At 38.3% G+C, this 53,570-nt stretch overlaps 3 protein-coding genes across 5 annotated transcripts; 1 reads left to right on the top strand and 2 right to left on the bottom strand.

Moving 5' to 3' along the window:
* Nucleotides 1–9,712: 9,712 nt before the first annotated feature.
* Nucleotides 9,713–35,084, bottom strand: LOC140238132 (ribosome production factor 1-like). 3 transcript variants are annotated; one of them, XM_072318067.1, is made up of 9 exons: nt 35,016–35,084; nt 18,952–19,008; nt 18,372–18,452; nt 16,151–16,246; nt 15,227–15,380; nt 14,287–14,369; nt 13,618–13,796; nt 12,575–12,701; nt 9,713–11,430 (listed from the first exon to the last, which is right to left on the bottom strand). In XM_072318067.1, exons 1-9 carry the CDS (start codon nt 35,052–35,054, stop codon nt 11,389–11,391), a joined length of 858 nt encoding a protein of 285 aa, XP_072174168.1. In that variant the 5' UTR covers nt 35,055–35,084; the 3' UTR covers nt 9,713–11,388. The 3 variants fall into 3 exon arrangements, with proteins under 3 accessions (XP_072174168.1, XP_072174169.1, XP_072174167.1); XM_072318068.1 differs by having other exon boundaries at nt 34,935–35,041; XM_072318066.1 differs by lacking the exon at nt 35,016–35,084 and adding an exon at nt 22,260–22,527.
* On the bottom strand, nt 27,167–32,503 carry LOC140237802 (uncharacterized). The gene is made up of 3 exons (XM_072317731.1): nt 32,279–32,503; nt 29,985–30,186; nt 27,167–27,972 (listed from the first exon to the last, which is right to left on the bottom strand). The coding sequence occupies exons 2-3, from the start codon at nt 30,082–30,084 to the stop codon at nt 27,167–27,169; spliced, it is 906 nt and encodes a 301-aa protein (XP_072173832.1). The 5' UTR covers nt 30,085–30,186; nt 32,279–32,503.
* Nucleotides 35,085–38,038: 2,954 nt separating the features above from the next.
* LOC140237874 (zinc phosphodiesterase ELAC protein 1-like) lies at nt 38,039–52,470 on the top strand. Its single transcript, XM_072317805.1, has 9 exons — nt 38,039–38,168; nt 39,195–39,406; nt 41,012–41,125; nt 44,784–44,881; nt 46,825–46,920; nt 47,421–47,569; nt 48,414–48,545; nt 50,673–50,767; nt 51,993–52,470. The coding sequence occupies exons 1-9, from the start codon at nt 38,090–38,092 to the stop codon at nt 52,104–52,106; spliced, it is 1,089 nt and encodes a 362-aa protein (XP_072173906.1). The 5' UTR covers nt 38,039–38,089; the 3' UTR covers nt 52,107–52,470.
* The last annotated feature ends 1,100 nt before the right edge of the window (nt 52,471–53,570 follow it).

The raw sequence follows: 53,570 nt of genomic DNA, 5'->3' as shown, positions 1-53,570 counted from the left end.
TCTTCAAAAATGTTGCACCAATCTAAATACAAATTCAGGGTATGAGACTATAACTCATTGCCCACATCTTACAGAAAACCCCATTCGATTTGCTTCAGTGGTCAAAGAGAAATGAGGAATTTTGTAGAGGACGTCGAGAATCTCTTTTGTCCAAGTTCTGTCTATTGTTCACACTCAAAATCATCGAAGTGCTAAACTTGGAAGAATCAGACTCATGACATGCTTTACTACAATCCCCATTTCTCTGTGACCGCTTAACCAAATCGAATGGGGATTTCTGCAAAATAGAGCTAAGATGTTATATTGATTTTAAGACCCTGAAGTAGCACTGAAAAAAAAATAATCATATTGGATGTTATCAATGCGAAAATCTGATTGTAATTTTTGTGGGACATACTGCAGTATGTCCCTCAAAAATTACAATCAAATTTTCAAATTGATAACATCCAAAATGATCGACCTGTCTAAGTGCTACTTCGGGGCCTTAAAATATAACATCTTAGCTTTATTTTGCAGAAAGCCTCATTCAATTTGGTTAAGCGGTCACAGAGAAATGTAGATTGTTGTAAAGTACGTCATGAGTCTAATTTTTCCAATTTTAGCAATTCAATGCTCTAGTGCGTGAATAATAGACAGAACTTGGACAAAAGAGATTCCTGACATCCTCTACAAAATTCCTCATTTCTCTTTGACCACTGAAGCAAATCGAATGGGGTTTTCTGTAAGATGTGGGCAATGAGTTATAGTTTCATACCCTGAATTTGTATTTAGATTGATTCACTATTCTTAAAGATATCATTGCGGGGGGTCCCGTTGTAATTTTTTGGGGGACATACTGTATAATGCACAGTCAGCAAACCATTCTTGGTTATCATTCTCTAATTACAGTGTATACCATTTGGCAGACTTTTTGTCTGTAATATCAATCTTTGTCAAAGCACTGTTATTAGTGTGCAATACGTGCATAAATATGAAACGGGATATGGTTTAGATGAATGCAATAATGACCTCAGTGGCTACTTTGGTGCAAAGAGACCATTTGTGTATTGTTTCCTTTCAATGATATTGTATTTCAACTTATGAGTTCACTTAGGGGTATATGTCAGGGTTTGCTGCTGGTGTTCATCTGTGTTGTTTTCCATTTTAGCTCTTTGTGACATGCCTTTTACAGATTTCATCATTACAGTCAGATTGAATAATTGAATGGCTTTCAAAGTTACAAAATGTTATTGAACCGTCCAATCTTTAATACAGTAGTATGCTTAAAAAAAACAAACATTTTGGTTGATTACATGTAAGCGTGATAAAGTTATGGCATGACACTAACTTGACAATATTCATAATTCCATCTCTTGGGTTCACAATGAGTTCTGACCAAGTTTGCTCTCTCACAAAAATCTTAGCACAGTGAATTAAAACTTTTCCATTATTCTATTGCATATGTAATCGTACATTGTGAGATAATAGAAAAATAAGACAAGAATTTACTGTTCATTAGATCACACACACACATACATACAAATGCTGGTAGAAATATAGTTGGTGTTGCATCCTGCCCACCTTGCCAATCTGTGCAGTCCTCCAATTAAAGATGCATTTTTTAAAAATTGTAAATAAAAAACAAACTATTTTACCTTTCAGGAGATAATAATTTGCATTAACTTGATGTTTCATATTGCCAGACTATTATCCATTTTTTTTTTTTCTGATACTGAATGATGAACTTAATTTATCCATTATTCAAAGTCCTGCACTGATAATTCAGCTAATTTGCTGGACAATATCTTAATAAATGATTTTAAAAATACATTCCCAGGTGTCATTTTAGCAGACACTAGTGATCATTCTCAAATGTTGTCAATATGAAATGTATGATTAAGCCATGATAATCTGAAATATTACTGAAAGTGACAAATACCCCAATCTAACATGGTGTACTTTCAGTGTCTCTTGCAAAATATGCACTACTCAACTTTACATCACAATCGTCACATCATGCGTGCCAAATTTCTTCTTACACACTGGAGAATTTCTGTGTGCAAGGCTTTTTTCCTCATTTGGACGCCATAATGCACTGTTTACATGGTACTCAATGCACTTTTGTTACTCTGGCTAATTTGTCTTGCATATCTATGCATCATAGTCATGAGTGCCAAATTTCTTTAGAATCACTTACAAACTGGAGAATTTCAATCTGTAAGGTTTTATGCTAATTTTGGGGGCATAATGCACAATTACCATGTCAATGCAATTTTTGTTAACATACCCTTATTAATTTGTCCTGCATATCTTTGCATCAAGTACAAGTGTGCAAAATTTAATTTTATCACTGAAATAGTGAAGAAGTTCCATCTCCAAGGCTTTTTTGTCTGATTTTGGGGCCATAATGCAGTGTTTCCATGGCAATGCATTTTCCAGTTGCTCTTTAGAAATGTGTCTTTTATAACTTTTACATCAGCTTTTTCATGTGTGCCAAGTTTCTGTTGAATTACTGAAAAACTGGAGAAGCAGTTTGATTCACAACCCAGGTCTGCCAACATTCCCACATCCAAATCAGGGAGATTCCACACAGCAATCAGGGAAATATCTGTGTGTTACATGCATTTCAGTGGGTGAAAATAATTCCCAAATCAGGGAGATTTTAATAGTTTGTATTCTCCTATTCAGACATGAACAGATTTTGACATTTCCAGGGAGACTCCTGCAGAATCAGGGAGACTTGGCAGCTCTGCCAACTATGTCTTACCTGATATTGAGGACCATAATGTGCTGTTACCATGGCAGTGGACTATCTGCTGTTTAAAGAAAAAAAAAAATGTGTTTTGCAAATTTTGTTCGAATCGCTTAAAAACGGGAGAAGTGGTTTGAGACTTGTTCCACCCACAAATTTTGTACATGATTGTGTAAAAAAAATGCTGTTGTAGTGACAACTCATTTCTTTACACTGACAAAGGCTGACTTTGGTGCAAATTACTTCTTTCATAAAGAAAGAAAACTGCCAGTCTTAAGACTTTGTTATAATGGTAGTTGCTTGTGCCGATTTATCGCTTACATCACTTATTCCCAATCAGATGAATATTGCTCAGGTTATTCCAATTCAATGAGGCGGGTCAAAGGGAGAAATCGGCAATTACTGTACAAGTAACGCCTATTATCTATTATTCTTTTTCCCAAAAAAAAAATTCAGAGAAGTGTGTGTTTAACTTGCTGTATTTTTGGAAAAGTGCATTACAATGTACTGTACTTATAAACGGTTCAGGTTACCAATGGGACATTCCAAGTTTTCTGCTGTTGCTGAATTTATACATACATGTACACGATGTACATTTCACTGTCGTCATTGTAGTGACATTAAGTCACTGTAGTTGTAGTGGAGTATTGGATGGGTGGAATGTAGTGACCCAAGTAAAAGAAGATAGCCACTCTTTACTTTCAATTTTACACAAAGAGATAATTGACCTTTTTTCTTGACCTTTTTCTTAGATCTCAGTAAACCATTTGACTCTAAAATTATATTACAAAGACATATGGTCAAAGTGGACCATTACAATGGTCAAATAGCTTATTAAGTCGGTGGAAAAAACATGTTCATAATAGTATTATTAAATCTGATAGGACAGTGAAATGTGGAGTTCCCCAAGGATTTACACATGGTCCTATACAGTGCGCTCTCATTACAACGAACACGGTTATAACGAAATTTCGTTATAACGAAGTAAAACTTCTGGTACCAAAATTAACACCATTACAGTCTACGGTACAAAATTCGCTTATAACGAACATAGTTATAGCGAAATTTTCGTTATAATGAAGTCTTTTCTGAGCGCCACTGACAAAGAAAAACTAAAGAAATGTGCTCCGTTATAACAAATGAGAATTGCTTTCGAAAATACGTAGTGGAACAAGCATTTATAGCGTCTCTGCATGGGCGAACGCTCCACATCACTTTGTGCTCGCTCCTTGTGTCACACACAGTTTCTGAGGGGAACTTGCGTTTAATATTGTAATACAATAATCCAATCCCATTTCACATAGCTTTCCAGTGTATGATGAGTATTCAGCAAACAGAATATGATATATGCGTGGTTTTCTTGTTTTCGTTATACATTGTATTTGTTCGATTATAACGAAATTTCGTTATAACGAAAGAAAACTGCCGGTCCCGAGCATTTCGTTATAACGGGAGTGCACTGAATTTTGTCATTTTTGGTAAACATTAACCTTTACAATGTTTCGGATTCTTTGCAATTGATGTCTGCAGGTGACATCAGTGTGTCTATAAAAGGAAAAAAAAAAACAAAAAAACACAAAACAAAACAAAAACTTAATAATAAATTCACTAAACTTGACTGGTTAGATTTTACTGACCTTGTTCTTGATGCAAATAAAACAATTTATATGTTTTTTTACAAAAAAGAAGCATACATGTTAATGAAATCAAGATAAAAAAATAAAGATAAACATGTTTATAATTACAAGGTTCGTGCAAATAAGTTGCTGGATTTAACAAACTTTATTGATATGAACATATTGGTGTTGTATGCAACCAAGGGGGGTAAATGATCGGAATATTCAATGTGCTATACCTATTCAAGAAAAAACAAAACAAATCTACCTCATTTGAATTATGCAACAGCTTGGGCAAACTCGGGTATGACTAATGTCAGGTTATGTTTACCTCAATAGAAAATATGGTCTGTATTATTTATCACAGTGATTTAATTGCACACACAATGCTTTTTTTCAAACTGTCATTTTGAAATTTTGTAATTGACTGATATTTATGAATCTATGTTTTTAGAAATGCTGCCACAACTTTTGATCGACTGTTATCATTGAATGATAACAGGAGGTATGATATAACAAAGGATAATTTTTTACTTCTGAATGCCAGAACCTTATCATCATATACAATGTAAAATCCTGTATTTTGCTATGGGCCCAAAATTTGAAATAGTATTCTGACTGAAATAGGACAGAGTTCATTGTTAAATGAACATGTATTTTAATAAAAAGAAAGCAAAGTTTTATTTCATAAATCAAACTGAAATTGCATGTTATATCATATTTTCCTAATCACTTGTCAATGTGTGCATGTGCAAAGTTATATCTTAATTGTGATAAAATCAATTAAAATTTTATATGGGGACAAGCATCTATATAAGGCATAGCCTTATAGCCCATCTGTCTCCGAAAATTTAAAATGTAATTGTTAATTTGAAATGTTATATTTTTAGTGTTATTCTCTTGTAATCACTCCTTGGTCATGCTTAAAGATATCTTTTATGCTTTGTATTTTATTTTGTTTTGTACTGAAAGCATTGAATAAACTGAACTAGTGGCTACATATTGTGGTGTAAATACCAGAGTTTTTCATAACAATTATAATTTACCGCAGTATTGCTGGTGCACAAGCCCTCCTATGAGGCTTCTTGTACGTGATGAATGAGTGTCTCCCTGTAACTCGAATTGAAATGTCAGTAATATACATGTAGGCCTACTGTCTGAGGTAGTGAACAACACAGGTGCTTGTATCCTCAATTCTACAACAGTTCCAGATTTCCTGGTCTTCTTTGTTTGAGTTGATTATCCCCATAAAACTTGACTGCATTATCCATCAAACACTCACTGTGTCAAGATGAAAATAGAGAGTGTGGTAAGGCTTGTTTGTGCACTACAGACCTTCTTTTTTTTTTTTTTTTTTGCTTGTTAGCTCATGAAACCTGGAAGTGCCCCCTCCCCACTTTCAGATTGAGACATGTAACAAGGTTTATCTTGGCCAAAAGTAAACGAAAAGTGAAATATTTTCCCCAAGAGATATGTGGTACTTAGGCCTACAATCAAACTTTATACATTTCTATTTACTATTCTATTTACTAGCCCGACCAGACACTGTTACGCTATGCGAAAATGGTACCATGTACAGCGACTGGGCTGTGTATAGTTACTTATTTACAACTCAAGAGCCCCCTCCAAGTTTACACAGAATTAGACAATGTACTCCTCATCACTTCTAGAATTCACTTGGCAGCCACAGAATTTATGACTATCACACTGCTGTCTCTCCACCATTTTGAGATACAATGTAACAATTACAAAGTAAATTACATGCAATTTTAAATACGATTTTTACACAGTAACTAACTAGTACACAGTAAAGGGACCGTACAGTTTTGGTTGAGACCTAATTTCAGGTTTCTAACATTTTCTGGCGAGATAATGAGAAACCTCTTATTAAATATGAAAGAGCATGTAATTCTATGAGGAATTCAATGTTTATTTGATGAAAATTGGTTTTGAAATGGCTGAGATATCCAGAACAGAGCGATTCTAATAAGTGTGGGACCCACACTTTATTACGATCGCTTTGTTTTACTTTGTTTTTGGATGTTTCAGTCATTCCAAACCCGATTTTCATCAAATAAACTTTAAATTCCTCTTCAAATGGTATGCTCTATACTATTTCATAAGTGTTTTCTTGGTATCTTGCAAAAAGTTAAAAGCCCAATTCTCATCTCCACCAAAACTGTACCATCCCTTTAATCCTAATAACATTCATGCTGTCCGATTCCCTTCCCCTCTCCCTCTCCCTGTCCTTCACCCCATTTCTCTCCATCCCCCTCTCCTTTCTTTTTCTCTTTCTGCATTGGACTACAAGTTTCTCTTCACCCATTCCCCACAAATACTGCATGCATATCCATCATCTGTTGTATACTGTATAAACGGTTATTGATAATAACTAGAATTATCACTGAAGGTGATTAATACCCCCGCCCCTAGTGTTGCTTTATAGTATGTGATGTCATGAGGGCAATGACGTTAATACCAAGTTTGTGCATTTGTCGAATTGGAAACAGAATAATTTTAGTTTACTGTACAATTACAGAGTTGACTCTGAGTATAAAACTTACAACAAATGGAAACATGCTTTCCCTCAGCATCACTACACTTAAAGACAATCATACACACCAAATTTGACCTTCATAGCTTGAATGGTTTATTTTGATACAAAAATGAGTGGTTACCATGGCAACACATTTTCCTTAAACTAACACAGTGGTGTCTTCCAAAACTACACTTCTAGATCATGATACATACTAAATTTGACTTTAATTGCTTGAATGATGGTAAAGTTATTCGATTTGCAAGGTTTTGGTAAAATTGTAGTTACCATGGCAACGGTTTGTGTGACAAACACAAAATTATGTGTTCCACATCTATACCTCAGGGCCATAATGCCTACCAAATTTGGTTTCAATTGCTTGAAAACTGTGGGAGAAGTTCACTCCAAAGGATTAAAAAAAAACAACAACAACATGCAGTTACCATGGCAACGCATTGTCCGATACAAATACAAAGGACATTTTGCAAAACTAGACTTAGAGAGCATCATACACACCAAATTTCACCTTCATAGATTAAATAGTTCAATTTGATACAAAAATGAGTGGTTACCATGGCAACACATTTTTCTTATATTAACACATTGGTGTCTTGCATAACTACACCTCCCGATCATCGTCTTAATTGCTTGAATGATGTGGAAGTTATTCAATCCACAAAGTTTTGGTAAAATTATGGTTACCATGGCAACGCTTTGTCCAATAAACACAAAAATTATGTGTTCCATATCTATGCCTTAAGGCCATAATGCCTACCAAATTTGATTTCAATTGCTTTAAAACTGTGGAAGTTGTTCACTCCAAAAGATTTCGAAGAAAACATGCGGTTACCATGGCAATGCTTTGTCAAGTACAAACAAAGAGTGTCTTGCATAACTACACCTATAGATCATCATAGATACCAATTTTGAAATTGATTGCTTAAATACTATGGAAGTTATTCAATCCACAAGGTTTTGGTAAAATTATGGTTACCATGGCAACGCATTGTCCGACAAACACAAAAAACATGTCTTGCACATCTATACCTCAATATCATCATTTACCCTAAGTTTCATTTAAATTGCTTCAAAACTGTAGGAGTTCGCGACGCAAGATTTTGCAACAGACAGACCGACCGACCGCCCGCCCGCACGACCAACATCGTGGTGATTCCTACATACCCCCTTCACACTATGTGTGGCGGGGGTAGAAAGTGAGGAATACCCTCTCCCTCTCCCCCTCCCCCTCCCCCCCCCCCCAAAAAAAAAAAAAAAAAAAAAAAAAAAAAAAAACCGAATACTTAGTACTGGGTGGCACATCAACTCAATTGCATTGTATTGATGTCAAGTAGAGGTGCACTAAGAGCTAATTTACACTAGAGCAGAAGCACTCAAAAAAAAAAAAAAAAAAAAAAAAAAATATATATATATATATATATATATATATATATATGTATACCAGCAATTATGTGTTTCTATGCACCACATTGCCGGCACAAAATCTCTTGCTGCACTTGAGAATGTAGCAAACCGTTGAAGTAGGAGTATGATGAGGCCTTGAGATATAATGTATAAGTTAACAGTTTTCCATGTCGATTACAGAAAACACAACACACATCTCAGTAAAATTGAAAATGCATAATGGCTATATGTTAACCCATCGAGGACGGGATGATTTTGCGGGTTAAGAGCAAAATGTTATATGGTTTTTGGTAATTGTAAGACTACAGTATCAAGGTATCAAATCTTCATCACCAACTCTTTCACTGCCTGACTAGGCCATCTTGCTCTGGCTTTAAACTTGCGCAAATAATGACTCTACTTTACACAAGAAGAGCGTTCCACATGTCTGGGTATACAGTATCTTGATAGATTTCGGTTCAACTTGGGGGAAAGGAAGCAAGTGACATATGACTTGGTTCTTTATGATAGCATGCTCAACCTGACCGCTAGGTTGTGAGTGGAATCACTCATCCTGCTAAAAGATATTCAGATCAAGATATCAATACACTTCACTGATTCTGACGTAAATGACGAATACATTTTGGTCCTTTACATACACATGAAACAACACCTGTCACTTACTTCCTTTTGCTAGAGTTGGGCAAGTTTATGCCAAACACCACTTCAGTGATTATCAACCAGATGAATGTCCAGCAAAGCTCAGATTAGATTAAATATTTTCTGTTGCATGTTCTCTGTTCTGTGCACATCCATTCCACATCACATACACATACTGTACACCATTCCAACCCTAGTGATTTATTGATGTATGTGATGATGCATGTTCTTTGCACATCTATTCAAACATCCCATTGGAAAGATGAATTACAAGGACCAAGACTTTTGACTTTTCATTGCAATCATTTCAAGCTAATAATTTCCTTACTTCTATCATCCTACAAAGCTAGATGACATTGGATATTATCCCCTGAAATTACCTCTCAAAACTTACACTGTTAGTCAAAATTCAGGGACATTGTGACCTTTATGGGAGATTTCTTAAAATCATATCAGGGCATCTACACCTCATGTAGCATATAATACCTAGGGCAGAGCATCAAGTAAATCCACCAAATACCCCCACCCATTCCCCCCCCCCCCCCCAACACACAAACACATACACACACTGACATGAAACAAACACACACAGAAACTAAAAGAGATTACAAAATAACTGAGGGAGGCATACAAATGTATGAGCACACAAATGGGCAACCCAAAAGCATGATGCCTCTGTCACCCTTCCCTGGATGGCAGCATCACAATACCATGTGCACTCCCGCTATAACAAAATACTTGTAACAACAAAGAAAAAATTCAGGTTCCAAAATCATCGTCAATATATCTTGATAAACTTTAATTGGTTAAAACAAAATCTTAATATGAAAGAAAACTGCCAGTCCTGAGGACTTCGGTATAACTGGAGTTGCATGTACTGTTAAAGCGGAAATTTTTGCGCATTTCGCGCAACCAGAAACTAGCGTGGAAATAAAAGCACGCAAATATTTTTGCTTGCCGAATGTTCCAGTAGTTGATGTCTTGATTCCAAAGAGCGCAAAAAATTAGTTGTGCGAAAATATTCACTTTTACAGTATTATGTGCACTGAGTGTTCACAACTGGATCCCATGGAGATCAGCTAGTGCACCTGAATATCGGTTATCCAGCCATCTTGTCAAATAGGGAATGAAAACAAACACAGGCAAACATTTTTTTCTTTTCTTTTGTTCACATAATAAACATCCTACATGCTCAGAAAATGAGAAGGGAAACATGTTATTTTGACATTCTTTGAATTCAAAGGTAGGCCTATATCTTTTTTTTTTAAAGTAATGCTCAGCATATGTTCAAATCTTAAACATATCTGTTGCCTTGCTTTTTAGGCTAATGTGAACTGAATGACATCATTTGACAAGGATGTGCATGGGCAATAAACTTTAACTCAGATGAAGGTCTTCCTGATAAATGATATTTTCTGTCAATATTCTCAAAATGCCAAACCTGTTTCTCTGTTTCTTAATTCAACTTTAAACTCTTCTTACATGTTATACATATCTTTTTCACAGTATGTTCCTTCATCTCGTGTGGTACACTGTGCCTTGTTGATACCATTATTTTGCTGACAACGGCTAGTCACCTTGGACGAACCACAAAGCATCATCATCATCATTCACCCATTTTTCTTGTGTGGGTTGGCAGGTGGACCACTCGTGTGGGTTAGCACCCTGCTCTTTGTGAAGAATGAATGGAGTGACATCTTTTACTGTATATGCGAGTCATGACAAACACATGCAGTACTACCTCAATTTTATGTTCGATCCGATGACAAAGGCCCGAGTTCACGAGGGTGGTACAATCTTTGTCCATGGCTTAAACCATTTAAATCAGTCATTTCGTCATTTCGTTGACGAAATGACAACATTTTGTAACAAAATGACTGATTTTGTAACGAAATAAGTCATGCGACACTTGATGTCCCATAAAAAACTATGGTCTTTGTCCATGGTTTAAACAATGGACAAAGATTGTACCATCTTCGTGAATTCGGGCCAAAGTGTTTTGCCTCTTACTAGAGAAGAAGGTATGACTAAACACAACATTGCTCAACCAGACTCAGGTTGGAACCTGGCCATTTGGATAGGGAGTTAGATGCACTATCAACTAAGCCAAATCAACACCCTTACAGTACACTGAAATTCAGTGTTCTTTAGGTTGTCATGATATGTTATTGTTGGGTAGGTATGAATGGCATCACTACCCCAGTCTGCAAACATATCTGGGAATGTAAGGAAAAGCCCAGAATTTAGCATGACTTTTTCTCATCCTGCAGCTTACAAATTTCTTGTTAACTAGCTCCACTGAGATCCAGTCTCTGGGAGTTTCCTGTCAATTTCCACGGCCCCGACTTTCTGGCAATGCATGTACAGTTCAAGTAGGATGTTGACACTTAGGCATATCAACACCTACAGCACAAAATGATGATGGAGATGGGAAGATATCATCTCTACAAGAAGAACTTTCTCCTGCTGGTGTCCATTTCATGTCTCTGTAAGATACAAGAGAGAAATGGATAGCTTAAAGGGATTGTATAGTTTTGGTTAAGACCTAACTTCACATTTCTAACATTTTTGGGTGAGATGAGGAGAAACCTCTTATGAAATATGAAAGAGTGTAATTCCTAGAGGAATTCACTAATTATTTGATAAAAATTGGTTTTGAAATGACTCAGAAATCCAAAACAGAGCGATCCTAATAAAAGGGGGAAGGCACCTTTTATTATGATCACTTTATTTAACTTTGTTTTTTAGATGTCTTAAGACATTCCAAAACAGATTTTCATCAAATAAACTTATGATTTCCTCTTAAAATGGTAAGCTCTGCCTATTTTATTTAGTGGTTTCTTGGTATCTCGCAAAAAAAAAAAAAAACAACCAAAATTAAAAGCCCAATCCTCATATCCACCAATACTACACCATCCCTTTCAACATAGTTGGGGTCAATAAAATGGCGATTAGTACTTGCGTTGTCATGATTGAAACAAGTGCACTTTAACAAAGTGTGATGAATAACATATTGTTGCACATAGAGAGAAAATATGAAATATAAGAGAAAGGCAGATATTGAGTAAGTCATAGTAATTCAAAGCAAAGACGGAAAACACAAAAAAGGTGACAGAGGAATAAAAACAGGAACGAATCTAGTGTAAATGAAGGATTGAACAAAAGGTGGAAGAGATGTGTAAAACATGAAGATTTACTTGCCTTTACCACTGAAGATGGTATGATGGAGTACAAGATATTTCTAGTAAACATTTTTTCATCTAGTAAAATCACATAATGATACAATTTCAGGGATACTTCTGAGTAAACCAAACCCAGGCAAAAGAGCTTTTTTTTAGTAGCAAGAGTGAGTCATATATTATGTACTATAAGCATTTTCATACACATTTCCACATTCATGAAATTATGAGCAGATCATATTTATTTCCAAGTAAAGACTACACTAAATACTCATTTTATGTGATGTCTTTTATCAACCCACTCTCCAAACATGAGGATCTAGTATTCAAACGATCTGAAAGCAGAAAACCCTGCAGTTTAAAATCTGAAGTGGCATCCAACACATCAAAAGGGACAATATCTAAAGCAAATGCCAGTGATGCAAATGGAGATACACCGTGACCTACTCACCTTGTGTACCCACTCATATTCTCCAAACTTTGAGTCGAAAGTTCCCTTCTGGACAGACCTCGGCTTGAGTGTGAACCTTGGACCCAACTCCTGCAACCCTGCCTTCTTGTTGTTCTTGAAAACATACCTGTTATTACAGAAGTGAAATTCACCAGGTCTCTTGTTCACATGACCTTTCAGTATTCTACCAAAGCCTCAATATACAATGCTATATGCTAAACAGACTCTTTCTTCATAGCATGAATAATCGTCTCAACAGTACAAGCACGTAAGGGGTCATTCACAATTATCAACATTTTCACAAGTGTACACACCATGTGTACGAAAAAAAATGTTGATTTTTTATTTCCCCGTATTATTTTCACTGTGTTCAGTTCTTGCTTGGTCTGCCTTTTCTCAGTTTGTGTCCCTCCTCATCCTGGTGCTTCAGCAGTTGATACCGAGTAGGATATTTCTGGGCACACACTGGGCACCTATTTGTGAACGGGATTTTTGTGCACAATGCACCCTCGCTTAAGGAGGAATTTCGTGAGATTTTCCAGGTCACTAGTTCTATTGTACGCCATCTTTGACATTGTTTCCACACGCATATTTGTGTTCCACTTCTTGCATTGTGGGCGCGTGGGCATACTAGCGCGTGAGCGAGACGAGAGGCCGTGATCAGACGGGATGGGCACGAGAATATGGATCAACATTTTTCGAAATTGGAAAGCATACGCCGGGTGTTGACCCCCTCCCCCCCCCCCCCCCCCCCCCCAGCGTACGGTTTGTACGCTTGTGAAAATGTTGGTAATTGTGAACGGCCCCTAAGCAATCTATACTTAACCACAAAATAATTACATACTGCAAAATAATGAATTGCCCAATGTCTGCATTCAAGGAGTCTCACTGTGTATTTTCAACCTACTTTGAATAATTTATAATTATTTCACTACCTGTACTCACAATAACTTCGTAAAAGCCAAAGAATTGGCAATACACTGCATGAACAAACAAATACCCAGCAGTCAAGAACACACTATACAAGAAGGAACTTTACAAACCTGTGATGCCTGAAGAATATATAGTCTCTCTGGTTGTGGAAAGTCACAACCCGTCGCCCCACAAAGTTTGGATCGTGTGGAAAGAGAGAAGCTATCTGACGGCCGATGGTGTGGCCAAGGCGAGTGTTGAAATTATTGAGGATCAGCTCCGGTTTGTGATCACTGGTCTTTCCACATCTCTGTATGAGAAAAAGCGTAGAGTTCAATGAAGCAGAATTAATGATATGACTTCGGTCACAGGAACACTGACCGACCCATGCATCTTGAAAATGCAATACATTACTAGTTTATGCAAATATTAGAACCCTAATCCTTCAATTTTCAAAGCAACTGGAACACTGTATGCATCATATATTTTGAGAATTGAGACATGTAAGACAGTTTTGTAAGTGGTAGAGTTGGGATTAAGAACTTTGATAGTATTACCTACAGAGGTTTTCACCAACAAAGCCAGTGTCAGATTTGTCGTAATAACCTTAACAACCTTGAAGAGTCTGGTGCAACAGAAAACATTTTGCTTCAAATACTACACTGGCATAACAAACAAGAACAACAAAAAGGTATGTGCACGCGCGCGCACACACACACACACACATTAAAGAAAACCAACATCATACAAAATGGCACAACTAACACCAAATTAGTGCAATTTTTTTGTCCATCTCATACCTTGATATCTTGTCTGAGTTTTACACTTGACATCTTGAAGTGTGTAGTTGGACCTTCTGGTAAATGGCTAATGACCAGTCCATCTGAACACATATGTATTAAGGAAAAACCATGCCTTTGAATCTACTTATCTTTATAATCAAACATGTTTTTCACTGGCTACAAAACAATGCAAGACTAGTAACATAGAGAAATTTTCTAGCTAATCATGAATTGCAATTCAAGTTTTCACAATTTGAACATTCACTTGAATATTGCTTGATGTCAGTATGAGCCACCAATACATATGCAATTTATGCTACCAAGAACTCTAATGTATCGATATTGTAAGGTTAGAACCTTTTGTCAAGCAGCAAGTTAAGTACAGTATAAATGGTGACTTATCACTTGTGCAAAAAGGGTTGCTGCTGTCAAGTATATGTCAGAAAAAGACATATCCATTAGTGTCAAATTGCAGTAACCTAATAAAGATGACTTTCGGGGGAAAGAATATTGCAGCTGAATAGATGCCAACCCAAAATGCCCTTTACATATTTTTCACATACAAACTAATGATACTCATGAGATGATGAAATATTACTCCCCCCTAAACCCCCCCCCCCCCCCCCCCCAGTTTGGGCTCTCTTTCTTTTTCTCTCTCATGTATGTTGTGCACGATTAAAACCTAAGACAACAAAAGCGTGCTTGAGGTTATTACAATGTACTCCCATTATAACAAAAGTCTCGTTACGGCAAAATAAAAATTTATGTCTCAGAATTATTGTCTATGTATACTTTACAGTTCGGCTGTAACAAAATTTTGATATAACGAAAGAAAACTGCCGGCCCCTTGGACTTCAATATAACAGGAGCCGCCTGTAATTGCATATTGGGACACACTGCCAAGAAAGCAGGCCCAACGTAGCCTTTGGTTATGTATGCGGCCATGTGGCAAGGATACTGGGCTTTCCCCTGTCATCATTGATGACCAAGAGGTCTGTGAAGTCATTCTCCTGGGCCTTCTTGATGATCCTCTTTAGAGGCAGGTGTCTCCGATGGTGCACCTGTGAGTCTGGTATACAGCTACTCAGCTCTTTGCACAGCCTCCTTGTTCTCTAATATTTGGGAAAATGAAAAACAACATTGAACTTTCCAAAGTATGCTTAGATGAACTTGAAAGATGTATCAAAATTCTTTGATTAGCAGACATTTTGAAGCAGCATGACTCATTTCTGAAATTTCTATTTGTGATTGCCTCCCGGTCCTTCTTCAGGCACGCACCTTGATATTTGCAATAATAATGATAATGATGGTAATGACAATGACGATTATAACAATAATGATTTCAATAACAGTAATAGTAGTTGCAATAATAAGAGCATCAGATAAAATAATTAAATAATAGCACAAAAAGTATAATGGAATGATAATCATCATAATAATAATCCTAAAGATAATACAATATACATATTGATAATAATTTCAGCTATTTTGACTGATAATGCTAATCATACATCATCTTCATCATCCTCATTTGTAAAGCACTAATATCTACCTGTAATACCCAGGCACTCAACATGCAGTGCCATTTTCAGTTAAACCTGCCTCAGTGGCTGCCTGCCTTTAGCAGCCACATGCTGTACACAGCCACTAAAAACAATCCCCCCTCCCCCCAGAGAAAAGCCATGTTCACAAACCTGTCGACAGTCTACCACCTGTCTGTAACAGACATTTTTTCATCTTGCTTGTGTGGCCACTATAAACACTAACAGGTTTGACTGTAGTTGACTAGCCATGAATGTACATTCGCAAAAGAAAAGGAAAAAAAAGTACAGGTGAGAGCAAGAGCTGGAAATAAGGTAAGTCCTGTTGACTCCCATCTTACCCATGCTGCCTTGTCTGATGTTGTGATGAGGACTTTGGGTGTTGTTTCTCTGTTGAAGTATGGTGCCATCTCATCTGTCGTCTCATCGTATGACACCTTGTGATCAGAAGTGTATAAATTGTTAAAACAGATATGTGCATAGGAAGAAATTGATTAGGCATCACAATTTAAATTCATGGCCTTGATATCAATGGACACCTCAGAAATATGTTTATATGCTAGGTAAGAGACCCAAAATTTTACACATTTTAGTGTATGGAAATGTCATCAATGCTTGCGTTAGAAAATGAAATGAAAAAGAAAAGACCACATCAGTCTACAATATGTAAATACTAGCCAACTTTATATGTCACAAGAATTGACTTCTGATATCAGCCTGAAAGTTCATATATTTTTACATAGAGATTATTGACATTGTGATTAGCATCAAATTTGCATTACCCTGATGCCTCAAGAACAATGCATGTTTGTTTTTTTTCCTCCCAGAATCCAAAACATCACACAAAATCAAATCACATAAAACAAGGAAAAGTAGAAATTACGCGGTGCGTAAGATATGTCCCCGCCGGAAGTAGCATTTTGTAGCAAAATGTGCAATATAGGTAAAAAATCAAGGTCAAAGGTCAAAGAAGTCAAAGGTCAAAATTCTGTGTAAAAGTTTTGAAGCCCTCACCTAGTGCCATCACATAAAGCAAACGGAATCAAAATCGGGTTAGAAATGGCGAAGGAGTAGCATTTTATAGCCAATGTACAATACAGGTCAAAAATCAAGGTCAAAGGTCAAAGACGGCAAAGGTCAAAATTCTGTGTAAAGTTTTGAAGCCCTCACCTAGTGCCATCACATAAAGCAAACGGAATCAAAATCGGGTTAGAAACGGCGAAGGAGTAGCATTTTGTAGCCAATGTACAATACAGGTCAAAAATCAAGGTCAAAGGTCAAAGAAGGCAAAGGTCAAAATTCTGTGTAGAAGTTTTGAAGCCCTCACCTAGTGCCATCACATAAAGAAACGGAATCGAAATCGGGTTAGAAATGGCGAAGGAGTAGCATTTTGTAGCAAATTGTACAATATAGGTCAAAAATCAAGGTCAAAGGTCAAAGAAGGCAAAGGTCAAAATTCTGTGTAGGAGTTTTGAAGCCCTCACCTAGTGCCATCACATAAAGCAAACGGAATCGAAATCGGGTTAGAAATGGCGAAGGAGTAGCATGTTGTAGCAAAATGTACAATATAGGTCAAAAATCAAGGTCAAAGGTCAAAGAAGGCAAAGGTCAAAATTCTGTGTAGAAGTTTTGAAGCCCTCACCTAGTGCCATCACATAAAGCAAACTGAATCGAAATCGGGTTAGAAATGGCGAAGGAGTAGCATTTTGTAGCAAAATGTACAATATAGGTCAAAAATCAAGGTCAAAGGTCAAAGAAGTCAAAGGTCAAAATTCTGTGTAGAAGTTTTGAAGCCCTCACCTAGTGCCATCATATAAAGCAAACGGAATCAAAATCGGGTTAGAAATGGCGAAGGAGTAGCATTTTGTAGCAAAATGTACAATATAGGTCAAAGGTCAAGGTCAAAGGTCACGACTGAAATTCTGTGTAGAAGTTTTAAAGCTCCCATGTAGTGCTATCATATAAAGCAAACAGAATCAAAATTGGCTCATAAATGACAGAGAAGTAGCAAATTGAAGATTTTGATCACACACTGACGCACACACGGACGCACGGACGGACACACGGACGGACGCACGGACGGACGGACGGACACACGGACACACACACGTACGCAGCCCGTTTCATAGTCCCCTGCTCGAACTCGTTCGGCGGGGACAAAAATCCACAACATTGAAGGAAGGAGGATGGTCTAGGGTCATGCAACATTTCTTTTGAGTAAGTCTGGAGTTCAAATTCGTAAGTTTACACAACATTTTAAAGTTAATACAACAATAGCAGAAGCAATCAAATGGTAAGTAGGAGCCTACCGTACTCTACTTGTGAGCTACTTTGCAACTGGGACGGGTGATATCTACGATTTCTTTCATGCTAAAGCATACCATAAACCGAAAGAAAGTTATCAGTGATTGAATTGAGCAAATCATCTGTTACAATGTACGTCAGGCTAGGGGAATTGCAATACATGTATATCTTATACTGACTCTTACAACTGATTGATGTTCACATCTTGGGATAAAGCTGACATTTTACTTCTTACCATTCTGTAGAATTAAGCCTTACCTCCTGGTCTTGAGGATCTACCATGGTTTCATCAAAGACCCTCATGTTCTCTATAGTCTTCGGAACTTGCTTCGGTTTGGCCTGTACAATAAAAACAAGCATAAATATGACATGCTGTGTACAACAATTAGTGTTTATATTGAAGTAGAAGAGAAACAAAAATACTGGTAAAAGGATTTGCTTGGTTTTTCCTCTCAACAGTTTATATCATTCCTCACTATTGTCATACAATTTGTAAGAAAATAATTCAGGGCACTAATTCAAGGAGCATAATCATATCATACTATTGACACAGATTCATGACTATAGACTAACACAGAACTTATCACATACTACAGTGCACTCTTGTTATGACAAACACGGTTACACGAATAGCAAAATTCTGGGTATAACAAATTCAAAATTCAGGCAACAACATTATCCACTCTAGATATTTCTTATTGATTTCTTTGATTATAACAAAATTTTGACATAACAAAAGAAAAACACCAGTCCCAAGAACTTTGTTATATCGGGAGTCCACAGTAGTAATACAAGGGTCACTAGTTGCCTATTGTCTCCAGCATTCATTGTGTCTTACCTTGTCACCTGCCATTTCTTCTTCCTTCTTTCTCTTCTTTTTTTCCTTTAGCTTTTCCTGTTAGGGAAGCATATAAATGAATAGAACTTATGAATGACTGAAAGACAGGAATTAATACAAGAAATATTCATGAAATTTACTCATTTATTTCATGCAAAGCACATAAATACAATGTTGTAAATATGGCTTGTGTGTGGGGGGGGGGGGGGGAGGGGGAGCAGAGAGTTTATGAAAGGCTGTTAGGGGGTTATACCATCCTGTAAGGGGTTATCTTTACAAATCTGGTTGACTGCCTGAATGAAGGGGGGGGGGGGGATGTTTAGATGATTAAATCTATCTACATAGACAGTCCTTTTCTTCTTGTGATGAATAAGTACAATCCACCATCTGGTGTTTTTTTCGTACTGTCTGGCAGGTCTGGCTTAATAACAGTGTCGCCCCTTCTAGTGGAGCTGAAATTTGTGTATCTCTTGCCTGCCACTGTTAGCGAAGGTACATCAGTACATTTGATGAGTTCCAGAGCCTCATGGAATCGGGGAAGATCTGAATGACTTCTCGTACAGAAGTGTTCTCCCAAAGGGTACTTGAAGCTAATGATCCACAGAATGTCCTTAATTCGATGTTGTTACAGCAATACATCACTATCATCTTGAGCTGAGCTTTGGCTTTCTTGAAGAGATGGTCACTAAAGTTGATGCAACATTAATGTCACGCTACTTGTCTGGTACTGTGTGAGTGAAATTTTTTGTGCATTTCGCGCAACCAGAAACTACTGCGAAAATACAAGCACATAAATATTTTTGCTTGCTATATGTTCCAGTAGTCGATGTCTTGATTCCGCGGGATAAAAAAAACCCCAAAAACATGAAACCCGCCTTACTCGACCGAGTGTGAAAATTTACTCAAGCAAAATTATCCACTTTTACAACGATAGCCTCCTATGATGAAGCGGGTGTATTGACACAGAACCATTTCCATTTCCTGGATATTGTTGCGAGTATGGGAGTCCCAAGCCCTGCTATAATATTCCAGGATGGGGTGAACTTATGCTACTTAAAAGTAGCATGCAGCATTTTGGTCTTTTTAGGACAAGGCCTGATGTTTTGTTGCGGGAATGCACTCGTATTACTTGCTTTCTAGGTGATAACTTTTATATGGTGGGTCTATTTCTTGTTGATCTTGAGATGTAGGCCACAAGAGCAAGATATCATGTTTTACTTCAGATGGATACCATGATATGGATGCTGTAAGACCACTAAATATGACAGGTTTCCTCGTTCATGATGGTGAGGACTTGACAATCAAGGGGGTTGAATTCTATAAGCTAGTCTGTCTCATTCTTGTAAGGGCAGGTCGTTTTGCAGTTGTTCTGAGTCATACCCAGCCTCTGATTCGATCCTTGATAATGCATGCAGTCATTACTAGATCTAGTGTATATTCGGGAAAAACCTGTAGAAGGTGCAGTTTTGATTGTGTTGCAAAAATTTGTTGCTCTTCTCTCATCATTTCCACATCATGTAGCATCGTAGGGCTTGTGTTCCAAACAGCATGCATGCATGGCCACACTCAGTCAAAGGCAGATCTTCACTAAGATTTCAAACTAAACTAACCTTCTAGAAATTTGTTTCACCAATCGTAAATAAGAAATTGGTGAAGCGCTTCACTCTTTCAGTTTCAGTGAAGGATATCTCTGGCAATCTCCTACATTTTAACAGTTAGTATATAATAGACATTAAATTTTAGTTCTAAAAATGTTAACATTTAAAAAGAGGCAAGACTCAAGTCACAGAGCTAAAATAAATGTGGTCACATCTCACTCACATCATTTATCTACTACGAGTACAAGCAAGACTAACGTTAGACTTAGAGCTAGGCCTACATTGTAATTAAAACTAAATTTACTTCTATCACTCACTGTCTACGGAAATTCTATTATAGATGACCCATCTAGTGTAGTAGACTCTAATTAAATTACTAGGCCCTACAGTAGTCACAGAGAGCTAGAGTGCGACATTGACATGGCATGGCCATGGTACTTGATTAGGCAGTAGGCCTACTCAATGTACAATGACAGAAATCCAGAATTCTATCGGTTCTATTTGATTTGCGTAGCCCTATTTGCTGACGACACAAAGCTGTATAATACAGTGAACACACCAGCACAGATCAATGACCTCCAAGACGACCTAAACAACCGACATAGATGGTCTGAGAGATGGCAGTTGCCTTTTAATGAGGACAAATGTAAAGTACTCCACATCAGTAAGAGAAATCCTGAGGGAAATTACCGCATGCAAGGGAAAAATCTGCAACCAGTAAAAGCCAAAAAGGATCTTGGAGTGATAATTGACTGCCAGCTGAATTTCCATCAACATGTGTCATCAGCGGTTAGTAAGGGATATCAACGTCTGGGAGTTATAAAGAGAACTTTCTCACAACTGGATAAGACAACTCTACCAATTTTGTTCAAGACCCTCATTCGACCACACCTAAAATATGGAAGTGTTCTATGGCACAACAGATACAGAGAAGATGCAATGAAAATTGAAAGAGTCCAGCGGAAGGCAACCAAATTGGTTCGCGAAATCAAGGACCTCCCATACCAAGAAAGACTTAAAAGCATCTGAATATGTACTCTCTGTTCTACAGAAGAAGAAGAGGAGACATGATTGCTGTTCATCAAATCATGCACGGACTTGTCAACATCTCACAGGACCACTTCTTCTCCCAACCTACAAGTAGAACCACAAGAGGGCACTGTAAAGTTTAAATGTTTCAAGATCCAAAGAGAACATTCCAGATTGGATGTTTGAAGCAAGTCCTTCAGCAGACGTATAATACAGGACTGGAACAGCTTGCCGGAACATATAGTGGTCTTGTCAACAACTGAAAAATTTAAAAAATATATTGACAAATATTGGTGGGAGCATCATTTTGATCTCCCATGACTCCACTCCTGCACATTTGGTAAAGTTTACTCAGTTATTAGCAGATTTAATAGTACAGACCAAACAAGTAAGAAGCAGTGATCGGGAATTACAGGCCAACGCCTTCTTCCTGTACCAGATGATGATGATGATGATGATGATGCGTAATTATTAATACAGTGTAGGCCCTATTTATTACGATCGGGGAAACAGAGTGATCAAAAGTCTAAAGATGCCATGGCGTGGCACTAGTAAACACACAGCAAATGCAGTGTATGGGACTTCAATGACAATGCCAATGGCAATATGGACAGATCCAATAGCTCACTGTGTGAGCGAAGACGCGTGGCCATATCAGCATTAGACCTAGAATCTACTCACCTTCCGTTTCTCAATCTGCATCTTCCTAAACATTTCTTGACGCTTTTGCTTATTCTTTACATGAGCCAATGTTCTTTGTGGCATCTGGGGACACCCATCTCCTTTATTTTCGCAAATTTCGGCCTCCATTTTCGTTCCTCGCGAACGTCAACGCACACGTGCTTAATCGATACTCACTCGATTATCGATAGTCTGTACATCTGATCTGAATCGATCTTGTTGTTGCGCAACATCTCCGAACACATACAGTACAAACGTATCTAGCTGGTACAGTGCGTATCAAAAAAAGGAAAAAAAAAACTTTGGAGGGCAACTATTTCATAATTGTCAGCTATGAAGAGCACAATGTCGGTTGTGAGGAAAGAAGAACTCTTCTTCATTCCATATTGGTACCCCCATAACCAAATAACCAAATCAAAAAAATTCAAACCATGTTCCACACACAGTCCATTTTTCTCTGTTCATATTCAACATAGCGATAACTTGCAGTGACAGACCATGTCTTGAATATACATATGTACCAAGTATAAGTAGAGAATAAAATGGATAATGGGGTTTAGCCTTTGCTATAGACAACGTGGCCATGTTGAAGGTTTTTTTTTTTTTTTTTTTTTTTTTTTTACCATAAATGGTTAGAACCTCTAAACATAAACCTACAGTCGTGCAGGCTGTCCTGTTAATTTGACCTCTTTCATTAACAGATCTCATCCATTTGGTGAGACATTGTTTTGTTTTTCAGGATAACACTCAAATTTTGAAAAAGTGCAGTGCGTCATTGTTGTCTTTAAAGTCCATGTGCTATCATGCATGACATTCCTCAACATACTTAGGTATCAACGGAAAGAGGAAGAATTACCCATTCCTCACAACCAACGTTGTGCTTTCCATAGCTGAAAATTATGAAATGCAATTGTAGTAGCTCTCCAAAGTTATGGATTACCTTTTTTGATATGCACTGTAGTATCATTGAATAGGTAAAGAACAGCATCAAATAATTAATGATAGAGGAGTGGTTGTTTTTAAGCCACTGATCTCCATGTAACTTTCATAGAAATCAGCATTTGAAGCCCAGATGGGAATTCTCGATCCATTTACAATTGACTGTATATAAACAAAAAAATTGATTATAGAATAAGATCGCTTAGAACAGAACAATTAAACATCATCCTCATACCATGGAGCTACAACATGTTCTTACTATACTCTTTCTCTTTATCTGAAGAGGAAATAGGTTTTTGATGTTTTGTGCATCTGTTTCTCAAGAAATCTTGATTGTTGGTATTTTTTTTTTGTACCCTGTCATCTGGTTCACTTGTAGGCCTTCCTACAATTACTAGTAGGGGCGCCTACATTGTAGGGACATAATGTATAAAAGAGTCCTATATGTTAAAAACAATTGCTGTTAACATGTTTCTTTAACACTACAGATTTGTAACAAATAAAAAAAAAACAATTTTAATACACACACACACACACACAATATCAAGGGATTTCACCATCAAATTGGTTAAGATTGACTAAAGGAATTGAATTGGGTTGGCTTATTCATCAGTCCATATATGTGCAAACTATCATCACTTTTTCCTTTAACACAAACAAAATCCTCATCTTGATGTTTGTGTGTGTGTAAAGCGTGACAAAATTAATACAGAATATATGAAGAGCTTGCTTCCAAAAGGGAGCTAAATCCATCATTTTTCAATGGATTTAGCGCCTTTTGGAGGCAAGCTCTTCATTATGCATCTCACAAGGAAATAACACTGCTATGTGCAGTTATTTCTGTGTGAGGACTGACTTTGGAAAGCAAAGATCAATAACAAATGTGGCACACAGACTTGCACACTCACTGTCACACATATCATGCAGCCACAGAGCATGCTGTTAATGTTGCATGAAAGTGATACGTAGACACATACATCTCCACCTGTGAAACATGATGCCACATCAGATTAATACTCACACTGCCGAAACAAGCCAATAGACTGCATTTTCACTAACCATGAACTACCTAGCATTTAAACACAAAATACTAGTAGAGATTCAAACTTTGGATGCAAGAAACTTTTGGCTGTTTATAAACAATGATTTATATTTTCATACATATTTGACAACATAATATCACATATCAAGTAATTGCACCTAATCAATGTATAACAATTCATTTCGAGTACCATACAAAAAGCAATATTGCGATATTATGTAGTATTATACTTGTGAATTTCATTTCATTTCATTAAGTTTCCACACAAAATATAGTGTTGTATTTGTAACATGTGTACATCCATGGCAATAAAAAGTAATACATAATTTGTAAATTCAGTATATAAAGACTATAATAATATTACATGACACAAAATCAGTCTGGATTATGTTAAAGTCATAATAGATGATTAAGATTATTGTGTGTGTGTGTGTGGGGGGGGGGGGGGAACCTACATGTGTACATAGAAGTAGATGCTTGTGGGGGTAGGTTCCCCAAAAAAAGTAAAACACAGTTACACTCACATACTCACACTGCATGCATGCAAGTGCACCTGGGCAAGCATGTGTGCACACACAGCCACACATACTGTATGCACTGTATGCCAAATATTTCATGAGGTTTTTATTTTCGCAAATTTCGCGAGTCAGGTGCTATTCAATTAATTAAAGACATGCGAAAATAATGAATCTAATCCCTGTATGAGTTTGACGCACACGTATACATTTCTCCCTTCAGTACAGTACTCCACTACTGCGAATTTAACCACTTGGAAAATCGTTGGGAAGTCCTGATTTGTGAAAATTTAGACTCGCTAAATATATGGCGTATACAGTAACAAAGAGAAAAGAATGAAAATTGGTTACAATGGAAGACCATTGTGGCCATGATAGTAAAGATTTCTGGCAGTGTCTTGAAATCTTAGTTTTAACCTTTGTGGCTTTTGTGATACATACTTGGTAATCACTCTTTCCCGATTGCAATAGGCAGAGCACTATTCATACAAGCATACCAGTAAGCAATGTCGGTACATATTTTGCACTGTCAGCCAATGGGAAAATCTAGCGATCAACTGCTCAAAGTGACAAACTAGTACGAGTGGAGAGCCAGTTAATCTCTCTCTCTCTCTCTCTCTCTCTGCTCATGAATTACAATCACACTGACAAGGCCTTCGTGCCGACAGGTTTGGCTTCGGTTGCTTCATTCATGATTGTTGGCACTATAACAAAAACATGAGGGTCTTTTGAAAGAGATAAACTGTAGAAATACCTTCAGTCATTCACATATGTGTACAATGTAGTCTGTTATATTCGGTGTCACCAGGATTCCATTTTCTTTCCCTGTATAATAACTCATTGTAGGTCAGAAAAAAAAAGTATGAAGCTTTATTTCCATTTTCCTGCTGAGCGTTGTTGTTAGACACTTAATGTACCTCAGAGGGGAATCGGGGAAGCAAAACATATTTTGCAATCACACATTAATATACACTACACATCACATCATGGCATTGCACTGCATGCTTGCATTTCAATGTGATACTGTAAAACAAGGAATGTTCGCGTGCATTTTAATTTCGTGAATTTCGCGAGAGCCAAGATTCGCGACATTAAAATGCACGCAAAAGTTGTTGTCTACACTATATGTAATGAATATTAGAGACAACTCGCAAAAATTTCATGCCGCGAATAAGGCCGTCGGCTCCAATTCGCGAAAATATTGTTTCTACAGTATGCAATGTACAGAAGTGTGTGCAGCTGTGTACCTTGCATCCAGTGAATACACTTTGAGAGGTTCTTGAATTTTGTCTTATAGACTTTTAGATATCTTGTGTAACAGTACTCTAATTCTGGCTGGTGTATGTGCTGAATTTTTTTCTCTGGAATTCTCAGAATTCATGTACATGTGAGAAAAATGAATATGCACCACGTTCACAATCAATCCATGAGCCCATCTTGTCCTTTATCATGAAAATTGTGCTGGTCATTAAACACCACTCATATATATGACTGTAAATGAAAAACTGTGTCTTCAACAAATGTCTTCACAAAACTATTTTTCTGTAAGTTATGTCATAGAATCTATTAGAATCAAGTAGATGCTTTCCAGCTATGTTATTCCAAATTTTGAAGTCTTTGTGTCAGGACTGATCTGAAATCAGGCAGGCTTTTAGAAAAATTTTTCTCCTCAGTGAAAGTAAATATCTATATGCATTGATTTATAAAAAAAAAAAATTCAACGGAATTTGTAATGATAAAAACATCTTTAGATTAAAGGACAAGTTCACCTTCATAAACATAAGGATTGAGAGAATGTAGCAATATTAGTAGAACACATCATTGAAAGTTTGAGGAAAATCAGACAATCCGTTCAAAAGTTATGAATTTTTGAAGTTTTTGTGCAGTAACCGCTGGATGAGAAGACTACTGCAGTGTGTGAATAACTTAGATGTCACATGCGTACAACAATATAAGGAAAATATAAAAAGAATTTCACAAAACTTCATCTTTTGAAAAAAGTACACATTCCCCCGACTCCTTACCAACAAATGTTATGGGTAATATTATTCCCCCTGCCATTAGAAAGAGGCAAGTCAAGTGCTTTTTTATTATGCGAAAAAAGTGAAAATATGTTGAATTTTCTTTACATTTTCTTCATACTGTTGTACCCATATGACTCACAAGCTGTAGTAGTCTCCTCATCCAGTGGTTCCAACACAAAAATTTTAAAAATTCATAACTTTTGCATCGATTGTCCAATTTTCCCCAAACTTTCACTAATGTGTTCTACTAATATTGTTGCATTCTCTCAATCCTTATGTTTATGAAGGTGAACTTGTCCTTTAAAACCTCCTGAGGCTTTCTGATGATGAAATTAATCTGGATATAGTTAAAACACTTGCAACAAGAACTTTGTGGAAGATATCAAATCACAAGTTTGAAGCTGGTTTGTGCCACAAGATTGGCCTTGGTCTTGTTTGTTTCACTGGTTTTCTGTTTGAGTCAGCATACCATTCCCCTTTACACCTGGAAACAACTCGCTCCTCAACCTTCACCAAAAACCACAGTGAGCAGGGATCATCTTGATCCTCCCAACATACAATGTCAATGTTATCCCCGACTCTCATCTCTCCTACGTACTCTACTGCAAACGTCTTGATTAGGTAGTAGGCCACGTCTGTGCTGAAACCTGAGAAGACGTTCCCTTCCATGGCAGCTACACTTGCACAGTCCATACAATACTTGAAGCTCAGCGATTGGTTGACGTGCTGATTGCTGTCTGTGTCGCTTGGGAAAGCCCTGGTTGAAATGGTATAGGTGAACTCTCTCCCGGGAATCATCGCAGGAAAGTCAAACTGAGGATGCCCAGATCTGGTCGCTGTTTTCTGGTAGGTGGTGGCGACCTCCTGAGGAAGTGGGACTGGACGGCGTGTGGCCCTGTCCACCCGCACAGCCTGGCACACACTCCTACCAAGTTCTATCCTAGAGCTCTGGCAGATGATGGCATTGTCCATGCATAAAGAAGTCTTTCCAACATAACTGACCCTTACAGGCATATCCCAAACTGCAGTCGCATTGACCATAGAATGGAAAGTTTCAGATAGGTCTATCTGCTGGAATCGTACAAATAATCCTATTCTAGAATCTATTTGTATGCCATCCTTCAGTCCCTGAAACAAAGCTGCAGACCGTCCACTTTCGAAGGCCTTTGCAATTTTCCACAGGTCAATAGTACCTGAAGGTGAAAAACATCAAAAGAATGTTAGTTTCTGCTTGAAGACAGTAGGCCTATAGTCTGACCTCAGTTATCCGACCATCATTATCTGGATCTCTTTATTATCCAGAAGTGGACTGGCTTATCAGTTCTCTTCATGTTTTTATGCATTTTCAATGCCAATATCCCTACTAATCATGGACTTTTATTCCTGTAGACAATCTGTCAGTGAACCTGTAAAATTTGTGCAGATAATAAGAAGTTCAGTTGAACATTTGAAGCAGTTAAACATACACATAACATGTTCAGTGTGAAAACCACAAAATTTAATTCATCATCAGAATGTAAAATTGCACCATAGTTTCTTATCATGTCACAAAGTCTTCAGAAAATCAGAACTACACAGAAATATATTGTATACATAATGTATAAATACTTAATCATGAAGCAATTACTTGAGCTCAACAACAGGCTAAAATATCAGCAAAACGGGATATAAATGTCAGCATATATGTGACCGTGCATCACAAAACCAACAAAAAGTTGCGGACACTGACTTTGTTTGAGGATTCAAAATAGGTGAGATGGGTCAACCTAGTTAATCTTGAGTATTTCATATTTTCTGAAAGAGCAACACTTTTTGTACATTATTTTGAAGTTTTCGATCATAAAGCAAATGGGAAAAAGTATTTTTAGCAGTTTTTCTGGAACACCTTTTTTGTTTTTTGTTTTTGTTTTGTAGAATAGTGTGATTAGGTGTGTCTTAGAGTCCAAGGCCCTTTTCATTTCTCGAGAACCCTTTTCACTCTCCACTTTCAACTCTAATAACTTTTCAAAGGATGATGCTACTGCTTTGAAAGTTAGTATTAGTCATGGATAGAATGTGTTAATAGAGCCTGATCAATTTCAGCTTAATTGATAATTCCTTCAATGTTGCTGCTGCAGAGCTTTACATCCTGTTTTTGTTTTGTTTGGTTTTTTGGTCCCATTCATTGCACAGCTAGCATGGCTTGGTAAATTGCTTGAATAAACCCTATACCGGTACTTTAGAGCCTCTATTCTCAGTAAACACTTTTCCAGAGTAGCATACTAGTATGTGTGTTTTCTTTTATTCAGATAGGTTAGAAGAGTCCATTTGAATTGAGTTATTTATATGTATACATTATTTTAAAGCTTAAAGTCTGTTCTTTCAGAATCTGTCCGTGTAACTAAAAATCCATGTCTGGTGACTTTTTGTTGGTTTTGTGATGCAGGGTCATATAGGTATATAATTTGGGTCAGACTGACATAGACTTTACGGCTTTGAAAGATACCTGTTGAGGATGAGTCCCGAGTATACTCGGGCAGGTGTCTCTGAAAAATGTGTGTTGTAGCAAAATCATCCATCCTCAACGGGTTAAAAGAGAACTATCACATGGGTAATGTCACAGCAAATGGGAAGAGTTAGAGAAGTTCAGATATTCGACCATGTATCTAAAAAAAATAAAATGTAAATAAAAAAGAATAAAAAAAATATCTAGACTCTACCTTAGTGAAAAGTCTCATAGTCATATTTCAATACAGTGCACTCCCGTTATAATGAACACGGTTATAACAAAATTCCAGTTATTATAATGAAGTAAAAATTCAGGCTGAAACATTATCCGTTTCATGCTTTTTTATTGTTTATTTGTTTGGTTATCATATGACATTTCCATATAACAAAAGAAAACTGCCTGTCTCAAGGACTTCGTTATAACACAACAGGAGTCCACTGTACTGTCAAAGTGGATATTTTTGCTTCACTAATTTTTCACGCTCAGCCCAGCAAGAAGAGATTTGCGTGTTTTTGATTACGTGGAATCAAGACAGTAAGTACGGGAGCATATGGCAAGCAAAAATTATTCGTGTGCTTTTGATTTCGCGCTAGTTTCTGGTTGCGCGAAATGCGCGAAAATTTGAACACTGCAAAAATTTCCACTTTTACAGCATTTGACATGGAAGTGATATCAAAACCCTATAAGAAATTAAAGGGCCTATTCAGAAAGACTCACCTGCTTTGTTGAAATCTCCATAGGAAAATTTCTGGCATTTAAGGCCCAAATTAATCTCCTGTACCTCCTCTGTCGTCTTACTCTTTGTCCTTTCCTGCATGATGTCTCCAGATTGATGTCAACTTCACTAGTACAGTCCTGCTGTTTTCTCCTCTTTGTGTATTTTTCCAATAAAGGCCACACTTTAGAATATGACTCTATCCTGAAACAGAAAATAATATAAATTTTTTTAAACAGAACAGGCTAGAACTTTAAATTTCGTGTAATATACTGTACTGATATCATGTTGAATGAAATCATGGTAACTTTGACTGGTCCTTCTGGGGGGTGTTTCATCAATTTAGTCAGCGCTGACAAGTTGTCCATGGACAACTTGTCAGCGCTGTATTTGACAATTTCAGTAAAATCCTTGGTTCTGATTGGCTGAGATGCTCTGGTCACCGACTGTTACTATGGTTATTGTCAGAGACTGACAACTTGTCAGCACTGACTAACTTGATGAAACACCCCCTAGATTACCAATTAGAAACTGACCAATAAGCCAGTTTGGGGTTCCACTTTGAGCATGGGCAGAAAAAGGTCATTTGTACCAGCAGAGCATGTTGGTTTTTTAATTCACTGAGATAAGCATCTGTGATGCAATGATTATTCAAGTAATCATTGTATTAAAGTGGTGCTTGCCATCACATCCACCTGGCAGCAAAAGCAGTATTTGGCAATACCAATAGAAGAAGATTGTCATTACATTCTTAATGCAAAATAAATGGATGTTTTCCGAAGTGTCAATTGATGGATCATTCTGATTACCTGGTCTACGCGACTACATCCTTTGTTTGAACATGACTGATGAATTCCATGAATTGTTACGTTGGGCAAGCTAATGCATTCTGTTGCTTGAAGACTAGTGCCTAATCAACTGAGAAAGGAGAAAGGTCATTTGTACCCATTTATCTGTACATGAGCTAACCCCGGACTGGCTTATTTTATGAAACCATTGTACAGTCAGAGGAAGAGGTTCACCACTACTATAGCAGAAATTTCTATTAGAAGTTTCTGCTATGAACATGTGGTTCTAACATTTTAAGCATTAAATTACCACAGTTAACTGAAGTGAAGATTCTAAATGTACAGACTCCAGTTGGCTGTAAATTGAGACAGGACAGACTCACAGTCTCTACCCAAGGAGGTTTTACACATGGAGTACCGTAACAACAGTTTTATTCCCTTTGATCTCATGTTTGATGCCACCACTAAGAAATATTTTAAGTATGTTGTACACTGGAGCTGCCTCACAGATAGGAAGACAATTGACTAGTGTCTCATTGCATAATCACAAGCCACTTTCAAAGGAAGATATGTCTTTGTGATGGTAATTACTTTTCGCTACCCCTTCTTAATAAAAGGTAGGTGGTACAGACATGAGGATGCGCGAACAGAAATTTAGCAAAAAATGCTGAAATAAAGCTGAAAATTACTCGACTGGGCATATATAGTGGGCACTTAGCCAGACCAGACGCTGTTAATACGCTGTGCGAATACAGCGACTGGGCTGTGTATAGTTAGTGGGCACTAATCTGATATATCTATCAATAAAGAATTATACTTGAAGATTTATTCCATGTTACATTTAATTGGGGAATTAAGCCGAAAAGTGATAAAACCAGCTTTCAAGGATGGTACAGTTTTAAACATTTTCACATGATACAGCTCTGATTTACACTTCTGTGCAAATTTCTGGACGGAATTGACTTTTGTTTTACATGCTTTATCAAAGTGAAATTTCATTTAGGCAAAAAAATGGCCAACATTATGATAACGTTCAAAATAAATCTTCATATTGCTCAGCAAGACGGCGGCGTCGCGTCAAACACATCGATTATCAAAGGCATAAGTGCACCTGTGGAATTCTTTAATAGTAGGCCTTCATCAATAGAAATCTGACAACTGTTTGAATAATTACAGCCAGTTGGAACTCCATGTATAAAACCTCCTTGCCCTACCCAATTCTAGGCTAGATTCCTGTTTGTGTGCATTCCAACGTTGCACTGGAACCAGGAAGAATGCAGAAGCTCCCCATACGGGAACCACCACATTGAATTATTAAGGTACCGTACTAGTAGGCCTATGAGTATAGGTAAATTTTTGACACATTTTTTTTTTTTTTTTCCTCAAAAGTCTGCGCCGGTGCCCGGTGGTGGTTGGGACAAGTATCAAGGCATCATTTCTTCCCAAATGTTGCTTTTATCAGTATTACTGAAGCCTCTATAATAATTGATATAAAGCATGGCTACTACCTCGTCCTCTTCGGTGGTCTCCAACTTGTGGAATTCTACCAGTCCAATGTCCAACCGATCCGCCCAAGTCCAAGTGCTTAGAGGGAGACGATCGATACGCATATTGGGAGACCTACACGATCGCCATCCAAGCAGCCAGCCAGCCGGACCGACAGCACCAGTTTGGTCCCTCGGTAACCCCGAGGGTACGTGTTGGGGTCGTCGCGCCGGTGCAGTTATCCCTCACCCTCGCAGTCAGACCGCAACGCTGCTGTTAATGAGCTCAAATCAAACATTTATCGTACGCGCAGGTTTTTGCGCATGTCCTTCTCAACACCCGAGATTTTGCGAGATAATTCAGAGACAAAGTGCATGGTCTACGAGATTCATTTATTGACGACATGAAGATCTACTCTCCGTGACTAATTGACATGATTTGTGAATGTTTGATATTAATCAGACTTTTTAATGCTTATATCATGTGAAATGAACTTATGATACCGCTATTCTTATCACCGCATCCTGCTGACATTTTTTAAAACGATCCTAGAACATATTATGACAAGGCTTTCTATTTATTGATCACCCGACCCGTTCCAAAGTTGAATCAACTCATTACTGATATCCAACGTTCTAGAGATTCTTGTTATAATAGCACAGTAAGAACTGAATTGGTCCCTCGCTTAGAAAACTATGAAAATTGAAAGTCTCGTCGAGTGAAAATCGTGGAGTGGCAATTTGAGATACATGCATAATCATGCGCTCCCAGGGTATCATTAGTTAAATTACTCAGCGATGTATACAGTGGAATTAGATGGAATAATTATTGTAATTCACAATAGAGATCCCCAAAGAACTATGTGTGCACAATAAGTTTTTGATCTTTTATTATTGATTAATAATGAGCCATTCATTAATGCGACAGTTACTGCTATCTGAGTTAACAAAGTCCAAGCCAAAGTTGAGCTGTCGATCAGAGTGGAGCGTTGTTCTTGTTGTTGACGTGGAGATCTTAGCCCGAGCGCGTATACATCGTGCGCGCGCACACACACACACACTCACAGGGTCCTACACTTTTATCTACACACAGAGTATTACTGTATGTACAGCACACGTTTACTGTCCTTCCGCGCTGACCAACTGTTTCAACTCTCCACTCGGAGGGAATTAACCAATCAGAAACGCGTATTCGCGGCAAACTGAAATCTCGTCAAAAATTAACTGTACGACGCAATGATTTATTCGATCACCTGACCCGTTCCAATAATCAGTCCACATGAAGTCATCATATTTCCATGGTATGATATTTCCTCTTTCATTTCATACCTCTTCGATTTTGGTCCACGTTTATTTCATTGTTCTAATGTACCCCCTAAGAAAAATGAAAAATATGCAAATTTTATGTTTTAAAATTTCCTTGTTCAGTATGTTTTATATGTCACAACCTTTCAAGTAGTCGGATGTCATCAAAGTACAACTTTTCAGCTTTTTATCGATGTATTAATCAGGAAGATTGGTAATGTCGTTTAGATTTACAGGGACTCTAAAAATATGGTCTTCCAGCTCATTACGTATTCATGTCCGCAAGGTCCATGCATACGCGTACGATAAATGAGAAGGCTTTTCAGGGTGTTGCGGACTGCATTAATGCGACAGTTACTGTTATATCCCTCACAAAATGCATCTCGTCCTCTGATTGGTCGAGAGCACTGTAAACAACAAAACATAATTCTACCATACAAGTGCGCGAAAAAGACTATACTCCCTAGGGAAATGGTAAAAACTATACCACGCTGGTGATTTTCGCGCCTTTTTTGCTTCGCGTCGCGACGCGAAATATTTCACGTGTAAATGAATGGGTATCGCGGCAAATTCGCTTCGCGAGAGATTTCATGTACAAATGAATGGGTATCGCGGCGCCTTCACTTCGCGAGAACCACAAGGCACGCATACACTCAATACGTGTAACGTTAGAGAGACTCAGAGAGACTCTTATAAAGCCCTCATTCTACCTAAAAAGATGATCATGGCATTGTATTACGTTACAACAGAGTAGGCGATATCGTAGATCTATAATCAGACAACAACAATAAGCAAGCCAGGGCTCTTCGACGTACCGTAGGCCTAGATCTTTTAACGTTGGTTAGGCCTCATTTGGCCCTGGTTTTGAAGATGCATGTCGTGACTCGTAGAGATTATACAATAGAAGATCGTTCAAAGGATTTGGTGCAATGTCTGAGAAAGTATGATCCCCTAACTACGGTATACTAGATTTGGGGTAGTGTCTATGCCTATATCCCAGTGTAGGACTGTCTAATTTTGGGGAGTGACCCACCCAAAAGATGTTGACAAACTGCAGTAGGCCTGCTTATGAGTTATACCATTATTTCTAACGTTAGCGCAAGTTAGATCTAGTTAAGCCTAGCGTTATGGTCGTTAGTTCTACCTGTTTAACAGTAGACCCTAGTTACCGTAATCTCATCCTAATAATTATTTTATAGAGTGTCTATAAAACGAGTTAGAGTCTAATGTTAGCTGTTTGCCGTACTGTACGTTAGAACACGAATCACACGAATTTACAGTGGCACTCGATGCTTAACTGCTAGAATTTTTCCAGTGCCTAATCTAACCTTAGACTCGCTGGGGAATCCTATCCAAATTTACAATGTATACTTGCATTTTTAACAGGAAATGATAGTCCATATTCATGTACAGACAGCTAGAAAGAAGACAGAAAACACAATCAACTGCAGCTCACAGTCACGGTCACATCGTTGATCAGCTCGAGCACGCACATATCACCGGCACCAACGTACGTACTTGTTGACGTGACAGATCGGATACTAGTAGGCGTATTGCATGTTTGAAGCGCGTAGTGAGTTTGCAGTTTGCGCATGTTTACCAGTGCTATCCTAGTACGTTTTAGCGGCTGAGCGCGCAGTTGTCTCTTCATAGTACGCGTACGCGCTGCCCTCCTGCTGCGCTGAACTGCTTTCTTCCCGAGCGTGAATGACTTGTCAATCTTCCCGAGCGTGAATGACTTGTCAATCTTCTTGAAAAGAGTAAAGCAAGATGCCCTAAAAAAAGGGGTAAATTACAGAATACCAGCAGTCGAATACTCTTAAATTCATTGGGAGGGATATAAAACAAATATACCAGGCCAATTTTTCGAGGCACCGGTTGAAACTATGTGCCTTCGGTGACTTCAGTAGCACTATTTTCTTCGGGGCTGCGCCCCTCAGAAAATAGTGCTACTGAAGTCACCTCATGCGCATAGTTTCAACCAGAGCCTCTCAGGCCTGGTATATTTGTATATTATATCCCTCACAAAATGCATCTCGTCCTCTGATTGGTCGAGAGCACTGTAAATTTAACAACAAAACATAATTCTACCATACAAGTGCGCGAAAAAGACTATACTCCCTAGGGAAATGGTAAAAACTATACCACGCTGGTGATTTTCGCGCCTTTTTTGCTTCGCGTCGCGACGCGAAATATTTCACGTGTAAATGAATGGGTATCGCAGCAAATTCGCTTCGCGAGAGATTTCATGTACAAATGAATGGGTATCGCGGCGCCTTCACTTCGCGAGAACCACAAGGCACGCATACACTCAATACGTGTAACGTTAGAGAGACTCAGAGAGACTCTTATAAAGCCCTCATTCTACCTAAAAAGATGATCATGGCATTGTATTACGTTACAACAGAGTAGGCGATATCGTAGATCTATAATCAGACAACAACAATAAGCAAGCCAGGGCTCTTCGACGTACCGTAGGCCTAGATCTTTTAACGTTGGTTAGGCCTCATTTGGCCCTGGTTTTGAAGATGCATGTCGTGACTCGTAGAGATTATACAATAGAAGATCGTTCAAAGGATTTGGTGCAATGTCTGAGAAAGTATGATCCCCTAACTACGGTATACTAGATTTGGGGTAGTGTCTATGCCTATATCCCAGTGTAGGACTGTCTAATTTTGGGGAGTGACCCACCCAAAAGATGTTGACAAACTGCAGTAGGCCTGCTTATGAGTTATACCATTATTTCTAACGTTAGCGCAAGTTAGATCTAGTTAAGCCTAGCGTTATGGTCGTTAGTTCTACCTGTTTAACAGTAGACCCTAGTTACCGTAATCTCATCCTAATAATTATTTTATAGAGTGTCTATAAAACGAGTTAGAGTCTAATGTTAGCTGTTTGCCGTACTGTACGTTAGAACACGAATCACACGAATTTACAGTGGCACTCGATGCTTAACTGCTAGAATTTTTCCAGTGCCTAATCTAACCTTAGACTCGCTGGGGAATCCTATCCAAATTTACAATGTATACTTGCATTTTTAACAGGAAATGATAGTCCATATTCATGTACAGACAGCTAGAAAGAAGACAGAAAACACAATCAACTGCAGCTCACAGTCACGGTCACATCGTTGATCAGCTCGAGCACGCACATATCACCGGCACCAACGTACGTACTTGTTGACGTGACAGATCGGATACTAGTAGGCGTATTGCATGTTTGAAGCGCGTAGTGAGTTTGCAGTTTGCGCATGTTTACCAGTGCTATCCTAGTACGTTTTAGCGGCTGAGCGCGCAGTTGTCTCTTCATAGTACGCGTACGCGCTGCCCTCCTGCTGCGCTGAACTGCTTTCTTCCCGAGCGTGAATGACTTGTCAATCTTCCCGAGCGTGAATGACTTGTCAATCTTCTTGAAAAGAGTAAAGCAAGATGCCCTAAAAAAAGGGGTAAATTACAGAATACCAGCAGTCGAATACTCTTAAATTCATTGGGAGGGATATAAAACAAATATACCAGGCCAATTTTTCGAGGCACCGGTTGAAACTATGTGCCTTCGGTGACTTCAGTAGCACTATTTTCTTCGGGGCTGCGCCCCTCAGAAAATAGTGCTACTGAAGTCACCTCATGCGCATAGTTTCAACCAGAGCCTCTCAGGCCTGGTATATTTGTATACTATCTGAGTTAACAAAGTCCAAGCCAAAGTTGAGCTGTCGATCAGAGTGGAGCGTTGTTCTTGTTGTTGACGTGGAGATCTTAGCCCGAGCGCGTATACATCGTGCGCGCGCACACACACACACACTCACAGGGTCCTACACTTTTATCTACACACAGAGTATTACTGTATGTACAGCACACGTTTACTGTCCTTCCGCGCTGACCAACTGTTTCAACTCTCCACTCGGAGGGAATTAACCAATCAGAAACGCGTATTCGCGGCAAACTGAAATCTCGTCAAAAATTAACTGTACGACGCAATGATTTATTCGATCACCTGACCCGTTCCAATAATCAGTCCACATGAAGTCATCATATTTCCATGGTATGATATTTCCTCTTTCATTTCATACCTCTTCGATTTTGGTCCACGTTTATTTCATTGTTCTAATGTACCCCCTAAGAAAAATGAAAAATATGCAAATTTTATGTTTTAAAATTTCCTTGTTCAGTATGTTTTATATGTCACAACCTTTCAAGTAGTCGGATGTCATCAAAGTACAACTTTTCAGCTTTTTATCGATGTATTAATCAGGAAGATTGGTAATGTCGTTTAGATTTACAGGGACTCTAAAAATATGGTCTTCCAGCTCATTACGTATTCATGTCCGCAAGGTCCATGCATACGCGTACGATAAATGAGAAGGCTTTTCAGGGTGTTGCGGTCTGACTGCTCGGTGTTTGCACAGTCGGCGCTCTGGCTGGGAACGTCGAGTGGCCGCGCGGCGTCGTCCGCTACATACAAGTACTAGCGTTTTTTTTTTGGAAACTGCTCTGCGGCTGGTTCGCTCTACTCTCTACACGGTAGTTACTTGATATGGAGGTGACATTTTTAGGAACCGCATCGGCGCATCCATCTCCATCTCGTGGTGTATCAGGCACCATTTTGCGAAGTGGTAAGTGATATCAAAATTTGGCAAGTGAACTGAAGAGTTCACGTCCACTGCGCAGAAAACAATCTCAACCAAAACGCTAGCTGGGATCTAGGGCGCGTTACATTTTGTCACAGTCCTATACTATCATATTTGTGTAGTGTAATGTCAGAACACTCCTTTCATTTTGTTTTCCTTGTTTCTAACTTTGATTCAGTATTCAGAATTTCCATCACTCGTAAATAAAGGATTCAGTGCCGTGAAAAGACAAACAAAAAAGCTACCAATTAAGACTGAAGTGCGTGACTAGTACTACTTTCAATTCTTTACCCATTGGGCATTGCTTTATAACTAACCAAAAACAGCTTAACAGTGATTCAGTGGCAATGCACTGACCACTGGCACTGACTTAGCACTATTTTATTTGGTTTGTAATAGTAGATATCCCGACTACAGTACAAGATACAGAACATGGCCAGTGCTACGTTTTAAATGTGTGTGTGTGTGTGGGGGGGGGGGGTGGGTAGGGGAGGTCAGTTTATATCTATGCCATGGCATATGGTACGTGCCACTTCTAAGGTTTCATCAGCTAACAAGCAAAAAAAAAAAAAAAAAAAAATGGCCTTCACGGCTTCAACCCAACTTCTGATCTACTGCCACTTTCGGGTTTCATCAGCCAACAAACGAAAAACAAAAAAACAAAAAAACAAATATCCTTATGGTACAACTTGCAATCTGCAAAAGTTTACTCTTTACAGTCTGCATTCTATTTTTTTTTTTTTTTTTTTCTGGTGCCACTTCCGGGGCAGGTCCTAAATAAAAAAATGTGGGGGGAGGGGGCAAAAGGGTTACACCCTATGTTAATGTATTCCTATGTATTGTGAAAAAAAAAAAAGTGCACTGGCCCTACAGATCGATCTTTCGGTTAATATAAATAATCTACTACACTGAGCCTAGCTAGGTCTTGAAGTGTTGATGATATGAAAAGATTCTTTATGAGATGTATTTGTACTAAAATTTCAGCAGCTAGTATTTCTTTTCTTTGGACAGATCAAGGGGTGTGGCTAGTGGACTGTGGAGAAGGCACACAGATCCAGCTTATGCGGAGCAAAGTCAAACCGGGGAGGCTCTGCAAGATTTTCATCACTCATCTCCACGGAGACCATTCTTTTGGGCTGCCTGGACTGCTGTGCACACTCAGCTCAGCCTATGTAGACCCAGAGGAGGGCAGGCGAAGGACAATTGATATATATGGGCCACAGGTTTGTATTAGAGTTTAAATTCATTACCGGTAGTTTGAATAAATCAGTAGATTTCTGCATGGGATTTCATTGTTTGTTTTTTTCTCCGAAGCATTTGGTTTGTGTTGGAGTTCTTCATTAGTTTGGAAAAATCAGTAGGCCTACCGGTAAGTTTCTGCATGGGATTTTGTTGTTTGTTTTTCTCCAAAGCATCTCATTTGTGGTTGGTAATCATTTTTCAGAAACAGAGCTATCCAATAGCAATGATGTATTTACTATTGCTTCGTCTGAACTTATAGATGTATCCTCCCCTCTGTCACTGCATGTATCACCCGTCTATGCACCAATGCATCAGCCCACATGCATATTCACACACACACACACACACACACACACACACTGACACACACACACACATACAAAAACTTCACGCTCTCCCTGCCTATCACATACACTCTGCTCATATTTCTGCATCTATAATCCAAAGGGACATGACATGACACAGCTTTGCATTTTCCCGCTCTTTCACTTCTCACTTCACAGTACTTTAAACCTATTACAAAACTCACCCAAGCATACAAAGTAGACCCCGTTTACAATGCAGGGCTGAGCCCTCCTTCATTTCAGTGTAAACGCGCAAAAGGCCAAATGCGAGGCCAAAATTGGCCGCGCATTTGGCCACGCTCTGGAGCTGGTCTCTTGAGCCGCGGCCGAGCCCGGCCTTTTCTCAGTGTAAACGCAAACTGGGCTAAATGCACGGCCAATTTTAGTCTGGCTTCCAGACCCTCTGCCCGTACTATTTCGCTATTCAGGATATCAACCCCCTCAACGTCGAAAACTAGTATACTAATAGTTTAAGGTGGTTTTGTCCTGCAAAGGATTTTTCCTTCGGCAAAGGCCTTTGCCCGAACGGCAACTTCGTTGCCACGGAATTCAGTTGGCAAAGGGTCTGAAAACCAGACTATACCAAATTGCGTTTGTTTACAAGCAGAGCGCCACTACGACAAAATATGGAAAGGTTTGAATTAAAAGCGCGGCAGAGCCCGGCAGTGTAAACGGACAAATTTGCGGGGCTCTGCCCCGCAATTGAGGCTTGGCTCGGCCGCGGCTCGACCCAGCCCCGCACTGTAAACGGGGTCCTAGATAACCATTTTCGTAATATGAATATTTGGTTATCAGTTTTTGTTTTCATAATGGCTTGTACAATTTTGTTGCTCCTGAGGACTTTATGCACCACTGTGTTGTACATCCTGAAAACCAAACCAGATATACATTTGTGGCCCTGGTGTTGAGCATAATGGGGCCACTATTATTGTATCAATTGATCACTACCAAACTGTAAATAAAATAGCGTTTATTTATCTTTAATTCAAGTTTTACTTACCTTCTTTTCTTACTCAAATGATAATGTGTTCCATTATCTAATTTATGCAGTCCCCATTGATTGGCTAGTGGAATAAAGCAAATGTATATTTGAAGGTTGATAGTAATAGATATTACAAGGTTTTCAACCTGTGAAACAATGTGTAAAGTCCTGAAAACAGATTCATGACTAATGATTGACATTGCTATGCAAAGTTTATCTCATATTTTCTTTGCTTGTTTGTTTATTTGTCTTTTGAACAGGGGTTGAGGAAGTACATTCGTGTGAGCCTTGAACTGTCTCGTTCAGAGCTGACATATTCATACACTGTTCATGAATTGAGAGTTGCTGACACGGAGTGGCCTGCAGACTGGGAAGTAAGACTAAGTTTTTAACCCTAATCAGGCCGGGCTTTTTTGGCTATGCTAAAACTGGGGGGGGGATTCCGCCGCCCCTCCCCCCCCCCCCCCCCGCCCCCCCCCCCCCCCCCCCGGTGGTGCGATTGCAACAAAATTTGGCATGTGTTAATTAATTAATTAAATATGCAAATTAAGCTCAAGATCATATTTTAGCCTAATTAAAAGCATTGAGTCTACTTTTTGGTCTGTAAATCTGTTTGGCATATTCAACAATTGTACATCACAAAAACTTCCAAAAGTCATTTAAATTCTTTTTATTGTTTTCAGAATTTCTTATGTATTCCTTCGTTTTTTAACTTTTGTGTTTTCTTTGTTTTTGTTGGAAATTGTCACTGACCACTTTTCTACCATAATTAGCATAAAATCAATCAATGAAAGTCACTAATTGTAAACATAATCAGGTTTTAATGACTTTCATGACAGAGCACTGTTTTCCATAGGAAATGTACACAAAATCACAAAGGTGTGCCCGTTTTGGCGCGACATGCCATTACAAAAATGGCTTCAAAAAAGTATGCGTGGACGTTGCAAATTTGGTCTCAAAAGTTGCGCGAGACTTGAACAAAGACAGTCAAGAACCCTGGCGACAAGGCCTTCTCGCATTACAGAATTATAGCGCGAAACGTCGAGGGAGGCGGATTCTGCCCCCACCCCCACTTTACCAGATTTTTGTAGTGATGCATCACATATCATAGCTTCAAGAAATAGGATAATAAGGCTACATCTTGACAAACATTTCCTTTAGAACAAGTATTGTTACAAATGTTTGCTTTCTTTCATCAACAATATTAAGTGGAACTTACTGTATGTACAGATGTACTAGCAAATTATATTGCTAGCTATTCACCCATAAATTTGAACCAAACTTCAGTGAAGAATTGGAATTTGCAAACCAAGCAATTACATGTGTAGATTATATTTCCTATGCAATGGGAGAGCAAAATAATGATATGTACAGTGTACATAGTGAATATATGTATAGTGTGTATGTTACTGATGAATTGACTGCTTGCTGGATTGAACAATGGGTACTGCATACTACAGTGAAACCCCGTTATAACGAGTTCGGTTATAACGAGGAACCGCTTATAACGAGGTGATCGCATCGGTCCCGTTTTCCTTTGCGTGTAAACCTATGGCAAAACGAATCGGTTATAACGAGTTCGGTTATAACGAGATTCCGGTTATAACGAGGACATTTTCGGCGCATCATGATAAAGAAAAACATAAGAAATTTGATCGGATATAACGAGGTACCATTTCTTGACTTGCCGCTTTTCAAACACGAGACAAATGAAATATTGAAAATCGAATTTATACGCTATCCATGCCTTTTTCCGGTTTTGCAGAGAACGGTTCCTTCCATGTTTTCTTTTAAACCACGCAAAAAAAAAAAAAAAAACCAACACATTAATACCATTCGATGTTCCTACTAAATTATTAAACATAATCACTCGATTTTCTTTTTCGCGAGGTCACACGCGTGCGTAATGTTATAGGTCAGACCACAGCGCAACAAGGGAAAAAATATAACGCACTCAAAAACTTTTCATGTAGAGACACTCGTGGCAAATATGGAAATTGGAATGCGTGTGCAACTCAACATTATATCCTTTCCATAGTCCCGACTTCCAGTTCTTTTGCTGATTAGCAAATACGAGTGTATGATTATAGCCGAAATAATTAATGAAATCGCGATCTCGCCTGGTGACAGTAGCGTAAAAATAGTTGAATAACGCAATCCTGTCGCAATTTTTTTAAGAACGGATGTATACAATGCGAAGGGATTTTCAGTAGATGATAAAGAACGCATCTTTAATCCTTTCGGGCGCAACGATAATACATTGTATGAGATTACAGCCGAAATGATCCATGAAATCATCGCATTCCCGCTGGGCACCAACAGCGTAAAATAACCTCGCAAGTTACGGTAAACGACGCACGAATGTTACTCTGAAATCATCGCGATCTCGCCGGATGACAGTAGCGTAAAAATAGTTGAATAATGCATGTTTAGCTACTTAATCGGTGTTCAGAAGAAACAAACGTATTTAACAATTTGAATAGATCTGGGCTTGTTCATTATCACAATTTTAACAACGCATTTCACAATGAAGATTTTTCTTTCTTTCAAAATGGTCTACGAGTAACAGATTTGCGTAAAAAGGATCACAACCTTCTAATTTCAATCCTGTCGTTTATTTTTCAAGCATGGATGTACAAAACGCGAAGAGATTTTCGGAAGAAAATGAACAACGCATCTTTAATCCCTTCGGATGCAACGAACATACATTATATAAGATTACAGCCGAAATGATTCATGAAATCATCGCATTCCCGCTGGGCACCAACAGCGTAAAAATACCCCGCAAGTTACGCTAAACGACGCACGAATGTTACTCTGAAATCATCGCGATCTCGACGGTTGACAGTAGCGTAAAAATAGTTGAATAACGCATGTTAAGCTACTTAGTCGGTGTTCAGAAAAAGAAACAAACGCATTAACAATTTGAATAGATCTGGGTTTGTTCATTATCACAATTTTAACAACGCATTTCACAATGAAGATTTTCTTTCTTTCAGAATGGTCTATGAGGAACAGATCTGCGTAAAAAGGATCACAACCTTCTAAATTCAATCCTGTCGCTTATTTTTCAAGAAGGGATGTACAAAACGCGAAGAGATTTTCGGAAGAAAATAAACAACGCATTTTAATCCTTTCGGGCGCAACGATCATACATTGTATAAGAATACAGCCGAAATGATTCATGAAATTATCGCATTCCCGCTTGACACCAACAGCGTAAAAATACCTCGCAAGTTACGGTAAACAACCCATTTTATACAATGATATTTTAATATAATATAGGCCTATACTTCTCAAGAACATAACGTGCACTATTATGCGAAGAGATTTTCGGAAGAAAAATAAAGAATTAACCTATTTCAACCCCGACTTTTTCGCCTAATTCACAAATAATTTCCCTTTATTCTCTCGATAATAATGATCCATAATTGTGTAATAACAACGCAAAGGACGTTCTTAACTTTCATTGTTGGGTATATTATGACGTCGTGCTTATGTTTTTCTTTGTTTTTGATGCGTACGATTATAACGAGGTACCGGTTATAACGAGGTAATATCGCCGCTCCCACGGACCTCGTTATAACGGGGTTTCACTGTATAACAGAAACCATTTTGTGTGTGTCATGTATAAAACAGCATTCATACAGAATTGGATATTGGAATTGGCACACCATGATATGCGCCATACTCTCTATGTGAATTACATCTACTTAATCTAAGCACACAAAAAGACTTCACCTACTACCGAAATGTGTTCTATGGACTGAAAGGTAATCACAGTTGAGTTAAATTTTGGGAATAAGTCACAGGATTAAAACAATATGGACCTTTATAAACTGACTAATGAAAATTTTTTTATCACAACTTCAAAAATGTTTCAATTTGGGGGGCATCAACCATGTATGAAACATATGATATTGACAATGAAATTGACAGTGAAAGCTGAAACTTCACCCCGCAGCTTATCCAACTGTTTGAAGTCTGTCTTTCTTTTCTTTTCTTTGTTTTGTGTGGCAATGCTAAATGCAGTCCTGGCACCCTTCCCATAATGCAGAGGAGACCCTTCATCCAAATGAGCAGCAGGGGCGAGATATTTCCGTGAATGAGGGAACCAGCACCTACCACCTGTAAGTCAATTATTCCTCATACAGTCCCTACAGAAGAGAAAAGTTGTTTGGCAGTACTCACTAACTAATGAGCTGAACTGTGCTTTTCAAATTTTTATTAATATGTATGTCTATGATACACATGCATTTCTTTTATGCCTCCGCCAACGAAGTGGCCGGAGGCATTATGTTTTCGGGTCGTCCGTCCGTCCGTACGTCCGTACGTCTGTACGTCGTCCCGTTTTGTTTTTGTCGATATCTCAAGAACCGTGGAGTGGTTTTGCATCAAACTTGGTATGAGGGTATATCCTGGGGGGATGATACTTTGTTTGGATTTTAGGGTCACGGGGTCAAAGGTCAAAGGTCACAGGTTATTTTGTGAAAAAAAAGGTTGAAATTTCATGTTTTTCTCCATATCTCGCAAATGTTTCAAGGTATCCTCATGGAACTTAGTATATATGCATGTACCGATGGGCAGTGATTTTCTAGGGAAGTTGGGGGTCATGGGTCAAATGTTAGGGGGTCAAAGGTCAAGGTCAACTCCTCAAAATATCACTACTTTCCTTATATTTATGCAATGCCTGAAGGATTTTTTTTTGACTTGATGTATGCATGTACAACCCAATATCAAGTCAAGTAAAAATCATCAGTTCCCCCAAATACCTGCACTCTGACATTTGAAAAATCATTCATCCAATTGAACCTAGTTCTACGAAAGTGAACATTCAGCACATTTGTGGCAAACCTGTCATTTTAATATTTTGCCAATTGTGTGAAACTGTCATCACACATTGTCAAGACATTGTACTATAGACCTATTAGGAGAACCATGCATTATGGCGGAGGTATACACCAGTCGCCGTAGCGACATTTCTAGTTTGTTTTGTATTCTCGTATGCCATGTACAGTACATGCATATATTTGACCGTGCATCACAAAACCAACAAAAAGTCGCACCACTTGATTTAACATGAGGAATCAAAAAGGTGAAACAAGTACTTTCTGATGGAGCTATTCTTCTACTTTATTCTTAAGTTTGGGATCAAAAAAGGAATGGATAAATGTGTTTTTAGCAGTTTTTCTACAACCCCTTTTTTGTAGACTAGTGTGATTAGGTGTGTCTCAGAGGCCCCCTTTTATTTCTTAAAAATCCTTTACACACTCTTCACTTTCAACTCCAATGAATTTTGAAAGGATAATGATACTGCTTTGAAAGTTGGCATTTATCATGGAGAGAATGTGTTAATACAGCATGCTGAATTTCAGCTTAATCTCATTATCCCTTTATTGTTGTTGCTTCGGTGGTTTATATCCTGTTCTTTGTCCCATTCATTGCACAGCCAGCGCGACTTGGTAGAGATTAAGCGCTTGAATAGACCCTGTACTTCAGAGCCTCTTTTCTCAGTTCACACTTTTCCAGAGTGTGTGCTTCCTTTCTAGTATTTAGATAGGTTAGGGGAGTCCATTTGAATTGAGTTATACATCATTTTAAAGCTTAGAGTCTGCTCTTTAGGAATCTGCCCTTAACTAAAAATCCATGTTTGGCGACTTTTTGTTGGTTTTGTGATGCAGGGTCACATGTATTTGTGTCAATGTATATTATGTCTGTGTATGCTTATGTGTATGGGTAGGTGTTCTAATATATCAGGGCTCAACAGTAACTTTTTTATCTCTGGTGGCCTATTTGGGCCACTAAAATCTTTCAATCTGAAATAAAAATAAATGTAAAGTCCATTTTGAATCTTAGTTGCCCAATCAAGCCAGCAAAAGATGACCTTTATGGAAATTTGGCGTCCCAACATCACTTTTTAGTGGCCTCGAAGCCACTGTGAGCTACATATGTGTATGTGTACTGGTATTGTGTATTATGTTATGTATAAATGTATAAGTTAGATAATCCATGTGCAAGTGTGTTCTGTCTGAGTGCCTACTATTTAATCTATTGTTGTGTTTCGTCTCTGTAGATTTGAGGATGATCATTTCACTATCTGGGCAGCTCCTCTTCGTCACAGGGTACCAAGCTTTGGTTATGCTTTCCATGAAAAGCCCCAGCCAGGCAGGTATCTATGCAGAAATAAAAAACATTAAATCAGAATTCATACATCTATGAGTGTGTCTTGAACATTGTGTTGTTGAATCATTTATTTTTTCTTTGCAATTTTTTCCCTATGTGTTTATTTTTATTTTGATGTTCTTTTAAGAAGTCAATTTGTATTTGCAATATTTCATAGAGAATCTGCTTTAGTATTTTACCAAGTCATTTATTACATTGTGTCTTGGGTAATGTAATTGTATTACTAAATTGGTAAATGAACACTGAAGAATATAATTTAGGTTTGCCAAATTGTGGATGGAAATGAAACATGGAGTATATCAATCACAACACTACAATTCTACAGCATGAAAAATACATGGTGCAGTAATTGTATAGCAGTGCGCCACATTGTTTTTCTTCTTGCGACTTTTAAAGTCAAATTTTACTATCTCACCAAGAAAAAGTTTGTGCACCACAACATTTTGCTCACCATGTGACTGTGCTGTGGTCACTGGCTTTCTGCAGGCTAGATCCGTCCATTTTACGGGCAAAAGGCATTCCGCCAGGCCCGCTTTACGCAAAACTCAAGTCAGGCCAAGACATCCAGGCCCCAGATGGAACCACCATCAGACCAGAAGATGCCGTAGGACCCCCTCGACCAGGCAGAAAAATAGGTTTGTGAGAAATCTGTCTTGACCAGTTATGACTAGAGAATGCTAAAAACTATCTGTTCTTGCTGCTCTGAGGGGCTTCAAACATAGTGAAACTGCTTCTCATATTTGGATTCATGTAATTGCTGTTGTAAGAGGCAAGGATTACAGGATTGATGCCAGTTATATCTGCCTTTACCATTGTTACATGTCTGACGGGTTACTGCTATATTGCCAAAATGAACAAAGATCTGAAATGCACTTGTGCAACCATATTCTAGTCAAAAAAGTTTGAATGAAGCCTTGAATGATTGACTATTTCTGGAAGAGAAATATGATGTGATGTCTAGGTCAATTTTTCAGATGTGTCTTATTCTTCATACGCAGAAGCTTGGTTGCTAGCAGTCTTTTCTTTCAGAGGGGTCAGTTTTCAAGACTTGGCAATTACGTGAACAACTGTCACTGCATAAATATGGAAAATTTGTGTTTAATTGTTGAGGATGACGTGATTAATATACATTATATCTTAGATACTTTAATTTGTGTGTTCTGTTGCTTTGTTTAAAATCGTTGTGATTATGTTTGTGCCATTGATCAATATACTGTGAAACACAATATTTTCACAGCATGAAATTTTCACAAATTGGAACCAATGGCCTTTTTCGCGGCATGAAATTTTTGCGAGTTGCCTCTATCATTCAATGTGTATAGTGTAGACAAGAACTTTCATGTGTATTTTAATTTTGAGAATCTTGGCTCTCGCGAAATTCACAAAATGAAAATGCAAACGAACATTCCTCGTTTAACAGTAGTGTCTCTCCAATAAAGGAAGGATATGATAACCCGTGCTCTGTTTTTTTCTCGAAAGTCATCCTTGGAGACACCAGTGATTCCTCCTGTATGATTCCTGTTGCCATGGAAACAGATCTTCTTGTGCATGAAGCCACATTGGCCAATGAGCATCAGGCTTTGTGTCTAGAAAGAGGTCATTCTACTCCAGGTATGATTGGTGGAATATTCCCATCTTCAAATTGGTTTTTAGTAACTACAGTGGACTCCCGTTATAACGAAGTCCTCGGGACCGGCAGTTTTCTTTGGTTATAACGAAATTTCGTTATAACCGAATGAATAAACAATAAAAATACATAGAGTTGATAATGTTGCGGCCCTAAATTTTATTTCATTGTAACCAGAATTTCGTTATAACCGTGTTGGTTATAACGGGAGTGCACTGTATATGCAATTTAAAAAAAAGTGTAAATATCAGTGTGACCTTCCAAATACTTTTGTTCCTTTAATAATCCCTGAAGCAAATGTTTCTTCACTTCAGTTTCATATGAAAGGTTAAGCATTACTTGGGCCATTTTTATGCCTCCGCCACGAAGTGGTGCCAGAGGCATTATGTTTTCGGGTTGTCCGTCCGTCCGTCCGTCCGGACGTCCGTCCGTCCGCTTTCGTTTACGCGATAACTTGAGTAATATTTACTGGAATTTTACCAAACTTGGTCCAAATATGAAGTATGATGGGGCAATTATTTGATTAGATTTTGGGTGAAATTGGCTAAAGGTCAAAGGTCAAAGGTCAAGGTCAAATCATGAAATTGTATCCGTTTACGCGATAACTCAAGACTGGGTGGAGCAAATTTCACCAAACTTTGTTGGAGGATGATGTATGATGGGACAATTACTTGATTAGTTTTTCAGTGAAATCGGACAAAGGTCAAAGGTCAAAGATCAAGGTCAAATCCTAAAATTTATCTTTTTACGTGATAACTCAAAACTGGATGAAGCAGCTTTCACCAAACTTGGTCCAAGGATGATGTGTGATGGGACAATTAGTTGAGTAGATTTTAGTGACATTGGCGAGAGGTCAAAGGTCAAAAGGTCAAGGTCAAATGCTACAAATGTTGCAATTTCCCCCATATCTATGCAATGCCCGAAGGTATTTTCTTGAAACTTGGTGTGGACATGTACTACTGCGTAAAGATTCTCCAGAGAGAGTTTCATGTCATAAGGTCAAAGGTCAAAAGGTCAAAGGTTGGGTGAAAATGTTGCAATATTACTTTTCTCGCAAATGGTTCGATGTATCTTCGTGGAACTTGGTACATATGCCTGTACTGTCTGGCAGGGATTATCTAGGGAATTTAGGGGTCATGGGTCAATAGTCAGGGGTCAAAGGTCAGGGTCAACTCCTCAAAATTGTACTGTTTCCCTCATATACTAGTATATGCAATGCTTGCATTATTAGTTTCAAAACTTAATACATGCATTACCTAATGGAGATTCTGCGGGAAATTTCCAGCCAGAAGGTCAAAGACCAAAGGTTAAGGGTCAAAGGCCAGGTTTCAATGCCCCCCCCCCCAAAAAAAAAAAAAAAAAAATCTGTTTTGTACCGTCATCACACTCTTTCTTCGTACCTTGGAAATTACTCAATACATAAACTTCCCAAAAATTCCCCAAATATGTGTACCTGCACTCTTAGAAAATTGTAGCAAACCCAGTTCAAAACATTTTTGACAAACCTGTCATTTCAATATTTTGCCAGTTATTTGAAACTATCATGGATCACACATTGTGAAGACATTGTACTATACGCCTATTGGGAGAATCATGCATTATGGCGGAGGCATCAGTCGCCATAGCGACATTTCTAGTTTTTTATTTATTTTTTTTTTTTTATGAGGTTTGTTTGTTTTATGTGCAGCATCTGGTAATGTGTAGGTGTCATTACAATGTCATTTTCTCTTTCCCACTTCTTTAGACTCAGATTTGTATGTTGTGCGTGCTTTATGTTAGATTTGTTTACTGTGTTGATGCTGACACAATTAGAAAGATGTGGGTAAAAATGTGTTTTGGATGTATTGATTTGTTATAGTAGTCTTGTAGCAGTTTAAAAAATGCAAATAACTTCCATTCGAATTCTGGTAAATCATCTGTTTAGAAAGCATGGCCGTAACAGAATATAAAACAGCTGGCAAAATGCTTTCCTTATAGATTCTTGCCATTTACATCCATTTCAACAACCACACCATATATTACATTGAAGATGAATACACTCACTGTTTATACAAAGTTTTACAAGCTAAACTCTTATGTGCAGTTTTATTTTCTCTTCATTTGTCTCACAGCAATGGCCGGAGAGTTCGCAGCCAAAGTAAAGTGTAAGCACCTAGTGCTTAGTCACTTCAGCCAGCGGTATTACCCTACATCTCACGAGACAAAGGTAAATTTGGTTCATTATTATGTTCTCATATCTAGTTCAGATTGCTGAGTTTATTCAGTTTTTATTTTGTGATGCACTCGTATCATTTAAAACTGTATGATGATATTTTGCAATATGAATTCATTGGATTTAAAACAAAGTAATATTTGAATAGTATAATTTATGTTTTATATGCTGTGTTTTAATTGACGAAATTATGTTATTCTTATGTCATTTTACTATGTATACACAATCATCGTTATTCAGCTACTCAGCTGCGAAGATGATTGAATGAACCATGAATTTAATTGAATTAAATTAAAGGAGACCTCCGGATGATTTTCAGATTTTTACATTCGAACAACTATAAATTAGTTATACTGAGAACAGAGTTTCAGGATTTATGATGATTGGGATGAAGAATAAGAATATTTTCAAAATTTAGAACAAATTGCAATGAACAAGGATGATGACATGGCAGAGTCACCGTAAGAATGCATGAGCTGGGGCTCAAGGAAGCGGAACAAAAGAAGAAGGCATGCATAGATTATACACAGGTGAACTCGCAAGCAAGCGGTATTGTAATGGAATTACGCTGCTACATTTTGGAAGTATGTGAACCTCCTATGTCATTATCCTTGTTCAGTGTAATTTGTTTGAGGTTTTTCAAATCATTGTTTCTCTGCTAAAGAACTACAATGAACTCCCCAAATCTATAAATGGAGGTATCGATTTATGTACTACATGATGTGAAATTATGAAAATCGTCCGGAATGTCCCTTTTTAAATTGCCCTATACTCTCTATATCTGTTTCATCAGTGCATTGGTATAGTCAATATTTATGCACCAGTACATTTGTTGTTGTTGTCATTATTTGGAAGCAGATTTGATTCATTTCCCTTTGTTCCTGTTCCCAGTATTGCTATGTTATTGAAATGTCAGTGTTACACTTTGTGTTCTCTGTAAGACAGATGTATTTATCAACACTACTTTTGCAGAGCGTTTTCATAATAGAAGGACATTGGCCGTGTGCTGGATCAGTGCATGTACCTGCAATTTGTTGTTGTTAATTTTTTGGGATGTCCGAGATATTGTGAAATGTAATGCATAATCCTGCTGAGCTATACCAATATAATACCAGTATATACTTACATATAAGTGGTGTGAGTGTGTATGTGTGTGTGTGTGTGTGTGTGTTTTACATATCATAGGCCATTATTTCTTCTTGTTTCTATCCCTCACAAGGAAGGAGAGGAGTCTGTCCAGAAACTCTTGGACCAGGCCCAGACAGCATTCCCAGGAGGAAAACTGACGGCAGCAGAGGACTTAATGACTATCCCAGTGCCTGCCATAAGTTGACCCATGTCACTGGACACAATGACAGTGAGACAGACCCCCCAGGGAGTGGAAGTAGAGTGAAAATAGGGACTTTTCGATTTCACCTCATGGACGTGGCCGTCGAGGAAATGATGTCATTTTAAGGAACTGCGCATGCTCAAGGTTCTCCAGCACATCCAATGCCAGAATCTCTAACACGTCTTCCAAGGATTTCCCGTCCCCCTAGATTCATGGCGAAATGACGTTTTCGCGTGGCGCAACCAGTCACCAGCCTGCTAGAGGGGACGGGGCCATGATGTCATAGCAGTATGTCGCGAATAGCGTGCACTGAAAAATCCAAATGGAATTTAGAATAGCTCTTATACGAGACTGGCGGCCACGTCCAAACAATTGAAAAGTCCTTAATACACCTTTAAAGACCTGGTAGGGTGGGGATTCATGGAGTAGGAAGGAGGGCCTGGTTCCGATATATTTGAGAATCCCTACAACATATTGTGTACAGCTTTATCACTGATCTTTAAGCAAGTACATACACAGCCAAGAGTCTGAATTGGAGTATACTGTTACTAATGATCATATGCTCTGCTGCACATATTCGCTGACCGATGCTGTTCGTCCCACGAATCGCAACGCTACCGGGTCTTTGAAGTAGACAACTCCTGTGATGCCAGGATTCATTTGTTCTAAATCTGTTAGATATAGTGTGAGGATTTCAAGACATTTATAGTGAATACAAGCTGCAGTGACACTTGCTGAAATCCCCGCTGAATTTGCACAGAATCACCCAAGAGGTTGCCATGGTTACTGGAGTAACAGAAATAGTTTGTCATGGGAGGGCATTTATTCCTACAGAGAGTTTCCACCTACACTAGACATTGATGACATACTGTAAAACATGATATATTCGCGGCATGAATTTTTCGCGAATTGGAGCCGACGGCCTTTTTAGCGGCATGAAATTTTCGCGAACTGGAACTGGTATTCAATGCATATAGTGTAGAAAAGAACTTTCGCGTGCATTTTAATTTCGCGAATCTTCGCGCTCGCGAAATTCGCGAAATTAAAATGCACGCGAACATTTCTCGTTTTACAGTATACAAGTCATGCTGTTATTGCAACCAACTTTTTAAAAAGTTATTATAACAGTATAGATGCTGGTAGGTACACATTATCATGGTTGTTTTGGACTGTAGATACTGACGTCAGTGTTTTTATTTTATTGTTTGTTTGTTTAGGTTTTTAGCTCACCTGAGCCAAAGGCTCAAGTGAGCTATTGCAATCGCCCTTCGTCCTGCGTCTGGCGTGCGTCGTCCATAGTGCGTCGTCCGGCGTGCATCGTCCGTAAACTTTTTACATTTTCATCTTCTTCTTGAAAACCCCAAGACCGATTTTCATCAAACTTGGCAGGTAGCATCCCTAGGGGGTTAGGAACTCAATTTGTTAAAATGGGCACCATGCCCCACCCAGGGGGCCCCCACGGGGGCC

This window comes from Diadema setosum, chromosome 14, assembly GCF_964275005.1.
Source record: "Diadema setosum chromosome 14, eeDiaSeto1, whole genome shotgun sequence".
Lineage (NCBI taxonomy): Eukaryota > Metazoa > Echinodermata > Echinoidea > Diadematoida > Diadematidae > Diadema > Diadema setosum.
Note: the sequence above shows the minus strand (reverse complement) of the source record. Positions and strands in the feature narration are given on the sequence as shown.

Excerpts from the sequence above, each read along its gene's own strand:
- LOC140238132 (XM_072318066.1), bottom strand. The coding sequence starts at position 22,388 with ATGGAGGCCGAAATTTGCGAAAATAAAGGAGATGGGTGTCCCCAGATG. Across the intron at positions 18,453-18,951 it reads AAGAAATGGCAGGTGACAAG|GCCAAACCGAAGCAAGTTCC; the intron begins GTAAGACACAAT and ends TTTATTGTACAG. Across the intron at positions 13,797-14,286 it reads AACTCAGACAAGATATCAAG|AGATGTGGAAAGACCAGTGA; the intron begins GTATGAGATGGA and ends TTTCTCATACAG.
- LOC140237802 (XM_072317731.1), bottom strand. The coding sequence starts at position 30,084 with ATGCAGGAAAGGACAAAGAGTAAGACGACAGAGGAGGTACAGGAGATT. Across the intron at positions 27,973-29,984 it reads TGGAGATTTCAACAAAGCAG|GTACTATTGACCTGTGGAAA; the intron begins GTGAGTCTTTCT and ends TTTCACCTTCAG.
- LOC140237874 (XM_072317805.1), top strand. The coding sequence starts at position 38,090 with ATGGAGGTGACATTTTTAGGAACCGCATCGGCGCATCCATCTCCATCT. Across the intron at positions 47,570-48,413 it reads TCGACCAGGCAGAAAAATAG|TCATCCTTGGAGACACCAGT; the intron begins GTTTGTGAGAAA and ends TTTTCTCGAAAG. Across the intron at positions 50,768-51,992 it reads CTACATCTCACGAGACAAAG|GAAGGAGAGGAGTCTGTCCA; the intron begins GTAAATTTGGTT and ends ATCCCTCACAAG.